This window comes from Canis aureus, chromosome 12 (assembly GCF_053574225.1).
Source record: "Canis aureus isolate CA01 chromosome 12, VMU_Caureus_v.1.0, whole genome shotgun sequence".
NCBI classification, from domain to species: domain Eukaryota; kingdom Metazoa; phylum Chordata; class Mammalia; order Carnivora; family Canidae; genus Canis; species Canis aureus.
The window spans coordinates 57,913,133-57,974,080 of NC_135622.1; the positions used below are offsets into that span (position 1 = coordinate 57,913,133).

General features: G+C 50.5%; 2 protein-coding genes and 2 long non-coding RNA genes across 5 annotated transcripts; 2 read left to right on the forward strand and 2 right to left on the reverse strand.

Annotated features, from left to right (window-relative positions):
• Positions 1–26,487: 26,487 nt before the first annotated feature.
• On the reverse strand, positions 26,488–31,588 carry LOC144281264 (uncharacterized). The gene is made up of 5 exons (XM_077844144.1): positions 29,933–31,588; positions 28,664–28,765; positions 28,217–28,284; positions 27,183–27,369; positions 26,488–26,602 (listed from the first exon to the last, which is right to left on the reverse strand). The coding sequence occupies exons 2-5, from the start codon at positions 28,668–28,670 to the stop codon at positions 26,493–26,495; spliced, it is 372 nt and encodes a 123-aa protein (XP_077700270.1). The 5' UTR covers positions 28,671–28,765; positions 29,933–31,588; the 3' UTR covers positions 26,488–26,492.
• A 7,314-nt stretch (positions 31,589–38,902) lies between these two features.
• RRM2 (ribonucleotide reductase regulatory subunit M2) lies at positions 38,903–46,275 on the reverse strand. Its single transcript, XM_077844157.1, has 10 exons — positions 46,108–46,275; positions 45,959–46,033; positions 45,436–45,579; positions 45,014–45,130; positions 44,292–44,425; positions 42,336–42,430; positions 42,078–42,211; positions 41,085–41,189; positions 40,885–40,998; positions 38,903–40,807 (listed from the first exon to the last, which is right to left on the reverse strand). The coding sequence occupies exons 1-10, from the start codon at positions 46,216–46,218 to the stop codon at positions 40,655–40,657; spliced, it is 1,182 nt and encodes a 393-aa protein (XP_077700283.1). The 5' UTR covers positions 46,219–46,275; the 3' UTR covers positions 38,903–40,654.
• LOC144281269 (uncharacterized) lies at positions 46,112–47,492 on the forward strand. Its single transcript, XR_013349803.1, has 2 exons — positions 46,112–46,752; positions 47,279–47,492. It is a non-coding gene; the product is annotated as an uncharacterized LOC144281269 (long non-coding RNA).
• Positions 47,493–48,477: 985 nt separating this feature from the next.
• Positions 48,478–51,691, forward strand: LOC144281271 (uncharacterized). Of its 2 annotated transcripts, XR_013349811.1 has the most exons (4): positions 48,478–48,843; positions 50,636–50,689; positions 51,095–51,199; positions 51,428–51,691. It is a non-coding gene; the product is annotated as an uncharacterized LOC144281271 (long non-coding RNA). The 2 variants fall into 2 exon arrangements; XR_013349812.1 differs by lacking the exon at positions 50,636–50,689.
• The last annotated feature ends 9,257 nt before the right edge of the window (positions 51,692–60,948 follow it).

Consider the following 60,948-nt stretch of genomic DNA (forward strand, 5'->3'; position numbering starts at 1 on the left):
GTGCTGGGAAAATTGGACAACCACATGCAGAAGAATGAAACTAGACCACTCTCTTACACCATACACAAAGATAAACTCAAAATGGATGAAAGATCTAAATGCAAGACAAGAATCCACCAAAATCCTAGAGGAGAACACAGGCAACACCCTTCTTGAACTTGGCCACAGCAACTTCTTGCAAGATACATCCACAAGGGAAACAAAAGCAAAAATGAACTATTGGGACTTCATCAAGATAAAAAGCTTCGGCACAGCAGAAGAAACAGTCAACGAAACTAAAAGACAGGCTATAGAATGGGAGAAGATATTTTCAAATGACATATCAGATAAAAAGCTAGTATCCAAGATCTATAAAGATCTTATTAAACTCAACACCCAAGAAACAGACAATCCAATCATGAAATGGGCAAAAGATATGAACAGAAATCTCACAGAGGAAGACATAGACATGGCCAACATGCACATGAGAAGATGCTCTGCATCACTTGCCATCAGGGAAATACAAATCAAGACCATAATGAGATACCACCTCACACCTGTGAGAATGGGGAAAATTAACAAGACAGGAAACAACAAATGTTGGAGAGGATGTGGAGAAAGGGGAACCCTCCTGCACTGTTGGTGGGAATGTGACCTGGTGCAGCAACGCTGGAAAAGTGTGTGGAGGTTCCTCAAAGAGTTAAAGATAGAGCTGCCCTACGACCCAGCAATTGCACTGCTGGGGATTTACCCCAAAGATACAGATGCAATGAAACACTGGGACACCTGCACCCCGATGTTTATAGCAGCAATGTCCACAATAGCCAAACTGTGGAAGGAGCCTCGGTGTCCATCAAAAGATGATGGATAAAGAAGATGTGGTCTATGTGTACAGTGGAATATTACTCAGCCATTAGAAATGACAAATACCCACCATTTGCTTCGAGGTGGAGGGACCTGGAGGGTATTATGCTGAGTGAAATAAGTCAATCAGAGAAGGACAAACATTATATGGTCTCATTCATTTGGGGAATATAAAAAATAGTGAAAGGGAATAAAGGGGAAAGGAGAGAAAATGAGTGAAAATATCAGGGATGAGAGACTTCTAACTCTGGGAATCGAGCAAGGGGTAGTGGAAAGGGAAGTGGGCAGGGGATGGGGTGACTGGGTGACGGGCACTGAGGGGGGCACTTGATGGGATGAGCACTGGGTGACATGCTATATGTTGGCAAATTGAACTCCAATAAAAAATAATAATAATAAACAAATAATTTCAAGGAGAAAAAAAAAAAACAAAAACAAAACAAAGGAAAGAGCCTGCGTTTGAGGGGTTATGTGAAATGCAGCCTTGCCTCGTGAGGTAAGGACCAGGTCATTCAGACACTCCCCTCCACTTGTTCCTCATCACCCCTTCCTCTTCTCTGGAAAACGGGAAGGCCTGGGTGGTGGGCTGCTCGAGCTTCTCCAGTTAGCAACGCCTTATAATGGCTAAAGCATCCACCTTAGGGAGGCTGTATGCGTACCACGGCCCTCACCCCGCTGTGGTCGGGACCTCGGGGTGGCCTCTCACTTGGCCAAGCCTATAGGGGTGGGCCAGGCGCCCAGGAGCTGCCCTGCACCCAGGAGCTGCCCTGCTGGGGCTGGGGAAGACCCAAATCATGAGCCCAAGGGAGGGACAGATGTGAAATGGGTTGTTTGGTGTCCCCTCCCCCAGTCATAACAAGGCCAGCACCGTCGCCGGCAAGTGCGAATGCAACTCCAGCTTGAGGTCACACTGGACGATAGGGAGCAGCTTGCGAGGAGTGACACCGTCCTGCAGAGCACACCGCGTGGGGTGCAAGTTTGGCGCTGCTCTCCGGGAAATCGGCGGCCTCGGTGCAGAGAGGAGGGACCGGGAGGCCACACGCCCGCGGGGACGGAGGGTGGCCTGGCCACCGAGAGACGGATGTCGTTTTCCAATCGCTGTGTCGCACACGCCTGAAGCAACACGACGTCGTGGTCCGCTCTACTCAAATACAAAAAATTACAATTAAAAAAAGCAACAGAGTCCGATCCATCTGGAGAAGTTACAAAAGAAACACAAGCTGCATCCGAAGAAAGGAGAAGGAAGGAGCAAAAATAGGAAGGCGAATCGATGCGCGAAGAAACAAACAGGGGCCACAGAACGGGACGTTGGTTTCTGGCGAAGACGGAGCAAACCGTGAAACTTCTGGAAAATGGGCAGAAGGAAAGTTCCAACAGCTGGGCCTCTCACCAGGGTGCGTCCTGGGGGGACTGAAGCTACCTCTCCAGTCGGCTTCTCCTTCTCAAAATCAGGAAATACAACGTCTGCCCTACGTGTGCTAAGTGTCCGGCAGGTAGTAGCTATTGTCGCGGTGGTGATGGTTGTAAACGTTCCTTCAGAGCCCCAGAGGGCTGCAGGGGCCCGGGGGAGGGAGGACTGGGGGAGGGAGGACTAGCGAAGGGAGGGCTGGGGGAGGGAGGATTAGGGGAGGGAGGACTAGGGGAGGGAGGGCTGGGGGAGGGAGGACTAGGAGAGGGAGGGCCGGGGGAGGGAGGACTAGGGGAGGGAGGATTGGGGGAGGGAGGATTGGGGGAAGGAGGGCCGGGGGAGGGAGGACTGGGGGAGGGAGGATTGGGGGAGGGAGGACGGGGGGAGGGAGGACTGGGGGAGGGAGGACTACAGGAGGGAGGACTACAAGAGGGAGGATTTGGGGAGGGAGGGCTGGAGGAGGGGAGGTCAGGGAGAGAGTCAGGGGGAGGAAGGGCTGGGGGAGGGGAGGGCCAGGGAGGGAGGACCAATTCCCTCCTGGGAGGAATCAGGGAGGGGCGACTTCCAGGCTAAGCTGAGGAGGATAGGAACTCCCGGGAAGAGCAAGACAACCCAGGCTGGGAGGCTGGTGAGCCTGGAGCCCTGAGGCCCATCCCTTCCCCGTAAACGTGGCTTGAGGGGAGAAGGGGTGACTCCCTTCTAGGCTGGCGCCCAGCAGCGGGCTGACATTTGAGGCCCGCGTGGAGAAACACCGGGGCCTGGCCGCGGGCTCCCGCTCGGGCTCCTGCATTATGCAGCAGGGTGAATAATGGATAACGCGGAATGTTTCCTCAACCATTTGGTTAACGATCTCTGTCCGGGATGTTCAGGGCACCATGGCCTTGCCCAGCCTGCCCCTCTGTAGTTAACAGAATGATTTAATTGCCATCATCTCTCCGGGCTAGCTGAGATATTATTTTCAGCTGGAAGCCAGGGAGCAAGTTTTCAACAGGCCAGGTCAGCTTGTCCCAGAAGAAAGGAGTCCTGTGGGGCTCTGTGCACTTTCCCAAAGGCCAGTCTATCCAACAGGTGATAAACACCTATGTTTTCCCAAGTAAAGAGAACTTGTATCTGGGGCTGGAAGCCTTAGCCTGTAAACCTATGGGGTCCTGCCTCTGGGGAGAAGGGGATTTGACCCAGCATATCCTCTGCCCAAGCCTGCGGGCTCTGCTACCCCACAGGACGGTTTCAGTGGGGACACAATCAGAGAGGGGGCTGATCGGGGTGAGGCGCCTTCCTCCCCTGAGGAAATGTCTCTAGACCTGGTTAGACAGAGGGAGGTTGTAATCCTCCTCAGAGGCCATAATGAAGACTTCAAGGTCACAGAAAGAGTTTGCATTGGAATATGTTCCCTATACCATAACCTACGAACTTGGGCTTCTCTAAAAATAGTCACGAGGCAATTGCCATGGGACCCAGCAGATACTCTCTGGTGTAAATTTATGATCACACAAAAATCTGTACGCCAATGTTCACAGCAGCTGTACTTACAACGGGCAACACCTGGAAGTGACCAAACGTCCTCAAAAGGGTGCGTAGTAAGTTAAGTACGGCGGCGGTCCATGCCAAGGAACGCCTATCAGTAGCAAAGAAGCAAACCATTGATCCACCCAACAACCTGGACTCATCAAGAACTGTGCTGAGTTCAAAGAGCCAATCCCAAAAGGTTTCATACTATTTGAGTCCACTTACATAACACTTTTGCCACAACAATAAGTTTAAAGATGGAAGACAGGCTAGTGGAGCGGGGACGGGTGTGTGGTCACAGAGAACAGCCAGCGGGACCCAGTATCTGCTGTGCTGGTGGATCACACACTTGCACAGGTGATCAGAGTGCCCAGACACACACAGATGAGTACAAATAAAACTGGGGGAATCTGAGTGAGATGGTATCGTATGGGTGTCCATGTACCGATGGTCTTATTATACTACTATTTGCCAAGATGTTAGGAGAAAACCTGGTAAAAGGTACACTGGCTCTCTCTCTGGCTTATTTCTTACACCTGCATGTGGGTCTATAATTATCTAGAAATAAAAGATACGACTTAATAAAAAGGTTCTGATATAATGCTCAGTGCGGAAGGCAAACCACAAAACCCAACGTGTATTACGATCAGTAGGACTTTGAGACCTCAGAATGTACACCCATCTACTACAGTGAAACCATGGCCCACCCCATGGCCTCGCAATCCCGCTTCTAAATATATCCCTGGGAGAAATGTGGGCATGTGGCCATCCAGAAGATGTGTACAAGGATAACTGCAGCTTTATTCATAATAGCCAACAGTCAGACACAACCCAGGTGCTCATCGATAGCAGAACAACAGATTGTGTTATGTTCATCCCATGGAATCCTTAATGGGGCAGTTAAAAAGCACAATCTAGTGCCACACATTGATGAGTCTCACCGATAGGATGATGAGCAAAGAGGCCAGACACAATGACAGACTGCATGGTTCATTTATGCGAAGTTCAAAAACAGGGAAAACTATTCCATAGCGACGGGTCAAAATAGCAGTTACCGGAAGGAATGGAGGGATTGCCTTCGAAGGGGGCCACACGGGCCTCCAGGCACTGAATGTTCTGCATCCTGATCAGGGTGGGAATACAACAGGTGTATGTACGTGTGACAAACCACACACTTCAGACCTGCGCACTCTGCCGCGTGTCACACCTCAATATACTTTTTAAACAGAAAAAACATGCATGCCTAGATGCCTAGATAAACAAACAGAACGGGGGGGCACCTGGAGGGACCCCCCCCCCATCACTCCTCTCCTGGCTCTCTGTGTCTATCTGCAGCAGGACAGTGGATCCTGGGGAGGTGCTCAGAGGACCCCGGGCTGTGGGAAGGGTTGCTCCCTGGGGGGGGGGGGGGGGCTTGTTGGGGGAGGGGGCCGGTGGGGGCTTCAGAGTGGAGAGTGGCAGCCGGGCCCCTCTTGCATCACGCCAGGGCCCGGGGGGTGGGGGAGCATGGTGCCCAGCCTGCTCCCAGAAGGCCTGCAGACCCCAAGGACCCCAAGTGTGGGGTTCTCGGCAGCATTAGCCACTACCATGCGCATCAGGGATGTGGTGGAGGAGAAAAGGGACCTTAGGAAGAGGGAAAAAAGAAAAGAAGGAGTTAAAAGAAGCAGGGAAGAGAGAAGAGAAAGAGAGGCACCTGGTTGGCTCAGTGGTTGAGCATCTATCTGCCTTCGGCTCAGGGCTTTATCCTGGGGTCCTGGGATAGTCCTGCATTGGGCTCCCTGCAGGGAGCCTGCTTCTCCCTCTGCCTGTGTCTCTGCCTCTCTCTGTGTCTCTCATGAATAAATAAATAAAATATTTTTAAAAATAAAAAGAGAGAAAGAAAGAGGACCACAGCCAGGACTTCCAGGGTGTGGCCCCAGACCCACACCGCCAGGTCCCTGGGGGCGGAGGGGCTGTTGCTACCACTGTCCTCTTTTGCAAATGAGGCAACCAAGCCTCCAGACTGAACAGAGCTGCATTTAAATGCAGGCAGCCAGAGTGCTGCTGGGGAGCAGAGGAGGAGTGGGGGAGAAAGCAGAAGGGGATCTCCGGCCAACAGTTGTTTCCTGAGCACCTCCCACCCAAGGGCCCTCCTAAGATCCAGGTGGCTGAATGGGCAGCCACCCTGGCCACGCCCCAGGCCCGATGCTTGGTTCCACTGTCACCATGTGGAAATTCTTAGTGTTGGAATGAGGTCCTGCACAGCTTATTTCACGAAGTACGTCTCCATTCCTGAGTGCAGAAAAGAAGGCAACAGCCCACATCCCTCCCGCCCCACCTTTGCAGGATCATGGTCTGGAGGCTGTGCCCACAGGTCAGGAGAAAGAGGGACAAGGGACCTGAGGGAAGCGGAGGAACCGAGCGTCTGCTGGCATCGCAGGGAAGGTTGGAAAAAGGGCACCGATTGTCCTTTAAAGCTGGAGAGGCATAACTCAATTCTTTTTTACAATTTCATTACTGGGGGAAAAAATCTATCGGCCCCAGGAGCATTCTGCTCACAAAATTGAACTAAAAACAAAAGGGCACTCACTGTGTCTTCCCTGAGCTCTGAGTTGAGCTGGATGCCCATAAATCACTGACAAGTAGAGAGGGAGAGCCTCATTCCGCTCTGCTGTCGCCCACCTGCCCTGGTTCCGCCAGCAGAAGTGACAGGAAGATGGTGCTGACCCAGAGGCACGCGTGTCAGTGCAGAGCGGGCCCTCTCTAGGACAGCGTGAGGGAGGGATCAGCACCCCCATTTAGAGCTGAGATGCTGTAACTTGTCCAGGGTCTCCTGGGGACCGTGACCCCCCACCCCCAGTATATTCATGCAACAGCACACTTTAATCCCCAAAAGGAGCTGTGCTGCCTCTTATTTTTGATCGTGGCTGATGGAGGCTGCTGGACCCCAGTGTCCCCCATCAGGATCTCTTCCCAAGATATTAGACATCGCTGGAGCCGAGCCTTCTCCTAGATCCTTCCAGATTCCAGCCGGGTTAGGTTAGCGCTCTCAGCTTCCTGTGCTCTCCCTCCCCTGACCCCACAAGGCCAGGATCTCTGTTTCCTTTGCCACTAAGACCCTGTGTCCAGACAGTGCCTGACAACACAGCGACACTCAATAATTTTTAATGAGAAAAACCTACTTGAGTGATGTTGGCTCTGGGGAAGTGGCCGTGACTATTCCAGTCTCTGCGGCCTGGTGGCCCTGCAGTGAGCCCCAGGCAAAGACTGCGTGGTGCAGGGAGCTGGGACATCACCTAGAGACCTGACCCCACACCCAGGACAGCTCCTCCATGGCTCCTGAGTCATGCCTTCCCTCAGGCCCTGCCCAGTTCATAGGACACTGTAGCCTTGGGGCCGGCCAGCGCCTCACATCCTGCTTACCCCAGTGCATTTCCCCGACAGGCCGTTCTTCTGAGTAACTGCAGGAACGCCAGGGGGCAAGAGAGGCCAGGGGCTGGACTGGGAGCTGGACACAGGAGGCCTGACAGCTGCGGGGAAACACAGACAAGCTGACACAGCCCGGCTCCTCCACTCAGTCACCCATGCCAGCGGTCCTCTCTCCCTTTGGTGCCCTCTTCCCTATTATTGCATGAAGATCGATAGCGGGTCTTTATTTTTTTTTTCCTCTCTCCAAAGCTCTAGTGTGTATTGTCTCATTCAATCCCTCCAGCAGCCCTGGGGGCAGATGGGACCAGGGTCACCCTTGAGGAAGCTGGGTCAGCTCCAAGAGAGCTGCAGGGGTTGGCGGTCAGTGGCAGGTAGAGCCCTATTGCCGACTCGCTGCCTGGGGTCTGTGCTGACCCCCCGCCCAGGGTCTGTGCCAACCCCCTGCCTGGGACCTATGCCGACCCCAGTCTGGGGTCTGTGCCAACGCCCCGCGTGGGGTCTGTGCCAATGCCCCGCCCAGGGTTTGTGCCAACCCGCCGCCTGGGGTCTGTGCAGACCTGCTGCCTGAGGTCTGTGCCGACTCCCCGCCTGGGGCCTAGGCCGACCACAATCTGGGGTCTGTGCCGATGCCCCGCCTGGGGTCTGTGCCTACTTGCCACCTGGGGTCTGTGCAGGCCCCGTACCTGTAAAGAGAGGCTCCACAGGTGTCTGCTCGGGGCAGAGGGTGCTCTAGGTGACCTCTCTTCTGATGAGGCCTGGGCCCCACATCTCAAAGCAGCCTGCAGCCCTGAGGCGCCAGCCCCCAGCCTAACAGGGGCTCTACGGGATGCCGCCTCTCCTGGCCTCTCACTCTGTGCTAGTTTTCTAAAATGGCCTTCTGTCTGGCATCTGATTTCTAATCAAGCGTTCATCGCCTGTGTTTTCAAGGGGCTGTGGCTGGGAGGGAGGGGGGCCCAGGCCTCCTGCCCTCTCTGCTGCTACAAGGCACATGGGAGCCTCACGGCTCCTTCGAGCAGAAAGGCCGGCTTGGAGGGAAGGAGCAGGGAGGGGAGAGAGAGACCCAGGCCTTAAGTGACCCACCTCACAGCCAGAGCCTGTGTCTGCCCCCACTACAGGCCCAAATTGACTGCAGCCACCAAGGGTAGCTGAGCTAATCAGCCAGCCAGACATCATCTCCTTAGCATCATTCTGCCTCTCTCTCTCTCTCTCTCTTTCTCTCCCTCTGTCTGTCTGTTTCTCTCTCTCTCTCTCTCTCTCACACACACACACACACAAACACACACCTCAGACAGGAAAACAAGACTGACAACTTGGCCTATCCAGCTCCCCCACTTCAGGACCCATGACTTCTACTGAACGTCCTTCCCTGACTCTGGGCTGGGCTGGGCTGGGCTGGGGGGTTGCTGGCTCCCCCACCGCTGAGATCAAAGCCAGGGAAGGGATTATGCAGCAACCTGGCCAAGAGACCCCTTCTCAGGAGGGAAGACATCTGTTTCCATGAAAACCAAGCCAACTCCCCAAGCATGATATATTTATGTTCTATAGCTCCAGCCACCTGCTCAGCCTCAAAAACAAATCCCAGGTTCCAGCCAAGGAGGAAATGCGACAGTTAATTGGGAAAATTGCAAATGGGTCATTCTAGGAGTGGAAAACGTGACAAGGGCTTCTATCAGGTGCAGGAACTCAGGGCTGCGGAGACTGGGGGTTCCTAAGCACTTTTTCGAGCATGGAAGCCTGCAGAGAAAGGCAGTAGCACCCCTTCCTCCGGAGGGTCTGAGCCTGGGCCTCAGGGCGCTCCCTGCCGCTGGCCTTAGGGGTGGAGAAGCCAGGGTGGAGCTCCTTGTGTCCCTGAGTACAAGAGACCCAAGAACACAAGAGAACAGGGTAGGCAGCCTGAAGGGTGGGCTGGGGCTCCTCCCCTGGTCCCTCTCACCTTGGATGAGGGTCACAGAATGGGCCACCCAGTCTCTATAAACTGATGTCAGCCAAGGCCGTGGAGGCTCATGGGCAAGCCATAAATCCCTCCCTGGGGGAGGACGAAGCCGGAGAAGACCAGCTGCGGAAGCAAGCATCATCAGGACTGCCTTAGTTCCCTTTCTGTTCCCCTAAACACTCATTGGTCTTTCCTTAAAAAGAGGGGGGGAGGTTCTCTCTGTCCCGTCTCTTCCCCCTGTTATGTATGTAACCCCTGCCTCTGGGTGTGGAGCCTCTTCCGCTGTGTGCTCCCGGGCACGTGAGCACACCTAGTCTTTCCTCCTGTTATCCCATCTAGTCACAGTTATGTTCGCAGGCTCCAACCACTGGACCCGAATTCGTGGAGGAAGTGGCTTTCCTCCCAACAGTTGGATGTGTTGCCTTGAGATGCAGCTCCAAGACAGCCCTGGAGATAATTCCTCCGGGCAAGCAGACGAGGGCTTATGAAATGCCCAGAGGCAGTGGGCCGCCGTGGCCTTTCCAGGGAAGAGAAGCCAGAAGAGCCATGATCATCTTCAACTTGGAAAATAGGAAAGGGCAGGCCGCAAACACTTGCCATGAGGAGCTCGAGTCGGGAACACACGGTCGGAGCCCACTGCCTGCGGGGCACGGGGGCGCTGGCCCAGACCCCACCGCTCCCGCCTTCCCTCATCCTGGCCAGTCCCTGCCACCCCCCACGTAACCCACAGCCCGGCCTGACCCACTGAGGTCTGGGGACCTGGGAGGACCTGGCTGCAGGACATCCCCCAGGAGGACCAGCCTCACCCTATTAGGCTCCCTGGGCCTCCTACCCAGGCTCTCGGCTTCCGTTTTGTCCCTCCGCCTCATCCTGGCCCAGGACAGAGAGCAGAGGCGGGTAGAGCCAGGAGACAGGAAAGCCAGGGGATCTTCACCACTGCTGTGTCCTTTGCCAGCACCCAGCCGGCTCAGCACAGCCCGACGGTGCAGACCAGCAAGGCAGGACACTGCCTTCGTGCCCCAATGCACCAGATCCCCTAAGGAAGACCCACACAATGCCCTCTAGGGGGTTCCAGACCCTGCCCCTGCCACCAGCTCGTAGGGTGCAGTCAAGGGCACTGTGGGCATTTACAGGTGGGCCTGGGCAGGGAGGAGATGTTTATCAGGCCCCTGCAGCCCAGCCGGCGGGGCCAGAGGCGGGCAGCTATCGCACGAACATTTACTGAGCCCTCATTATGGGGCAGGTGGAGCCAGACCCCGGGAAACCGAGGCAAGCACGGTGCAGTGAGATGGTGCCGTACAGCGGCCCCTGTAACAGGGTTCACAGCAGGGAGGTGCTCCAGGGGAGGGCAGTGCAAGGCCAGAGTGCCGGGAGACGGTGCGTGACCCCGTCTTGAAACCAGCTGTGACCGACAGGTGTCTGTACCCAGGCATCAAACAGAACTCTACATCCGTGCAAAGGCCCCAGCTCCCATTCTTGCTCTTGAGGGATCTGCTGCCATGCCAGCATCAGCCCAGCCAAGTGAGGGGTGTCCCAATTCCTTCCTGGGTAAGAAGTTGTGCCTGCCCCACGCCCCAGCCCCCACAGGGGGTGAAGGCTTCCCCCGGAGGGGCTGTGAGCAAACCAGCACCCCTATAAGCAAGCCAGTTCACATTGTGAGATGCTGGGAGAACCACAGGGTTTGGCAGATGACATGCAAGAGAGGGCATGGCTCCTAGTCCCCTGGGGCTGCTGTAGGGCAGAGCACGCAGGGGTACCCCCAGTACCCCGTGCCTGGAAGCTGGCCTCAGTCTCTAAGGCTGTAAAGTGGGATCACAATCACCCACCTCCTGGGGCATCTTGGAGGATCAGACAAGACCTGGATGCCGGTCACCTCGCCCACTTGCCACAGTGAGCAGCTGCCAAGCCCCTGGCCTGCCCTAACCCCGAGGGAGGCCCTGGTGAGTATAGCCTGACATCAGGGGAGGGCCCACAGCCTGTCAGGATCCTGCCGGCTGACGCAGGTCTGCAGGGTATCCAGAGGGTGGCACAGGGACAGTTGCACCGGGGGTCGGGGTGGAGTAGGGAGAGCAGGGCCCAGGAGACAGGCCATTGCCCTCACGGCAGGGCCCTGACCAGTCCCCGCTGCCCGGCTCCTGCAGCATTTCCCCCTCCTTCCCCCCTGCTCCCCACACCCAGGGCAAGCTGTCCTGACTCTGGGTCTCACTCACCCCCCTCTGCTCTGCAAGGCCTGGTTAATTTAGAGGAGTAATTTTAATCAATTAGATGAAGTGTAAAATAACTGTTCTGCTCTGCTCAGGAAATGGGGCTTGTCATCTTTAAGGCTTTATTGAAAAGGCATTAAGATGGAATTGTGTGTCGCTGGCAGGTGGGCCGCAGAGGGGAGCTGCTGGGGTTGCAGAGAGCTCCCTGAGCAGGGCTCCATCTGCCGTGCCAGCCCCACCACTCAGTGAACCTGGGGTGGAAGGGCCCCCAGACCCCCTGACAACCCAGCGAACCCCTGGCAGCTGCAGACCTGGGCTGCTCACTGCCCTTCCACCTTCCAGCACCGCTGACTTCGGGAAGTATGTGTCTACACAGAGCCCAAGCCACACCTCTGCCACCCCCAGCAATGTGGGCATGAGACGACGTGTGCGTGTGGTATGTGGTGAGCAGTCCACACGGCCTCCAACCACACACTTATTCAAATAAGTCAGATGCAGCTTTTGCACGTCTCTTCCAGGGAAGGATTCTCCTGGTCTGGCCACCTATCCTCACAGGTCATGTTTTCAGCTCCGTCACCACCTTGATCGCCCAGGAGAGGACACCAGTCATAATAACCATGAGCCACAGGGCCACCCATTGGGAGGTCCCACATTTGGTCCCAGCCTGCTCCCAGCCAGAGACGTCATCCCACGGGGTCCCGAGAGGGCCTTGCCAGGAAACGAGCATGACTACCTCCAAAACGACCCCTCTAAAGTGTGGAGATTGAGAGAGCTAACGGGTAAAGTGGACTGTTCTCTGAGTGGGCAGGGCACAAAGCCTTTTATTTGAGGAGCAGCCGAAGGATAATGGAATAAAATGAGGATGCCTCCACTTGTGGCCGGGGCAGCCCGTGGCAACCTGTCCCCATCTGTCTGGCTGAAAGGGCTAAGGCCGGCAGAGGAGCCTCACATCCCACGTGGGCCACCAGGACCAGGGGACCTGGGTCGGCGCATGCAGAACCCGCTCATCTCTGGCCACTCCCACACCTGTCTTCTAAAGTCCCCAAATTTAGAAGCCACCCTGAGTCTCTTCTCCCTGGGAGCGGTTTCCAAAATACGTGATGGTCGACATTGTCCAAGCATAGACCTGGAGGCCCTGGCTGAACCCAAGTTCTGATGCTCTCATTCCAGCCACGTGGGAACACATTTGTCACCTGGCACATGTGGCTTTTATAGCGCGACCCCAAGTGATCCAATAATGATGATGATGATGCAAAGTTTGTCAGGCGCTTACTAAGTGCTAGTTCCTGTTCTAAGTCTATTAAGAAGTATCATCCCCCAACACATGGATGGAGGAGAGATAATCATTACTGGGACAAGGCAATGAGGGATCAGAGGGATTGTCACACAGCCTTGGCGTGCGGTGGAGCCAGGCACCGACATAGACGCAGACTCTGATAACGCTGCGCCTCTCTTTTAGGGTGAAAAAAACCCAACACAGTGGAGTATGCTCCCCGGGCTCCATTCAAAAAACGCCGAAAAAGAGCACATACTCCATTTAGAAACACTTCTGTGCAAACAGTCTCTCTCTCTCTGGCTAAGGGGAAAATGAACTTACGTGGACCCATGTTTTCGATGCAGAGCAATGACGACAGGCATGTATCACCTCCTGGGGGTCAGACCACACTGGGTACCATAATGTATTAGTTAGGAAACTGTGACCCAGGCTAAGGAGCATCCCTGATGTCACAGAGCTAAGAAGAGGCCGCACTAAGACTTGGACTTCCACCTGACTTGGAAGCCGGATGAAGCGCTTGCATTTGAATTAGAAATTGCCCTCTAAGCCCAAGCAGAAGTCAGGGAGGACGGGGAGGCCGTGGTGGTGAGAAGTGGCCAGAGGACCAGGGTCTGCACTTGACCGCTGGGGCTCTCTCTTCAGGCCCGGTGGCACCGTCTGCCCACGGCGCCCACCTGTCGTCCCGGTGATAAACGGGCTCCATCTGCTCATTTTGCACAGCACTCGTTTTGCAGACTTGGGGAAACTGAGACCCGGACTGGGGGTTGGGGAAGGGGGCTCTAAGAGACTCGCCCAAGGTCACACAGCAGGCCCCAGCATCCCGAGGCGGGCGCTCAGGGCTCTCCCCGTCTAGGCCGGGCCTCTGCTCCCTCCCGGTGGAGGCTAAGCCAGCCCCGGGAGGCAGGCCTGGCACATGGGCCTCTTTCTGCTATTTCTTCTCCCAACTCCGTGCCCTTTGGTTCCCCCGGGAACAGGCTGACATTCACCATGATTAGCTCGCTTCCCCCTCTACCCGCAGCCAAGAGCTAATTGTCCTGATTTCCTTCCAAGAACGGTCTCTCTGAATAGCCTTCGCAGGCACAATTAGGCAGGTTCAGCCTGGCTTTCACACTCCAGCTCTGAAAAAAATCAAATCAGCGAGGAAGCGGAGCCTCTCGGAAGTTCTCTGAGAGCTTCTTTGTGCCGGGAACAAAGCACACACATAATTACCTGCTTAGCTGATGAGCACCGGACCCCAGGGCCCTGCGTGCCGGAGAGCCGTCCCGCTGGCCGCCCCCACCAAGACCCCACCTCTCGCCCCCGCTGGCGGCTGCTGTGGGGAGCAGCCAGCCGAGCGCACCTGTCTCCGGGGACGCGGAGTGGGGTGGCCTTCTCCGGAGGCCCGCTCCCTGGGCAGGCCTGGCCAGCTGCAACCACGGCCAGAGGCCCGGGTCGAATCAGCGAGGCGGCGGCCCCTGCAGACTAGCAAGTCCGATCCCCTCCTTCCAGAGCTGGAGCCCAGGTCACACAGCAAGTTCAGACAGGACCCCAACTTGAACCCATCTCCCTGCGGGTGCCCTCGTCTCATGCTGGCCACTTGGCTGGTTTAAGATGCGCAGCCTTTTTTGCCAGAAAAAAAGTCGGCTTCCAGCCAAACAAAGAAAATAGGTTTTCCCTGCTGAAGTGGGGCAGGCATCGAATTGTCGGCGGGCCAAGGAAGCTGTTGCCAGGAGCTTTCCTGGGGACAGAGAGGGGTCCTTTATCTCCACCTGGAGAAATCGAAGCCCAGAAAGTACTGGTCCCACTCACACGGCCGATAAATGTCAGAGCTGACACTCATCATACACCCCCCAATTCCTGGGCCAGAGCTCTCGATTGAGATCAGTGACCCCTACCCCCCAAAACACTGTATCTGCAATCCTAACAAGACGGCCTCCTAACTGACTCAGAGCCCAGGACTCGGAAAGGACAGCTCCACACCATTCCACTGAGCAACAACTTGGTAGGGCCTTGCGGCTCGTGAGACATCTCTCCAAGGGAGGGAGCCCCCACTGTAACCTGGCTCCTCTCTGAGCTCCGTGCACCCAGACAAGTCCCCACCCTCTTGGTTTCTCAGTCCCTCATCTGTAAAACAGAGACCATGTTGCCCACCTCCCAGGGCCCAGAAGGTGCAGGTCCAGGCTGCCACGTGGCATACGTGCAGGCAGGTCATGCCCACTTGTGTTTGGGAAATGCCCCCATTCTATACCAAGAAAGTGGTCCATCAAGGCTCTGAGCAGTCCTGCAGGAAGGAAGCCTATTGAATTGTTTCAACCAGTGATTCCTAAACCTCGATCCTCTGGAACTGGGTTTTTTTTTGGGGGGGGGGTTTGGTTGCACTATTAAAATCCTGCCCTGGAGGCACCTGGAGGCACCTTGGTGAAGCGTCTGCCTTCAGCTCTGGTCATGATCTCAGGGTCCTGGAATCAAGCCCCGTGTCAGGCTCAGTGGGGCATCTGCTTCTGCCTCTGCACGCCCCCAACACCCCTCACCCGCAGTGCTCCCTCTCTCTCAAAAAATAATTGAATACTTAAAAATAATAAAATAATAAAATAAAATTCTGCCTTGGAGAACATCACTAGAGCCCTGCCTGTCTAAGGGATCCTCATGGAAAGTCCTGAATCTGAGCTTCACATCTTCAGCAGAGGGAGGCTGGGGCAGTGTGTGGAACTGAGTGGGAGGAGAGGCCTAGGGGTAGGCCCCAGCTCCCGAGGGCTAGACACAGGGGCAGACACTAGGCCAACACTGCCAGCCAAGAACCGGTCCTTGGAGGAAACAAGGATTCCAGCGTGTACCCCCATACTGAAGGGCAGGAATCAATAGGTAGTGCAGTGCTGAAGTGGCCTGCCTGGACCCCTGGGCACCAGAGCATGTGGGAACCACTGGTCACAGCCCTTCAACCACTCAAGCTGAACCAAGCATGTCTCCACTCACTAGAGACCTGGTTCTTGTCCTATTCGGGGTCACAGACCCCTCTGAGAATGTCACCATCCCCAACTCACCTCTCACAATTAGACGTATATAAAAATTAGGGCCAGATTTGGCTCCCATTCAAAACCAACATCTATCCCTCGGCCGAAGAGAGTGACGTGAATGACGAATTCACAGAAGAAGCCAAGAAACCATCCTGTCCAAAGGGCTAATGTCCCCACCAGGTCCCAGGGCACAGCTCCTAATGGTTCACTGTTCTAACTACTAGCTGGTTCTTCAGGGGTGCAGGTGCTAGAAGGAGCTCTCCTGGGCCTGCCCAGGTTGGGCTGGTGTGGCTTCAGCTTGGTCACAGCCGACTGACCAGCTGACTGACCCCAGGCTCCTGGCGGAGGAGGCCACTCCTCGGAAGCACCGAGCCTTCCTCTGCCGGGAGCAGCCAGGACTGGCTCAGAGCAGAGCCTCAGTCCTAACTCCAGAGTCAGACGCTAAGCTGCTTATTATTTGAATTTAAATTAGCATAATGACTTCAAGAGGCCCTATTACTCCAGACACAGAAAATGAAATTAGTGAGCAGAGACCACTGCAATTGTATGCTAATCTCATCCTCTGGCTGAAGAAGGTCAGGGAGGGAGGGCACCAGATCCCCAAGCTGAGTCTAAGCCCATGGCTCTCATCGCAGTCTGGGGTTACTGGCAGGGAAAGGACAGAGCCGGGCTGGGGGATAAGCCCCCACACAGCCCACCCCCCAAAGAGAGGAAGATGTGCTGGGGTTGGAAAGACACAGCTGGGACCCCTTCACTCTCCCACATCCCCACCCCACCCCCCACTGCCCCACAAAGGCAGGCAGTGCAGGTGGTGGGAATTGTGCAGTGCAATGATGCAAGGTTCACAGGTTCAAATCCTGGCCTGGCCCCTTACAAGCTATGTCACCTCAAACCATAAAGATGATGGGCAAAAGTCTATGGAGCCCTTTTCTCTGACAGACTCTGCTGACTGCCTTATGTGCATCACCCACTGAATCTCTTCATAAAATCAAGATAATCATCCCCATTCTCAAAGGATTGTGGCAAGAATTAGATATGCTAATATTTATGAAAATGACTAGCTTGGTATTTGACAGAAGGTGACATGCAATAATGTTCTTTACAAAAATGCATTCATGGGGGGCCTGGGTGGCTCAGTCGGTGAAGCATCCGCCTTCAGCTCGGGTCATGATCCCAGGGTCCTGGGATCCAGCCCCGCATTAGGGTCCCTGCTCCATGAGGAGTCTGCTTCTACCTTTCCCTCCCCCCAGCTTGTGCACTCTCTCCCTCTCACTCACTCTCTCAAATGAAAAAAAAAAAATTCACTCATTTATTCCTGCATTAACTTCTGTGCTCTTTTATTTAAAATCAAAAGGCCGGCTATGGCACCTGAGAACCCCACAGCAACACTGTTAGGCCATGACTTTGCAATTCCCTTGAAACAGTGTCACCCGCGTCAAGCTCAGTTCCCACAGGGCAAGGTGGTCTGCAGGGTCGGGAGCAGAGGTGAACCATCAGCCCCCTCTTCCAGAATTATTCATAATTCTCCAAATGAAAACAGCATGAATGGCAGGCCAGAGTCAAATGATTAAATTGTGGCATATTTGTACAATGGAATACTCTCTACAACAGCAGAGAGGACAGGTTGTAGCTGTACGGCAACACGGATGAGTCCCCACGCAGGACGCAGAGCCCAAGGAGCCAGATTTCCCAGGATTCCATTTGTTGCCGGTACCGACCCAGGCAAGAGCACCTGGGGGACAGAGCAGGGACATAGCCAGCTCTGGGTGAGGTCTGGAGGGGCAGGAGGGGCTTCCTAGGGCTCCAACGGTTTCCTTCCTGATCTGGGAACTGAGGCCCCAAGTGCATTCACTTTGTGGACAGGCATCACGCTGTGCTCTTAAAGCATGTGCATTTTTGTTTTATGAAATCTGGTTAAAAAAAGTCTACTAGGCATCCCAGGAGGGTGGGGGAAGCATCCTGCAGACAGTGGTCCAGGACACGGTCAGGATGGACAGAGAAGAGGACCTGGCAGAGAAGACAGAGAACCAAGCAGGAACGGAGCAGGCCGGGTGATGCCGGTGGGAACCAGAAGCCACAGAAGCAGATGCTGCCGGGACCAGAGAAGAGGACTGAGGACCCGCCTTTGGGTCTGGCAACACGAAGCTCACTTGGTTAGAGCATTCTGGAGGTGAAGAAGGGACAAAAGCAGACTGTAGCCGGTTGCCAAGAAGGGAAGAGGTGAAGAAAGAGGACAGGACCTGATGAATCCAGCTTTCCAGGCTCAGCTCAATGCTGCCGCCTCCAGGAAGCCTTCCCTATGGCCCTCTTCCTTTTAAAGCCACTTCCCTTTACAGTCACTTAAAGCTGTCCTTGCCCTGTGAACCTGGGCACCTCCCTGAGAGGGGATTGTCCTCTGTTACCCCTGCACCCTGGCACCCTGTGGACACTCCAGAAATCTGAGCTCCTGTCTCATCTCTCAGATCACAGAAGAAAATTCTGAGAGCTCCCGCAAGCTTTGTTCTCCCGCGCAATGAACCATTCCTCCCCAACCAATTACTGTTTGTGTATTGCTGTGAGCAGATTATTAGTATAATGATGAGAGCTAATATTGCATTAATGTGGTTGTTAAATTATTTGTATTGTCATAGTCATTAGCTTGCTGATGACAATTTTGTTTCAATTTCAGCTAGCTCCTTGCGCATTCTGTCAAAACTCCCCAAAACAATGGAATTCAGAACCACATTTCATAGCAGAATGAATGTCAAATTTACAGAATTTATGGAACTCTGGCCTGCAGTGACCACCCTCCACCATGAGAAAAAACACGGCCAACCTCCCCAACTCCCACATGCAGAGCCAGTTCTCTGGCCCCCCACCCCCAACCCTCTCTAGATGCCCAGGGCCTCAGGGCAAGAACTGGGTGGGACTCCTTCTCTGCCCCTCGCAGGGCTCAAGACAATGCCCTGCGCACAGCATGGCTGCACTCAGAGTGGCAGAAAAGCTGCACAGATCTACAGGAAGTAATGACCCAGCCCCTGGCAGGAGTTTTTTTGGTACCCAGGAGGGACAGCTTAGCTAATGCAGAGCTCTCCCCAGCTCATACCATGACCCCCGCCCTAGCCCAGGCTGCAAGGCTAATGAAAAGCCTGGGTTAATGGCATTCATCTGGCTTTTCATAACTGGGGCTTCGCAATCTTTGTGCTTGAACTAAACACAAACAACTACACTGCTGATGGGTGAAACTGGCTTGTTGTCTGCCAGGAGCCTCCTGAGACAGTGTTTACCCCTCCCCTGACCCAACTCAGAAACCTCACTACTGTGCCAGAACTAGAGCACAGATTGACTTACAGGGAAGACTCACATTAGCCAAGCTCACATGCCTGATGTATAAAACCAGGAGCCATGTTTTCTGGTTTTGTTTTAAAGATTTTATTTATTTATTTGAGAGAGAGAGAGAATAAGCAGGGAGAGTGGCAGAGGGAGAGGGAGAAGCAGACTCCTCGCGGAGCAGGGAGCCTGATGTGAGGCTCAATCCCAGGACCCCAGGATCATGACCTGAGCTGAAGGCAGACGTGTAACCGCCTGAGACTCACCCAGGTGCCCTAGAAGCCATGGTTTTCATGGACAATGAGCAACTGAGCTGTGACAAGGACTGGGCTATTTTCTCCCACCCCCACCCCTGCAGAGATGCAGTCTTGCCTTCCTCCACCACCCTCTCTCTGACAGGATCACAGGGCTTTGGCATCCCGAGGCACCAGGCACTGTACCCTCGCCTCTGAGGCCTCCCGGAGTGGCTCCCCTCGCCTGCTCCCTGCAGTGGTGAGACTGTCCTGGCCCCCAGCTGCTGAAGCTCAGACCCCACCTCCCATCACTGGAGTCAATCCTCTTGACTCCTACTGCAACCCCTCCCGTTGGGGCTTTGGGGAAAAATCCCAACACAGACAACAGATTGAGCTCATAAACTCCCCTCATTTCAATTTTGCTTTTTATGGAATTCTAGAATCCACAGCAGTCCCTTTCTCGTAGTGAGAGCTCCCTGAATCATTACTGGGGGAATGGATGAGTGAGCTGGCCTGGCTCCTGCACCTCCATTCTCTCTTCCTGAAGGTAAGCGCTTCCCTGGGCAGCAAACAGACCCTGGGGGCTTGAGGACTCATGTATGCCTACTCCCAGAGCAAACGCGGCTGGCTCCTGCCACCTTGGACCTTGCTGGACTACCTTTTCCTGGCTCACAGCAGTCACTCCTCTCCCGTTAGGGCTTATAGGCCTGGAAGCTGTTCTCTCTTTAAGAAGACTGTGCAGGTCTCTGTTCCATTATAAACTGACTTGAAATTTAGCTTTGGGAGTAGTTATATTTCCAAAATCTATAGAGGGGCTCCTTGGGGTGCTGTCAGGGTCTACCCATAGATCCAGGCAGGCTCTGGCCACAACTGCCAAGTCCTTGGAGAGCAGTGGAGGGGCGGTGGGCTTTGGAGTCAGGTGACTGAGTGTAGGAGATCGCCTGTGTGACTTTGAACAAGTTGAACAACCTCTCTGGGCTCAGCTTCCTTATCTTTAAAGCAGAGCCTATGTTTCAAGAGCCTGGTAACATAATTATACCTCGCTGGGGGCACGATGGTGGTCACATAATCCTGGCTCGGCACCATCACTCCTGCAGCTGGGGGATTCTGGCTCTGGGAGAGCTCTTTGCAGTGTCTTTGGGGAAATCCTATATGCTAGAGAGGATGGGAAAGAAGAGGGCAAGCGTCACCCCAGCCAGGACCAATGGCTCAGGGCTCAGTGGCAGCTACTGGGCCTCACCCTCAGTTTCCAGTAAGGAAACAACAGCCTGGCAGTAAAGGCTGGAGCTGGGGACACACGGTTCGGGTTGAGTCTAGCCTGTGTCCTCTGCACTCCATGGAGTGGGCTGCCCTGCAGGGCTGACCAGCTGGATGGACAGAGGAACCGGTACCTTTTGTCTGCAGACCACAGACACGAGAAATCCTGGCACAGGAGGTCTCACAGGAGGCTGCAATTTAACACATGACACGCAGATACGCAAAATATTTAGCTTATTTATTTCTCTCTAATTTATTTTGCCATTTTCACAAGTCTCCACCCCATCAGAGACTATAAGCTTGACATTTTAAAGAAAGCCCATCGGGGCAGCCTGGGTGGCTCAGCAGTTTAGCGCCATCTTCGGCCCAGGGCGTGATCCTGGAGACCAGGGATGGAGTCCCACATCGGGCTCCCTGCATACAGCCTGCTTCTCTGCCTGTGTCTTTGCCAATCTGTGTGTGTGTGTGTGTGTGTGTGTGTGTGTGTGTCATGAATAAATAAATAAAATCTTTAAAAAAAAAAAAAAAGAAAGAAAGCCCATCGGATGGGGCCTTATAGCTTGAACACAGCACAGGAGCTGGAAACTCCCACTTCTCCTTCCTGAAGCCAATGCAAAGACAGCCACATGCAGAAGATAAACCATGACTCTTGCCTCACACTGTACACGAAAATTAACTAAAAAATGGATCATGAACCTAAATGTAAGAGCTAAAACTACAGAGCTTCTAGAAGAAAACATAGGAGAAACCCTCCTGATCTTATAGTTGGGAAGGATCTCCTAGACAGGGCACACAAAAACACGAATTATAAAAGGAAAAAAAAAAAAAAAACCAGTACATTGGACTTCACTGAAATGAAAAATCTTTGTTTTTAAGATTTTCCCTGGAGAAAATGAGGAGGAAAGGCATAGACTGGAGAAAACATTTACAAATCATATTTTCAAATCTAACAAAGGACTTGTATCCAGAAAATATAAATAATCCTCACAACCTAATAAGACAAAGTATTTGTTGTGTGTGTTTTTTTTTTAATTTTATTTTTTTTAACTCCTGACCCTGAGATCATGACCTGAGCTGAAATCAAGAGTCGCATGCATGGGTGCCTAGGGGCTCAGTTGGTGAAGTGTCTGCCTTCAGCTCAGGTCATGATCTCAGGGTCCTGGGATCAAGCCCAGAGTTGGGCTCCCTGCTCAGCGGGGAGCCTGCTTCCCCCTCTCCCTCTGCCCCTTCCCCTACTCATGTTCTCTCTCTCGAATGAATACATTTTTTTTCATTAAAAAAAAAAAAAAAAAAGAGTTGGATACTTCCCCAGCTGAGCCTCCTAGGCGCCCCAAGACAAAGGATTTGAATAGACAGTCAACCAAAGAAGATACACATATGAAAAATAAGCACATGCAAAAAGGCTCAATGTCACCAATCAGTGAAATGTAAATTAAAACTCCAGGACTGGACACCTGCTAGGATGGTTAAAACTTAAAAGACAGGGCACATGAGGATGTGAAGCATCTAGAACTCTCCTGTTGCTCTCATGTGCTCATGAATGTGTAAAATGGACCATCACCTAGAAAATAGTTTGGGAATTTCTTAAAAAGTGAAACAAACAAACAAACAAAAGTGAAACAGACACACACACACTCTCTCTCTCACCAGCCCCTCTGCTTGTCGGTATTAATCGGAGAGGAATGAAACCCTACGTCCCTAAAAGACTTCCATATGAATGTTCATAGCAGCTTTATTCATAAGAACCAAAAGTGGAAAAACTTGAATGTCCACTAATAGCTGGATGGATAAGTAAACACGGCACATCCACAATATGGAACACTACACAGCAATGAACAGGGACGGACCCTGGTTACACACAACAGGATGGATTTCAAAATAATTCGAAGTGAAAGAAGCCAGACAAAAGAAAAGATATGCTAGAGGACTCCATTTAGATAAAATTCTAGAAAATGCAAACTAATCTATAAGTAGAAAGCAGTTCAGGAGTGGCCTGGGAACAGGGTTAGGGAAAGGAGGAGCCCAAGGGAGAAATCACAAAGGGGTGAGAGCAGACCTGGAGTGATGTAGACGTTCATTAGCTTGATTGTTGTGATGGTTTTATGGGCACATAAAGCTTATTAAACAGCACAGGTTAAACATGCACAGATTATTGTATGTCATTTATACCATAATAAAACTGGGAAAAAGGAAAAAGAAATCACTCTGGAGTAACAAGGAGAAAATCCCAATAAAATCCAAAAGGCAGCAACGACGTAAAACATTCTATAATTATTTTTTTTAATTTTTATTTATTTATGATAGTCACACAGAGAGAAAGAGAGAGAGGCAGAGACACAGGCAGAGGGAGAAGCAGGCTCCATGCACTGGGAGCCCGATGTGGGATTCGATCCCGGGTCTCCAGGATCGAGCCCTGGGCCAAAGGCAGGCGCCAAACCGCTGCGCCACCCAGGGATCCCCAACATTCTATAATTATAATCACGGTGTAATTATATGAAAAAGAAATGACAAAATCTAGGGGGGGACGTCTACCATCTTGAGGCAGAAAAAGTCTTCAACTTACGAGTCGAAGAAATGGCTCAAACCCAAACTTCTGCAGAAGGTCTAGAAATAATCACACCACATGTGAGATTCTACAGGACTCAGCTACACAAATCAGGGAAAATCCAGAGTCTTAAAAACTGACATTAAAATAAACAGAACCCAGGGATGCCTGGGTGGCTCAGCGGTTTAGCACCTGCCTTCGGCTCAGGGTGTGATCCTGGAGTCCCGGATCGAGTCCCACATCGGGCTCCCTGTGCGGAGCCTGCTTCTCCCTCTGCCTGTGTCGCTGCCTCTCTCTCTCTCTCTCTCTCTCTCTCTCCTCTCTATGTCTCTCATGAATAAATAAATAAGATCTTTAAAAATTAATTAATTAATTAAACAGAACCCCCCAAAAGAGGAAATCACTTATGTTCCAAAGCAGGAAGTCAGAAAAAAGAAAAAAACAACCTAAGAAATGGACAGAACATGCATAAAGGTCAAAGTAAGGGATCTGAAAACCAGCCCCTGGGCATCTCCTCACTCTTCTAGTACACCCCTCTCTCCGCCCAGGCTCAGAGTGGGTGCCCTCCCCACCAGTCCTCCTCCCTCCCCTTCTGGGCTCACCAGGTACCCCTCAGGGCCTGCTCCACCCTACTTCACCCCAGCTCTCCTGCCTTCCAAGCCTGGCTCACTTGGGGAGGTGGAGGCCTGGAGGAGGGTGATGAGTACACACCTGGGGGCAGGGTGGGGGGTGTGAGCACACACCTGGGGGCAGGGTGGGGGGTGTGAGCACACACCTGGGGGCAGGGTGGGGGTGTGAGCACACACCTGGGGGCAGGGATAGGGGGCTGAGCACACACCTAGGGGCAGGGTGCAGGGGGAGGAGCACACACCTTAGGGCAGGGCTGTGGGGATGAGCCTCACATGGAGGTGGGGCGGGGCGGGATGTGCTCAGGGCTGCCAGGCGTAGGCTGTCAGGCCTTCAGAGGAAAGTGCTTCTCATGCACTGGCTGAATGAACAGACCACCCAGAGAAGGCTGGGATGGAAGGCAGACACGAAGGCCACTCCCATCCCTTCCCAGAGCAGTGGTCCCCAGTTAGCGGGATGCTAGGATTGCCAGGGGGCCTCAAACCTACCAAGGCCCAAGCCCCTCCCCCGGGTACCCAGATTTAATCTGGGAATCTCTCTCAACCTTGGTCAGCTAGTTGCAAGAACCAGGAGCAACGAGGCAGAGGAGCCCAGGATGCAGGAGGGAAAATGTTGTGGAAGCTGGTCTGGAGTTCAAACCCCATCTCTGCCTGTCATCAGCTCTGTGACCTCAAACCAATACCTTGATCCCCCTGAGCCTCCTCAAATATAGTAAGGGTACCTCCTGGAAGGTAAACGGGGATCAGGGATGACGTACGTGGCTCTTCAGCTCAGCACGGCTACCTAGGAGAGTGACAAACGGGCGCTGTCACCACCGCCCACCCCCAAGCCACGCTGATTCCTCCGAGCCAATAGCTCTAGAACCACCTGTCACATCTGGAGGTTCTAGTGTGAGCCAGGCGGGGAGAGGCTGGCCTTGGAGACAGGGCTGCCTGGATCCACAGTCCCAGCTTCCATGAGACTATTCTGGGTCCAATTCAGCATGCCTGGCTCCTGGCTCAATGGGCTTTGTCCCAAAGATGTGATTTCTATTTTGATTCCACGTGACATTTAATGAAATGACTTTCAGACACCACGCAGCATGTCTGAGTTATGAAGGCACAGCTTCTGGATCCCCACCTCGACACAATCACGGGCCCCCCTTGTGGCTTCAGGGGCCGCCCCAAGTCTCCTGAAGGGGGTACACGGAGCCCGCAGATCCAAGGTGCAACGCATAGCCCTGGGGGCCCAAGGCCTGCCCCGATGGAAGCCCCCCCGCCCCACCCCACCCCCATCTGCCCCAGGCCTGGCACTCCCATCCCACCTGGACAGTGACAGCAGCCTCTGCCCGGGCTTCCTCTCTCCAATCCAGTGCTGCTTTTCCAACTTCAGATCAAAAAACATTCAGGGAGATGGGAAATCAGTGCAGAGGGTTGCAAACAGCATTTTTAGAGAAATAAATGAAACAGAACAGAACAGAAAATGCTGGAATGCACTGCACAGGGTTAGAGGGATTGCGTCCTGGCACTGTACACAGGTCTCTTGCAAAATGAAAGCCTTGACAGGACGCAGCTCTAATCCACTGCCTCTGACCTCTCGGAAATGCACATCCGATCTGTTAGTCCTCCACTAAAACTCACTGCGGGCTCAGGGACAGGGTTCAGATCCCTCAGCGTGACACTGGCAGCCCCCAAGACCTGGTCCCACCAACCCTTACCAACTCCCCCTCCCCAATAGAGAGCAGGGCCAGCCGACTGAGAGGACTGGCCAGCCCAACTGGGTGAGCATGGTGATGTCACTGGGCCGTCTCCTAGGTGATCCCACACCACCTGCTGACCTCCTCTGGGCTGGGATGATTTCCTAGATTCTATAGAAGCAAAGGTATAAATATTTCTGGAAGCCTTCTGTTCCAAAGGAAGTAGAAGCCCCACAATTTCTCAACAACTTGGCTATTAAAAATAGGAATTCCACCTACGCGCTGAACAGTTTGTCGGGGATCACTGGAGGGGCAGAGTCATGAGGTCGCTCACGTGTTTGGGGCCGAGGAAGCTGCCGGGCTCAGAAGCTAAATGCTGCAAGGACGCAGGCAGCCGCATGCAGTTGGAGCCCGAGCTCCAAGGCCCCCCAAATCTCTAGAATCGCAGGGATGCCAAATGGTACTCTGCCAGCAGCTCCATAAACCTCATTTCCCGCCACATCATGCAAACATCTGGACAAGCACAGGTCCCAGAGAAACTTGCAAAAGAAATAAATCGTGCATTAGCAAGTAGATGCAAGACCTCGCCTCTGACCTGGGGAGCACCCAATGAGGTGCCTGGGGCGCCGGCTGCCAACTCTGGCTTCTCTGAGTCCTCAGAAGGGAGCACAGCCCGGCCCGAGCCAGGGACAAGTATGCTCCAAGGATTCCACCTTTGGGTCGGGCTCCGGGCCCGGAAGGCCTGAGCATCTGGAGTACGGGACTGTCTCCAGAAGGCCCTGTGAGGGGGTGGCAGCGGCAGGACAGACAGAATGGTCAGTTAGCACCGCGGCCACTCGCAGGTTAGCCAGATGGACAGGGGAGAGGATGAGGAGCTGGCGGTGAGCCCCACGTACCAACTATCCCCTCAGGGGCCAGAGGCTCCAAAGCATCATTTCGCTCTCTGGTTTTGTTTTGTTTTGTTTTTTAAGATTTTATGTATTTGAGAGAGAGAGAGAGAGAGAGGGAGAGAGAAAAGGAGCGCACAAGCGGGAGGAGGGGCAGAGGGAGAGGGACAAGCAGACTTCCGCTGAGCACAGAGCCTGACGTGGGGCTCGATCCCAGGACCCCCAGGATCATGACCTGAGCCAAAGGCAGATGCTCCACTGACCGGGCCACCCAGGCACCCACATTACCTCTTTCAGTCCCCACTGCTGTGACCCTCCTGCTGCCGTGGCGGGGACAGCAGCCTCCCCCAGGTCGGTTACCCACTGGCTCCCACATTCACTCATTCACTCAGTAAACATTTATTTGAGAGAATCCAGAGTGCTGTGCCCGTGTCGGAGGCTGTCTGAAGATACTGTGGGGACAGTAGACCCTGTCCCTGGCCTCGGGGGACTCACAACCTGCAGGGTGGGAGGAGGGTCAGCAAAGTGGCAGACAGGTGCATTCTACACAGCAGACTCTCAGGGCAGGTACACCGCGGGCCATGGGGGCACATCTGGGGAGGTGCCCAGGCTGAGCCCAGATGGCGCAGAACTTGGACAGGTAGCCAGGTCTAGGCAGGGGGCGGGAGTCGCAGAAGCAGTGTATCTGGGGCCCCGAGGCTCAGGGAGGGTCCGGGCACGGCTGGCAAGGTGAAGCCAGTGAGGCACCTGGGCTAGTGCAGGATGAGGCCTTCACCTTGAGGAGCAGGGGCGCCCTGAGGGCTTTAGCACCCAATATGCTCTCTACAAGATCATTCTAGGCGCTGTGTGGATAACAGACCAGGGGAAGACAGAGCGGGAGCGGGCAGCCTGACTGCCTGACTGGAGTGTGGCCGTACCCCAGGCGAGGTGGCCTTGGGGATCTCCAGTGCTCCAGTCGTTGCACTAGAGGGCAACTGGGAGTGGATCAGCAGGTGGTACTGGGCGGGGGAGGGGGGGTGCAGAAGGGAGGGTGCGAGGCTCCCCCTCCTGACCATACAGGAAATAGCACAGCCCACACCTGGATCTGCTCCCCAGCTCCTAGGGGCCAGAGTGCCATTTGCCAGACAGACGGCCAGCATATTTGGGGTGCATTTGGGGCAGTGTCGGCAGGGCGCCCAAGCGGAGATGTCGGTTGAATGTTCGGTCTGGAACTCAAAACCCACGTTGAGCTCCACAGACGGGTGAAGAGGCCCCAGGAGAAAACCCTGCAGGTGCAGAGGAGGGCGGAGTACGTACAGCAGAAGGCGAAGACTGAAAAGGGGCCATTGGAGGGGTAGGTACAGGATCATGGGGACGGGGCGGGGGGGGGGGGGGGGGAAGGAGGGGGCGGCGGGGAGCTGCAGGGTGGCCACGGCCACAAGGGGGCGGCACGATGGACATAAAGGTTCAGAGCGACTCTGGAACCAGCCTGCCCTGCTGCCAGGCTCAAGTACCAGTTCCTCCCCTTAACTGGCTGTGTGACCCTGAGCAAGCACTCAGCCTCTCTGTGCCTTTGGTCCCTCAATCGTGAAGGGACTTTGTGAGGAGTGAATGAGTCAGTATATGAAAAGGCCTTAGAAGAGCCCACGACAGTGCCTCATAGCAAAGGTCTCAGCCTCTCGGGACCAGAACGCAGGGTAGTGGTGAGACGGGGAGGAAGCAGAGCTAAAGCATGAGGGGACGTGGGTAGGTGGTAGTAGCTGCAGAGACGGAACAGGATGGGAAAGGGTGTCCGTCCCCTCCCAAGGATGCATCACAGGAGGGATAGAGAAGCCCAGATGTGGGGTCCAAGCGCCCAGCACCCTGTGCCCTGCACCCCTGCCTGGTTGTGGCAGTACTGGCTGACTGGTGTGAATGCCGACCCTACCCGCCCATCGCCTGCGTCCTCTCCTCCAGATAAAACCGCTTGGCCCCAAACTGAGTTCACCCTTCCAGGACCCTGGAGCCTCTGACTCCTGTTACACGCAGGCAACCCCTGATCTGATCCCTCTGGCTGTCTTTCCAACCCAGGTGGCTGCCTGCCACCTCCACTACCGCCCCTCACCACCCCTGCAAGTCTCCAGCACCTCTGACCTGGACAGCTGCGACAGGCTCGGAGCAAGGCTCCTGCTTCCCCTGGGGCACGCCCACTGACACTCGACCTATGGAAACAAGAGTGTGCTTTGAAAAGGTTAAGACTGATCCCAAACCTCCCACGCTTCTCATTCCACTCAGAATGAAATCCAAACTCTTTACCGAGGCCTACAAGGCCCCACCAGACCCACTGTACACACACACACTGCCACCCCCACCCCCATCTCTGCTCTGGCCACACAAAAAACAAAAGCATCCCTGCCGCAGGGCTTTTGCACTAGCAATGCCAATGCCAAAAAACAAGCTTTCCTCTGCTAACCATGCGGTTTGTCCCCCACTTCCTCCTCCAGTTCCTCGGAGCTCTTCCTCCACTACCCACATGAAAGAGCATGACCCCTTTGCCTGTCGCCGCCTCCTCCCTACTTCCATTTCCTTCCCCCGACTTACCGCACATCAGTTAGTTGGCTGGTTTCCCAGGTCCCCGGGGCTGCACAATCTCCACAAGGGCCTGCGCTTCACCTGCTTTGTGTTTCGTTGTCTCCCTGGCATCTGAGCAGAGCAGACACATAGTAGGGCTCTCAGTCAACACAGGTGAGTTAACGGCCTCTCCACCCCATGCCTCACCCCTCCTCCCAATTGTTTTGTGTCTTGTGTGCGCTACTTTCTGGCCCTGGAACAGCAGTCCTCTCACCCACCCCTCCCCTCTTTCCTTCCCAACAAGAACAGGTCGGGACCTGCTCTCAACCCCCTCCCTCCTCCCTAGACCCAATCCCACCCTTCTCTTCACCCAATCTCTGGGACCTTGGGACATAGGACCCTTCATCGCCTGCTCTCTCGACTCCAAGACCAGGCCTCGGACACCAGGCTCCCAGACACAAGCAGCCACCACCTATGCTGAGAGCTGAGGCCTCTGTGGCGGGAACCAGGATGCAAAAGGAGGAGATGGTCCTGCCCCCGGGTTGACAGCCTCCCCGGGGCGGCCACCTCAACAGAAGGGACGTCATCCCAGCACAGCCTAACTCTCCACCGGAGGTCCTGGCTCTGCCACCGGCAGACTTCAGCCCTGGGCCCTTGAGAAAGTCTCCTGAGCAGCAGGGCGGGGACGTAGCTGGGTGCGCTGGGCTCCAGGGCCCAAGGCTTTCTGACTTGAAAGGGGGGGCTTCAGAGCTGGCCCCCCGAGAACTGGCTCCGGGTTCCCTGAGCTCCAACCAGAGGCAACCGCAGAGAAGTGGGCGCACGCGTGAGTCACCAGCAGGCCCTGCGAGTGGCCATGACGTCTGCGTGATTCAGCCCGCACACTGCAGGGCACTTCCAGTGACAGCTCCGGGGTGGGCCCAGCCCTCCAGGCTCTGGGGTGGTGGTGGGGGGGGGGCACCAGCCATCTGCCCGGGGACGTACCGCCTTAGTTGCCACAACCGCTCTTCAATATTTATTACAGGAAAATTAAAACAGGAAAACAGAACAGAGAGAAAAACTGCTGTCACTCCCACCTCCCTGTTTTCCTTTCTCCATTTGCGATACCTCCTGTCTTTACCCGTATGTACCCAGATTTTTATGCCATCGTAACCACGGTACACGTATAATTTATGTGCTGCTATTTTCATCCACCCCTCTTCTGTGAGCTGCTCTCCGTGTGGCTGCATGGCCTTCATTTATTTACCGCCCATAGTGACCGGTTTCGCACTCCCCGGTAGAGATACTCCCTAACTCGTTCACCTGTTCTCCTTCTGCTCAGCATTCAGATTATTTCCAGCTCGAACTCTAACTGGAGACGAAAGCCGAGTCCCCTTTTAAAGATTTCAAAATGAATGGGAGGATGCGGCCATTCAGCGAGCATCACCGGTGGAGAGCCTTCCACCTGCAGAGGGCACAGAGAGAGCAAGTCACGGGGCCTTGCTTGCACACTCTGTGCACAGGCACAAATGCAAACCCACTGACAGCTACTAGTCTACTCCTCACCTGTCCCTCCCCGCTGCGCCCAGCTCCTAGCCTTTCAGTGGCTCCCCAAGGTCCTGCTCAAGCACCCATCACCAGTGTCTTGGATTCCCATCAGGGGACTCCTGCTCTACTGGGACCATAGGCCGCCATCCCCAGATACAGGGTGCTCTCTCTTGCCTCAGGGCTTTGCAAACCCAGGTCACCCCTCCTCCCCCTCCATGGTGCCCCTTGGCATCCTCTCGTCTATGAAAACCTTCCTGCCTCCCCAAAGCCTGGATCCTCCTCTGTACTGCATGGCACCCAGGCTGACCACCTCAGCCCTTAGGGCCCCGCAGCAGTGCTGTGTAGTAAATGTTTCACCGCCAGCTCTCCAGAAAGGGATCCTGAATTGTAGCATTTACTAATTCCCATGGTGTAAACACTCACACCAAAGCCAATTCTGGGCTACCAAATGCTCAGCAATACACCGTTATACAGTTATTTCTATGGTAGAGACGCAACAGGTGCAAGACAGCCTCAGGAGCACAGATGACAGTAACAAGTGGTAAGACAGGGTTTGAGTATTTCCGCTATTTTTCCTTTAATATAATTTATCTAACTTTGAGCTTGCATAACTTACTTTCTAATGACTGTATCTAACAACTAGCTCAGTGTTACAAGCTGAATTGTGTCCCCCTAAGAGTCATGTGCTAAAGTCCCAACCCCCAATGCCTCAGTGTGACTGGTTTTGGAGATAAGGTGTTTAAAAGGGGTAATTAAATTAAAGTTAAATAAAATCATAAGGGTGGGTCCTGATCCAGTCTGACCAGTGTCCTTGTAGGATGAGATTAGTATGGAAAGATGGAGGAGCGACCGTGTGAGGACACAGAGGATACGGCCCGTCTGCGAGCCAAGGAGTGAGGCCTCAGGGAGAAACCAACCCTGCCGACAACTTGGTCTTGGATTTCCAGCCTCCAAAAGTGTAAAGAAATAAATTTCTGTTGTTCAAGCCGCCCAGTCCATATTTCCTTATGGCAGTCCCAGCAAGCTAACACACTCACAAAATTCCTAAAAATTTAGTAATTTGCCCTACTGCTCGTGCTCCCCGGTTTTATCACTGACCATCTCCCACTTTCCCTTTTCCCAACTTGACTGTGGACCCTCAAGAGCAAGGTCACGTCCCACTGAGAAGTCACCAAATGCCTTCTGGAAAGGTCCAAACAAAAAATATTTTAGCTCTACCTAAATATGGCCGGTCCACTCTGCCGTGGCAGCGTGAAAGCAGCTAGTGGACGGTACACACGTGAGTGTGCCTCTGCCCCTGGGGAGCCATCCGTGAGTGCTGAAATGTGGACTGTGTCATTTAAGAATACAAAGTATTCTTTTGACAAACCTTATAAATTCTTAGCTCAGAATCTGTACAAAAACAGGCAGTGGACCAGATTGGGCCCTGGGCCTAGTTTTGGGGGCCCCACCCTTTGGTCTGTCCCCCCCCTCCAAGTCCCTACCCCCCCACCCCCACCACAGCACAGAGCCAGGCACAGAGGGAGGAAAGACGCTATGTTAACGTTTGATGATCCAGGGATGAAGAAACGAAGCTCAACCAGCCGGCTCACAGGCTCTCCAGCTCTGCTGCCACAGACCACTTCCAGGCAATGTCATGAGTCTTTTTTTAATGCAAATTTTTTGTCTAATATGCAAGAGAAAAGAAGAGCTTTCTGAAACATTAATCAAGTCTCTCCCTGCAAAGTAGACACATCACCTCTTTGTTGGCTCTAACATTCTAAATCATCTCTCAGAAATAAAATCCAGCACCTCTTCCATTCGTAACTTGCATTTATTGAGCATTTCAGAAACATTCCAAATCAAACCTACGGAGACAGATCTTCTGGGCAGGGGTTTGCCAGGGGCTGGGAGGGGAAGGGGGAGTGGGGAGGGGCTGCCAATGGGTGCAGGGTCTCTTTCCGAAGATAGGAAAATGTTCTAAAGTCAACTGTGATGGTGGTTACACAACTCTGAATATATAAAAGCCAGTGAAATTTGCACTTTGAATGGGTGAATTGGATGGCCTGTAATTATATCTCAACAAAGCTGCTTGAAAATATTTGCTAGGGGATCCCTGGGTGGCGCAGCGGTTTAGCGCCTCCCTTTGGCCCAGGGCGTGATCCTGGAGACCCGGGATCGAATCCCACATCAGGCTCCCGGTGCATGGAGCCTGCTTCTCCCTCTGCCTATGTCTCTGCCTCTCTCTCTCTCTCTCTCTCTCTATGACTCATAAATAAAAAAATAAAAAAAAAAAAGAAAATATTTGCTAGGCATTAGTCACCTGACTCTCACAATGTAATTTTTTTTTTAAGATTTTATTTTTTAAAGGAATCTACACCCAACGTGGGGCTCAAACCCACAACCCTGAGATCATGAGTCACAGGCTCTATCAACTAAGTCAGCCAGCGCCCCTCAGAGTGACAATTTCTAAAGCCAGGCTTTTTTGCTGCTGTCCTTGCACCAACAAACAGGCCCCCTGTAGCGTGAAGCTAGCTCAGCAACTGAAACTCAGATGGGCCCAAGGGAGGCCGGGGCAGCCCCAGGCAGGCACCTGTTTGCACACCTTCCACGGCAAACGTTGATGGTGCCCGTCCTTGGCCTCTGCAGAAGAGGCTGCCCCCCCAGGTGGAGGAGAGGCACATTGCAAGCCACACACAGGTAGCTAGTTCCCAAGCCTTCTGGAAACAGCTGGAACCTTCCTGTTTTCCACCTTCAAGTTCAGTTACTGAGCCGGAGGTTCCAATTAGCTGTGTGATGTGTCACCCTCCACAGGCAGCCTTCGTAGGGCATTGCAGACTCTACAGGCGCACGACCTCGTTTGGGAGTCTCGAGCAGAGGTTGGGAGTGGCTCTCTGGGTCCAAAGCCTGTGCCTGTGATGACAGGCGAGACTCCCGCCCAGATAGGCCCCCTGGACCCCGTGACACTGGTTGAGGCAGCGCAGAACAAGGGGAGCGAGGACACGGTCCTTGCTGAGTAGAAGCCACTTCCTCAGGTCCGGAGTGGAGGCCTAGGGCTGGGGGCAGGACACCCAAGTTCCAGTCCTGGTTGGCTGCCATGTTTCTACCTGTGGTCCTCAGCAAGGCCCATGACCTCCCTGAGCCTCCTGAACACGGTTGTAAAATGGGCCTTGTCATCCATGTCCCCCTCTCCACCCCACCCCCCCACACCCACCAGGGGTGGTTGTGGATCCCATGAATTCAGAGCTGTGGCTTCTGTTTGGGTAGAACTTGGCTGCATGCGGCACAAACATCCTGATTCTATCAGGACTTTATTGGCTTACTTAAGTGAAAAGTCCGGGGAGTGGAATTCAGGCATGGCTGGATTCAGAAAATGAGCAAGGTCACGAAGACCTCGTCTTCTCTGAAGATCCGCAGACCAGCTCCCCTTTCCTGAGTATGGTTTCCTCTCTCAACAGGCCTGCCTTTCTGGCTGCCAGGTGGCCACAGCAGCCCCATCCCCTCAGCACCCAAAATGCCAAAGCCAAGGGTAAAAACAGTCTCCCTCTCCTCCCCAAACTTAACGCAAGTCCTAAGCCTCTGGTGGGGAAGAACAGAGCCCTCATCACATGGAGTCTGGAACAGCAGGGGCTATGGCCAGGGAGCTCTTGATCCTGGGCAGGTCAGTCAGTGGCCTGAGGGAAAAACCAGACTTTCCAAGGCCCTACTCAGTCCGAAAGCATCTAGCCAACACCAGGAGACACAACAGCTCTCCTCCCACCACCTCCACCCGATTCAGAGTGAGGAATGAAAGGCCTTCTGGGGTGCCTGGGTGGTTCATTGGTCCAACTCTTGGTTTCAGCTCAAGTCATGATCTCAGGGTCGTGAGACTGAGCCCTGGGCTCAGCAGGGTGTGTACTTGAAGATTCTCTCCTGCCCCTCTTCTCACTCACACACTCTTGCTCTAAAATAAATCTAAAAACAACAACAACAACAACAAAGGCCTTCTTTGGGTCACATGCAACCTTGGCCCTGATCCTATAAACATTCAGGTCAGGCTACACCCCACAAGGCTCAGCCCACCCAAACTGGGAGGGCCTGATGCACCCTCTCTGCAAGCCAGGCCCCAACTCCTTGCCCTATGTTACTGTTGCCCAAATGGTATCGGTTGCACCGTTCATGAACAGCCAGTAGGTTACATCTGCCCAACCCACACTGGGCCCCAGAACCCCACCCCGGTGCTCCTGCCCAGACACAGGACTAGGCACCTTCTCATGTCTGGAAGGAATGCAAAGGAAGACAGTCTGTAAAGGCTGGACTCCAGGTCTGAACTTCCAACCAACTGCATCTAAACTCAGAGGACTCTCTAAAATTGGCATAAAAGCAAACACAGGGACAATGCAACTAGAGAAGTTAAAAAAAAAAGTTACTAAAGAGGATTAGATTTGGGACACCTGGGTGGCTCAGCAGCAGTTGAGTGTCTGCCTTGGGCTCAGGGCATGACCCCGGGGTCCTGGGATGGAGTCCCCGCATCAGACTTTCTCCAGTAAGCCTTTCTGCCTTAAAGTCCTTTTTTTCTTACGACACAGGGTAGCCCAGGGCTTTCCCTCATCCTTCCCACCCCTTTGCATTACGTAACGTTCAGAAACAGCTTCTAGCTAGAGTTCTTTTCATCAAATCTTGAGTTTCTGTGATTTTAACTGGTCTACTCACATGAATTGGTCTTATTGATCTACCAAGCTTTCCATTGACTTCTCTTGCCTTTTTTTTTTCTATTAGACCGATCACCTTTTCACTCTGCCACCGCTTTGAAAGTGACACGCTCTGGTGTGTTCTTGTAAGAACTGTAGACTCGGGGATCCCTGGGTGGCACAGCGGTTTGGCACCTGCCTTTGGCCCAGGGCGCGATCCTGGAGACCCGGGATCGAATCCCACATCAGGCTCCTGGTGCATGGAGCCCGCTTCTCCCTCTGCCTATGTCTCTGCGCCCCTCTCTCTCTCTCTCTCTCTCTGTGACTATCATAAATAAATAAAAAAAATAAAATTCTTTAAAAAAAAAAAAAAGAACTGTAGACTTCACGTTATCTGGTGTTGAGCCTGCTGGCCTGCTCTTTTTTTTTTTTTTTTTTTTAATTTTTTATTTATTTATGATAGTCACAGAGAGAGAGAGGCAGAGACACAGGCAGAGGGAGAAGCAGGCTCCATGCACCGGGAGCCCGACGTGGGATTCAATCCCGGGTCTCCAGGATCGTGCCCCGGGCCAAAGGCAGGCGCCAAACCGCTGCGCCACCCAGGGATCCCTGGCCTGCTCTTATTTACAGCACAGGGACCTGCTATATCGTCTAGTGTTTTGGGTCCACTTGATTTTATCAGTACTTAGATTCACTACCCGCTGACCTTTCTTCACTCACTGCCATCCTTTCTTTTGGTTCAATTTTCTCTGTAAAGTGTATTTAGTCATTCTTTTGAAGAAGGGGTATGAATGAACTTTGTCTGAAGTCTCTCTTACTTTCAAATAAGTTTATTTTCTCAGCACTTAAAGATTTGGTCCCATAACCTTTTGGCTTCAACTGCAGTGCTGTTGAAAATTTTGCTTAATAATTACTCCTTTATAGATCTACCATTCCTGTAAACTTTAATGACATTTGTCCATATACTCTGCAGATTCACTATAAATGGGCCTAGATATGGATATTTTTAAGACTTTATTTATTCATGAGAGACACAGAGGGGCAGAGACACAGGCAGAGGGAGAAGCAGGTTCTTTTTTTTTTTTTTGGGAGAAGCAGGTTCCACGCAGGGAACCCGACATGGGACTCGATGATCCTGGGTCTCCAGGATCACACCTGAAGGCAGCGCTAAACCGCTGAGCCACCCAGGCTGCCCTGGATTTATTTTCATTGGGATTCCTTGCACTTTTTGATTGAGTCACTTCTAGAAAATCATCAGTCATCATCTCTTTAAATATTAGCTATCCAGTCCCTCAGGAACACTTTGTTTAAAAATAACATGCACCCCCCCCTTCCATCATCCACATCTCCCTCCCATCTACTTCTCAGTAATCCCTCAGGTCCCTTCCCATCAATACACCCTCAGCTGTGTCTCCTCTTACTAAGCATCTTTCTTTTTTTAAACTCCAAGACCTTTAATTCCAGTAATTTTGCTATATTCCAAAAACTGTAGCAAGTTTTTAAAAAATCATCCCATTTCTTTAGAATATTGTTCTTTGGGTTTTCATTTTTCCCCCCTGAACCCATTATATCATCATGTATCATCTTAATTTTAAGTTTCTGGATTTTTAAAAATATTTATTTTTAGAAAGAGGGTGTGGGTAGGAGGGCCAGAGGGAGAGACTCTCAAGCAGACTCTCCATTGAGCACAGAGCCCAACCAGGGGCTCGCTCTCAGGACCCCGGAGATCATGACCTGAGCCAAAATCAGGAGTTGGACCCTTAACCAACTGAGCCACCCAGGTGCCAGTTTCTGGATTTTCATACCTGTGGTTCCTACAATCATGTGGTTTCCTCCTGTGTTTTAAAATTGGCAAGGATGAACACCATCTGTGAGAATCACATGCACCCAGGTTGGGCTGACATATGTTTCTAGACCACAAACTTGTGAGTGGTACAGGCCTGGGGTTGTGACTTTGGAGTCCAGGAAAACGAATACGTTTATCCCCCCTACCCCTACCCCATGGGATTATCTCCTAGCCCCACTTCACTAGGGGTCCTGGCTTGATAGCAGGTTCTGGCTCTAGCTCCTCCACTAATAGAGGTCAATCTCTCCCCTCCAGATCCAAGAGGTGTTTGGTCCCTCACCCCCCAATTTCTCTAAGGGAGGAAGAACTACCCTCCCAGAGCTGCAATGAGCCTGTTTTCCCAGTCCCGGTCTGTTCCCAGCATCAGAAAATTGCCCTTTCTTAGGAAATCATTACCCACTTAACTTTTATGATGACTGGCCAAGTTTTTAAAACTGGGGGTGGGTGTCCAGGTCACCTCAGTTTGCTCTCTTGCTGGAACCACCAGTACTTAGAGGCAGGCCAAGGGGTCTGTGGTCCCTGAACCTTACATCCACAGTGGGTTTAGCCACTCATCAGAAAACATCCTGATGTGAGGATCCCCTGCAGGGAACAAGGGCCATCACGGATCACACTCTCAAGTGCCCAGAGTACACCAGGGAGGTAGCCTCCTCTACAGAAGCAGAGTCGGGGGGAGAGAGATGATGGGGTGTGGGGTATGCTATCAGCCTTCTCTGGGTCCAACAGGCCAAGCCATACAATCCTACTCTCTCAAAAGCCAAAGCAGTTCCCTGGGGAGCTGCAACCATATTGCTATGCAGAATTAAACCACTATTAGGATCTCCAGGCCAACGGTGGCAGAGCTCTTTATCCTCAATGGCACACATAAACAGCCAGTCAGCAACCTAGCCAGATGGCCTTAATACCCATCCAGTTCCAGCTCCACAAGAAGCCGGTCATCAGCTCAGATCACAGGCCACGGCGAGCAGACGATTCTGACTCCGTGGCCTAACCACTTAACTGATGCAGGTCCTCTAGGTGAAGTATGAGAAGTGTGTTCTAGAGTGGGCAGCTGGCACAGATGGCCCACAGGGAAGCTGTTTTAAGTTGATCCTGAGAGCATGGCTGCCCAGAACACCCCATTGGGCCTGCCACCACCCTGATCTTACACATCCAATGACATTAGAGTGCCCTTGGGGTATGAAGGCAACAATCTCAGGTTCGTCCAAGACACAGAACACACCTGCTCCCAAGACCTCACCCACCCCAAAATACTCAGCTCAAATTAATTTCTCATTCACCAGGGCCCAATCCTAGGAGCCTTTATGCTAAGACACAGGTAAGGACCTGAATGTGCCTTCTACAGGAGCCTTGGCAGGAAGACCAGGAAGAGAATCTGGAGGACCAGTCCCCACCTCCCTCCTCCTCCTCCACAGAGAAACAAGATCACCCCCCAACACAAGCTTCTCCTAATGCTCCCATCCACCTCAAGTTCTCGGCTATGCCTTCCCTGCCCTGGCTCATGGTCTAACCGAGTCACTCACACCTCAGCTTCCTCCTTGGGAACCTAAGCTGCAGAGGGCTGGCTAGGTTCCCTGCCACCTCTCCTATGCTTCAGAACAGTGCCTGATGGGGCAGCTGTGGTCACACACATACCTGCAGATTTCAAGTGGCAGGATAGACAAGGTCATGAGTTCAGAAAGGCTTTAGGAAGGTAGGCCAGGAAAAGCCATTCATAGACAGAGGGACTAATCCCAGCCCACCAAGAAGTCCACGCAGCTCAATTTGGTGAGGAAGAGCAAAGCGAGGAAGACCCACCCACATCGTGTAACAAGATAGGAAAACTGAGGCCGAGCAGCAGCTCACCCACGGATGTTGGGAATTTAAGCCCCCTCTATCCTGACTTACAGACTCCGTGGGCAGCATAGGGAATGCTTTTGACCATCACCTCTCAGGCACCCCTTCTCCTATAGACCTTATGCCAGAACAGGGATCAGAAGTCCCCTCCTCAAAATGGATGAAAAGCAAATAAACTCAAATCTTCAGGAAAAGTATTTTTCTTCCTAAACTGAAATGCGAATTAATTTATCAAGGAACGGACATAAGAACAGCTCATTTAATCCCAGTGCAGTATTCAATTTTGAGACTTTGAAACGCTTGACTAAAACCTGCTTCCCTATAAACGGCTTAGGAAACGGAATCGGAGTTGGCAAAAATTAATCCTCACGTTACGCACCAAAGGGAGGCAGGATCTGAAAATCTGCTTCCGACTTCCGTCTGCACCCGACACGCGAGGCAAAAACGTTTATTCACCTTTGTGTTGCACAAGGGTAAGAACCACATTATCTAGATTCACTTCAGGTAACAATAATTTAAAAGACAGCCACCGTTACAGAAATTTTTAAATTGACTATTTGACAATTTATACAATAAATGAAGAAAACTGACAAAAAAACAGGTCAGTGATCACCCAACACAAAAAGACAGGTTAACAAATGTAGCCAAAGGATCAGTGCGTATCATCCACCACCTTCTCGTAACCTCCTGGCTGGGTTTTTTGTTTTTGTTTTTTTTTTTTTTTTTTTTTGATGGGGAGGGAGAAAGCTGGGGTAACACAGACAGGTTGATTCAAACTAATCCTATTAAGTATATTATTTTATACTTCTTTCTAAAATTACTGTGTGAACAGAACCTGTATTAATATAGCTCATGCAACTCTAGTTTTCTACTACAGGTCAGGAATCCAACAAGGTAATGCTCAGATTGAGGCAAAAGCTGGAAGTAAGTGCCCTGAAGACTATCTGCTCCAATCATGAACTGCACTAACTGAGCAATTATTTCAAAATATGAACCAGATATAAAAGAACAAAAAAACAGAAGAAATATCTAATTGAAAAAACATGTAGTAGACACAAATGGATTAGGTCAACATTACCTACTTACAAATTAGACCAAATCAGAGAAAATGCTCAACTTTCCGGGGAGCCAATTTCAGTTCTGGTTGTGCCACTTAATTGGAGCAAGATCCTAAGCGGGTCAATTCGTGCAAGGATTGATTTCAAAATCAATTTACAATATTATCTCAGACCCTACAGCTAAGGATCTAAGGATCTTCTTTCTATAAGAACTCAAGGTGGGGGAAAATGTGGTTTGAGAAATAAAAGGATGCTGATCCTCGCACACCCCCAGGCGACCAGCGGTCAGCCTACATCACACTTCAAGCTCTAATGATTTAATTGGAACCTCCTTTCCCCTCTTATCCACAATACTTGACCTGGCCTCCAAAATATAAAACACAACCTGCGTTTCTTCATGGCACCAAGTGGCTAATACCTAGGTATATGAAGGATTGACTTTAAAGTTGATTAAAGAGAACATCAATTCATTATAGAAAATAAACAGAAATAACATGCTTGATTCACACAGGTTTGATGGACTTTTTGGTTACCTAGTAAATTGCAAACTGGCTCCCATTAGTGGTCAATAGAATGCTCTGCATTTGGGCTAGAAACCAGATTAAGTTAAATCAAGCCTTTATTTCAACAGTACAAACTATGTTTATTTGTGTGTAAAGTGCCAGTTTTATATAAAAATCGGTACGTAAACTTAAAAATCTGCTTTGAAGCACAGAGGCTGACACCGCCCAAGGGCCTTAGACTAACTAATTAATCGTGCTAGATCAGACTCACTTGAGTCCCCACACTTTTGAGACCTGACTGCCACCAAGAGCCACTGTGAAGTCAGTGGACAGCCAGCCTGCTCGCAAAAGCCAAACACGGCCAATATCTTTCATTAAGAATCCGAGTAGCTTTTTGTCTATGCTTCTTTCTGGGTGAGACGACTAGCATTAACTGATCAACAGGCTTGCTTATGAGGTAGCTACACAGTTTTAACAATACTATTAATGAACGTTATGGATGATTCATGGTGTAGCTGGTTTGATACACTTCAAGTAGCTGATTTTTTTTTTTTTGGATGAGAAAGGGAAAAAAAAAAATCAGCAAAGAGCACATCTTCATTCACTTAGAAGTCAGCATCCAAGGTAAACGAATTCTCTGTTGGACTTGACATCACTCCCATCCTCTGATACTCGCCTACTCTCTTCTCAAAGAAGTTAGTCTTCCCTTCCAGTGAAATATTCTCCATAAAGTCAAATGGATTTTCTACTCTGAAAACCTGAAAAGGTTCACAGGAAAATTTAAATACAGAACAGCAGTTTCAGGAGAACCAGAAGGCTATAAACAATACTGTACCTTGCTAAAACCGAGCTCCAGCATAAGTCGGTCTGCCACGAATTCAATATACTGCTTCATTAACGTGCAATTCATCCCAATGAGCTTCACTGGCAAAGCCTCCGTGAGGAACTCCTAGGGATCGAAACGCAGCTTCTCAATAGAACAGAAGCATAAAGACCTCTTCTGGTGAGCACAAGAGACCCTCCTGTATCACCCACCTGTTCTATCCTAACGGCATTGATAATTATTTCCTTCACCCTCTGCTCTGAAGGTTTGTGGACCAGGTGTTTGAACATCAGGCAGGCAAAGTCACAGTGTAAACCCTAGAAGAAAAGGTTTAAGATCACTATAAAACCAGACGTCTATCGTTAACGTGAAACAGGAAATGGCTTTACCCTTTTCTGCATTCTCCTCATATGTCTCATGCGAACATACTAAAAGCACTTAAAACTGTCAAAGGGAAAAGGATTTCGACTGCCATCTGCTCTGTGTAGATCACGGCAGGTTCAGCCTCATCCCAAGGCCCTCAACACTGCTACCCAGGGCAATGACAGCAGGCCAAGTCTGTTCCCTGCTGCCCCATACAGGAGCACAGGACAGGGTAGGACTTCAGCTCAAAGCATTTTTTTCTACATCCGTGAGCTCTCATTTTGCCACTATTCCCAGCAGTGACTAGGCTGCTTTGAGATTGACTTGGCTGGTTTTGAGATTTACAACCTAATGGTCAGGAAATCAGTGATGCAACTGCCAGTGAATGGAGTCTACAAGTCTTAGTGCCAAGTAACCCTGATGTTCCTAGATCAGAAGGAAGAACTTACAAAGCAAGATCAACTTATTGGTCACTGGGCTCCAAGCATGACAGGGTCTGTGGCTCTGGCTTTGCCAACTAGAATCAAATGAGAGCATCTAGACATCTTCGCCTTTCCCTCCAGCTTAATCCAAGTGCAGTCAAAGACAGGACACTGGACCAGAAGGATTCTCACTTCCTTTAGGATGCTTATCGACCAACTTTGGAGCACAGTAGGCTCATACAGGAGACTGGACGAGTATTGAGAATACAAGTACTTTCAATATATTTCATGTTCTACCAAGCCCAGATATGGCTGAATTCATGTTCAATGTGGACATGAGGCAACATTTTATCGAGTTCCCTTCAGTGAACCAAAGAGTTGTAGATGTTTGGGGTACACATTAGCCTGAATTAGACTCACCTCATCTCTGCTAATAAGTTCATTGGAAAACGTGAGGCCAGGCATCAGGCCCCGTTTCTTGAGCCAGAATATTGACGCAAAAGAACCCGAAAAGAAGATTCCTTCCACGGCAGCAAAGGCCACAACCCGTTCTCCTGTGAAGAGTTAACACCGACATGGTTCCGGTGAGCAACCGTACATGTGCACAGGAAGGGCCAACAAACCATGATGTCACTTAGAGGATGAAACTCAGGCATCCGTGGGGCCAAGTGGCCTTACCATAGGTAGCTTCTTTGTCCCCAATCCAACGCAAGGCCCAATCTGCCTTCTTCTTTACACAAGGCATCGTCTCAATGGCATTGAAGAGAAATTCCCTAGGAGACACCCAGAATATCAGCAATTACAGCAAAGACTTCCTACCACAAACATGTAGAGAACACTGGGACCAAGGCGAAATTGAGACTCAAAACTGAAATGTTTTCTCATTACCTTTTTTGCTTCCCACCCCCCACCAAGTGTTCTTTTTAAAATCCCAACATTCATTTGGCTCCTGTTAATACCAAAATAGGTATTCTTTACTTCACAAGGAGCCCTGAGATCTACTAACCTTAAAAGTCTTAGTCCATTACACCAAGAACATTTATCGGCTTTTATTATATCAAGTCCAGGTCATGACAAAGTTCACAGGCCCTATCTTTAAACTTGAGAAGCCATAAAATCTTAACTGCTAAGACTATTTAAGCTACGCTGACCATTATCTTCCTAGGTAGCACCATCTTCATTAATCATATCGGGCTAATTATATAGGCCCCAAATGCCATATGGATATAATAAAATAATTAAAGCCAATAAACCGAATAATCTGAGCTTGCTTCCTACTTATAAGTCTATACTTACACTGATGATCCCAGATCAGGAAAGTAAATCAACTGTCCCCCCGACTTGCCTAGTTCTTCCTTATTATCCTCTTCCGCCTTCAATGTATCTCTGTGCCCAGCTTGGGAGTCTAGATTCCCCAGCCTGTCCCTTTATCAGGTGACCTTGTCTTCTGAACCCAAGGTCATTAGAGCAACCACATTGCTCTCTTCATTCTCTTTCCATGTCGACATCCTGAGACCAGGGTCTGCCTCTCCCTAGCTTTTGAACCACCAGACCCTCCTGATCCTACTGCCCATTCTGTTTATTTATCTCAGTCAGGCCTACGTTTATCCTTCCTCATTTCGGTCTATAAACTTGTCTCCCGAAGCCTGCCAGCCCTTCCAAGCCACCACTCATTTTTCCCCTTCACATTATTCCAGATAAGCCACAAGAGCCTACTTTACAGCTCTATCACTTCCGTACCACGCAGGACTCTCATCCTGAAGTTGACCTTGGTATCTAGACCACTCACACGGCCATTTCTAACTTTCTCCTCCTCTCCAATCTGGAAAATGTAAAACCGGCCTCAAGCTACCTTGATTTCTCCTCTGTGATCCCATAATGCAAACCCATCTCCTCACACAGTCCTGTGCCTAAACTCATCTATCAGTAAACTGCTGCCTTTGCTTCACTCTAGAATCTCTCTCTTAAACTTATTTTCTGTACCACATTACAAGGTCTTTAAGAGGAAAAGTAACGTTCTATTTGGATGTGTCCTCTATTCCCCTCCACTTTGCCCCCCAGCTTCTCGTTTGAGGTTAACAGATTTGCACATGAGTAAAAACTGTCAGACCTAGGATTTCCTTCATCGTACAGCCTCTATGGATGTGTTTTGTTTTGGAAGAAAGACACTGGATTCAATGACCAACAGTATACTCCCATCTCTAAAAATGGAGTAACCTCATGACTTTTTTTTTTTTAAGATTTTATTAAAAAAAAAAAAAGATTTTATTTATTTATTCATGGGAGACACAGAGAGAGATGCAGCAGAACACAGGCAGAGGGAGAAACAGGCTCCATGCAGGGAGCCCAATACGGGACCCGATCCCGGAAACCTCAGATCATGTCCTGAGCTGATGGCAGACGCTCAACAACTGACCCATCCAGGTGTCCCTCATGACTTGTTTTTAAGTGACTGGCTAATAAAGTGAGTTTAGGCCTCTTCCTCAGAGCACACAGGACGAGGGGCAGTAGAAACTGCCTTGTCTGCCTGCCTAGTCACTTGGAATCCTTCTACCCCTATGTAACCGCGAAAAGTTGAAATATTTTAACAATTAGTGAATCCTGAACACGTTGGCAGACCACCCAAATACTCACCTTTCTTTGGAATCTTTAATATAAGTGTCAATGAGGAGACTATACATCTCAGAGTGGATGTTTTCCATGGCAATTTGGAAGCCATAGAAACAGCGGGCTTCCGTAATCTGAACTTCTTGGCTAAACCGCTCCACCTAGTGGTAAAACACATCACAATTCAGCTCCAGGAACATCCACTCAGGATCCTGGATACATCACACTCCCTTTGCAGTATTATAAGGTTTGTTTCTATTTTTAGAAACAATACGTTTTCACTATTCTGGGGTAAAGCTGGACATTTTATGCCAAAATTTTACCTCAATTTACAGATCAGGAAACAGATAAGGTCTATTTTATAGGGATTCTGCAAACATTCTTCATTTCTTCCTAGTCCACTGCAGGAAGGAACCACTCACAATAAGACATATATGGAATCAAATTTTTTTAAAAAAGCAAAGCCACAAAAAAGAAACAATGTCATAGTCATAAGGAGTAAACCTATTCCTACCACTTGACATTGTCTTTAAGCTTCTTGAGCCCGGAGGGGGGACAATGACTAACCCTAAAGAAGAAACAACTGCAAAGTAGATTATAAAACAGGAAACACCATGTAATAGAACTACCAGCTTACAAATACAGAACTTAAAAAGATGAGGAAAGAGGATTAGTTTTTTTCTGGAATGACTTGGCCCGTTTCTTTAATCTGGAAGCAAACGAAAGCAGATGTTTTTTTGGAAACTCACCAAGTTTTCATTTACTATGCCATCGCTCGCTGCAAAGAAAGCCAGAACATGGGATATAAAATATCTCTCCTCAGGCTTCAGGGATTCCCAGTGCTGAATGTCCTTGGAAAGATCCACCTGAGGTTTAAGAGGTTCACAAGGGACGGTAAGCATGTGGGGCCGTACACACACATACCTAACCCTTAGACCTTCTTCTGTTAAGTGTCCTGACACCACTTGATCGGGAGCATCCCTCCCATGCTCAGCTCCCTTTGCCACTTAGAACGTCTCACATCCTCAGTGGGCAACCATCCCCAAGAGGGGCAAGAGGAAGAGTTAAGTATATTTCAAGCAAGTTGCATCCACTCCTGCAGGGGGCTTCCTCTGGGGGCAACGCTTACTACACTTAACCTTGTAGGGCCCCAGCTCCTGCCTCGGGTTACCTCTTCGGCTGTCCAAAAGGAAGCCTCCGCTTTCTTATACATCTGCCAAATATCATGGTACTCGATAGGGAAGATGACAAAGCGACGGGGGTTTTCTCTCAGCAGTGGTTCCTCCTCCGCGCTGGGGGCAAGTACCTTAGTTTTCTGTGGGGGTGAGAAAGTAATGAAATGTCTCTGGTAGGGCGAACCACATGAAATCGCCACTTTTTGCGGCCCAGCGCGTTCAGTTACCGGCAATCCCGTGTGGTTCGGCGTGTCAAGTGTCGGCTGTCACACACGGCATGGTACAGAGAATACAACCGGGGTGCAAGAGGGGAAAGGGGGGAGTGTGCGCAAGTGTGAGGAAGGGCAGACAGGAGCGGGAGGGAATGCCTTGGCGGGAAAGGAGCGCGGGCCGGGGAGTGGCTGGGTTAGAAACGCAGGGGAGACAATGAGGCTTTGGCGCCAACAGGCGGCGGGCGCCCCCTGCCGGCAGCGCCCCGCCCGCACAGGCCGCTTCCCCGCCGGCCGCCCCGCCACTCACCGGCTCGGCGGGCTCCTGGAAGATCCTCCGGGCGGTCTTGCTGGCCAGCACGCGGGTGCCGCTGAGGGCCGGGGGCTGCGGGGAGACGCGCGGTCAGGGGCAGCCCCGGCCCTCAGGTCCCCCGCCCCCGGGCCCGCGCGCGCGCTCACCGTGTTCTCCTTGTCCGCCAGGCTGAGCCCCTTGAGGGGCGAGAGCTGGAGCTGCTGCTGCTGCTGCTGGGGGTCCGCGATGGTGGCGAGCGGGACGCGGACGGAGAGCATGGCGGCGGCAGGCGGGCTCGGCGGCGGCGGCGGCGCAGGTCCGGGGAGCCCCCGCGCCGCCGGGCCGGCCTTTAAAAGCCCACCGCCGAGGGGCGCGCGCGGTGGGCGTGGCCAGGCGCCGCCTTCCCATTGGATGCGCCGCCGGACGTCCGCGATTCGAGAGCCGCGCGGGAGCCCCCGCCGCCGGCCGCCCCGGACCCTGCGCGACCCCTCGGGGACCCCCGGGACCCCCGGGCCCGCCCACCGCGCGAGGGGCGCCGCCGCCCGGCCCCTGCGGGCCCCCGCCCGGGCGAAGGGTGCAGCCCCCGCGCGATTCGGTGGCCGTGGCGCGCGCGGGACTCGCCTACCCGGGAACCGCTCGGGATTGAATGAAGCAACGCGATTGGAGGCCGCCCGGGAGCGGGCGGGAGACCATTCCCCCACCCCTGAACCGTTTTCGCGGGTTGAGGCGAGTGGTTTTGCAAATGAGGTTGGTGCAAATGCCTGGAAACGCCCCTGGCTGCGAGAGACGAGCGCGGGGTTGCGACCGTTTAGGTACGTGTCTCTGGGTGGGGGGTTAGGGGTCCTCGAGTTCCGGCTGACCTGGCGGCCGGAGGGTCGGCGACAACCGTGCTGCCTAACGGTTAGGGTCGCTGGCCACGGAGTCCCGCAGTGCAGTTGCTGTGTCCCTCACCTGGTTGTAAAACATTCCTTGCCCTCCTTGGTAAAATGGGACTTGTCGCCCGACCTAACCTGTGGGATCATTAATAAAATGAGATCAGTGCGATAATTCTGGTAAAAATGCACAGTCCTTTGTAAAGCCGAGTTAACTAAATGCCAGAGAGGGCCTTTGGTACAGTTTGCCCCTGAACTTGTGCCTGGTGTCAGACCACCTTCCCCTGTGTCAGCATTTTTAAAAATCAGAAGCTGAGCAAAAACATCTTGAAAGCTTGAAGAACTGGGAATTCATCTACTGCTTATTGGGCATCAAGTAGTCTGAAGAGATTGAAAACCTGCATTGTCATGAGGCAGACACGAATTCATTAACAGTTTTTGTTTTACTTTGTATTTGGTTTTTCAGATTTGCCAGACATTTGCCGTGCAAGTGGCAAAATGCCAGAAGTGAAGAGAAAGAAATGTTAATAACCAAGAAATAAATGATTCCCCTGTGAAAAGTTCCAAAATCTGCAAACACTCTTAGGGCTGTCACTAAGAGAAACACTGGACTTTTTACAGGGTCTTTTCTAGATATTATAAAGAGGTCAGAGGTAGGGAAGATCCCCCTCCTCACTTGGGTCTGTTTCTTCCATTTCTTAGTACCACGTACATACTGTGTTTAATGTATTCTCAAGCCTCAGAGAAAGATCAGTGACGATCCTAGCCCTTAGACAAAGCAGTAACTAAAACTTTGGTCTAGCATCCTTAGTTTTAAAGCAACTCGCAGGCATTGTCAATGCCACCTTCCTTCAGCATCCAGCTCCAGAAAAATGGGTATTGTTAGGGATGATTTTATGGCTGATAAAGCCATTATCACATCTAATAAATGTATCAAGGATGCCCTGGTATCCTCCACTACCCAACTCACATTCCGATTTCGCATCATCCATAACCGAAGTGCTCCTTTCGGTTGCTGTCTCGGGCACCATGTGCTTTTTGCTTAGCTCCTGTTATATACTCTGTATGTACAGGAACCCATGAAAGTATCACTCTGTGAGCCAGCCAGAATTTGACTTCGTTCTTAGCTTCACTTTTTCCTGACTCCCCAAACAACACGGGTGCACTGTAGAAAACTGGGAAAGACCAGAAGTAGGTAGCACGAGGCAGAAAGAAAGGTCGCCGCCATTCTCCCCTTCAGCCCTCCCGACGGTGAGTCACGGGGGCACGTCCCGTGCTCCCTCCTCCGCGCTCCGGCTGCTCGGACTTTCCAAGAGGAAGCGGGCGCCGAAAGCTACGTGGCTCCGCTCGGAGGTGGGCTTCGGGCCCCCGGTGCCTCCTCTCTGCCCTGCGGCCCGGAGAGAGACGGGGGCGCACGGCCAGACCGGGGGACCCGGGCGCCGCGACGGGATGCGCGCCGCGGCCGCCACGCGCCAGCACCAGGCACCGCGCGTCTGCGGTTCCTTTTCGTTTCCTCTGGGCGCCGGTTTTGACATCTGCTCCACGATTGGCCGGCGGGAGGGAGAGGCTCCGCCCCCAGCCTCCAGAGGGCGGGGCCTCGGCGCCCAGCCCCGCCCCCCCCACTTCCGGGCCCGCGCTCCCGCCGCCCCGCCCCTCGCGGTTGCGCCTTTACCCATCTTCCTCCCTCCAGCTGGCAGGGCGAGGTGGCCCCTAAGGGGTCACTTCCCCATCCACCCCCCACAGGCAGAGGCCCGGGCCGGGAGCTCAAGCGGCTTTCTCAAAGCCACTGCTCACTCCCCCAGACACCTGCCAGGGACCGCCTGTTAACCCTCCTGGCGACAGCCACCCCGCAGCCCCTGGGCACCTGAGCAGGTGCTTCGGGCTTGTAACCCAGACAACCGTGTGGGGGGCTTTCAGGCCTTTTCAGGTGAAGAAAGGAAGGCCAAGGAGGCAAGGAGACTGCCCAAGGTCACACAGCTCCAACCGCACAGCTAGAATTTTTCTGCCCCAACTTCTTATTTCATTTTAGAGGTAGGATTGAGTGTTCATCAGTTGCACAGAACACCCAGCACTCACTCCTGCCCTCCTGAAAGCCCATCACCCCTAACCCCGTCCTCCTACTCACCTCCACCCCAGCCACTCTGTTTATTTCCTGGAGTTAAGAGTCTCTTATGGTTTACCTCCCTCTCAATTATCCTCTTACTTTTTCCTTCCCTTCCCCTATGTTCATCTGTTTTGTTTCTGAAATACCACATATGAGTGAAATCATGGTATTTGCCTTTTTCTAACTGACCAGTATTGCTTGGCATGATACCCTCTAGCTCCATCCACATCACTGTGAATGGCAACGTTTCATTCTTTTTCATGGCTGAGTAATATTCCATCGTAGGTATATACCACCACATCTTTTTCTTTTTTAAGATTTTTATTTATTCATTTGAGAGAGCAAGAGCACTAGCAGATGTGTGTGTATGGGGGAGGGGGTTAGAGGGAGAGAGAGAAGCAGACTCCCCTCCCCCACGCAGGGTGCCTGACCTGGGGCTCAATCCCAGGACCCCAGATCAGGACCTGAGCCGTAGGCAGACACTTAACTGACTGAGCCATGCAGGTGCCCCTACCACATCTTCTCTATCCATTCACATGTCAATGGACATCTGGGCTCTTTCCATAGATTGGCTATTGTGGACATTGCTCTAAACATTGGGGTGAATGTACCACTTTTAGTCACTTATCTTTTGGATGAATACCTGGTAGTGCAATTGCTGGGTCATAGGATAATTCTATTTTTAACTTTTTGAGGAACTTCCATACTGTTTTCCAGAGTGGCTGCATGAGTTTGCACTCCTACTAACAGTGTAAGAGGGCTCCCCTTCCTCCACATCTTCACCAACATCAGTTATTTCCGGAGTTGTTCATTTTAGCCATTCTCTCCCTCAACTTTTTATTAGGAATATTTCAACAGACACAAAAATGGAAAGAATTCTCCAGCGTTCACCCACCACCAGTGTAGGATTCAACAATCATTTCCCCTTTGCCATATTTGCTTTCTCCCCTTCACTGGGTATGTGAGGCTTTTGTTTTTTTCTAGATCATTTGAAAGTGGGGTGCAGATGCCATGCCATGTCACCCCCAGACTTTTCAATATATCTCGGCAGGTATCTCCTGAAACTAAAGACATTCTCTAAACATAACCACAGTAACATGTTCACACCTAAGAAAACTAACATTAATTCCTTAATACTATCTAATATCTAGCCCATAATCAAGTGTTCCCAGGTATTTCAAATATGTTTTTTCAGTTTGTCCATTTTAAGTGCACACAGTACATTTGGTTATTGTGTCTTTTTGTTCTCTTTTATTCAGAACAACTCTCCTATTTTTTTTTTCCCCGTGACATTGACTTTTTAAAGTTCAGGCCAGTTTTCTTGTAGATTGTCCCACATTCTACACTGGCCTCATTGGGTCTCCATAGTGTCATTTAACTTGTTTTGCTAACCCCTGTATTTGTGTGTGTGTGTGTGTGTATGTGTGTGTATATATATATATTTTTAGTATTTTTAATATAAAAAATAAATATATTTATATATATAATGGGAGTTCTATCTAAAGGCTTTATTAGATTTAGCTTTTTTTTATTGTAGTAAAATATACATAAGCTATGATTTACCATTTGAGCCATTTTCAAGGAGCAAATCAATGCCATGAAATTCACTACACTATTGTGCAACCTTCAATCACCACCCTGCATCTCTAGAACCTCTTCGTCCCAAACCGAAACTCTGTCCCCATTAAACACTAGCTGTCCATCCCCCCCGCCCACCAGGCTCTCATAACCAGCATCCGTCTTTGCCTTCCTGAACTTGACTAAGTGCCTTAGGTAAGCGGAATCTTAAAATATTTCTCCTTTTGTGACTGGCTTATTTCACTCAGCATAACATCCTCCAGGTTCATCCATGTTGTGACCTGGGTCAGGATATCGTTCATTTTTAAGGCTGAATAAGATTCATATTTAAGAAGAATAATAAGAATAATGATAAAAATAAGATTTAATAAGAATAAGATTCATATTTAAGGCTGAATAAGATCATAAGATATGCCGAATTCTGTTTATGAAATTTCCTTCCTACAACCCACCTGTCCCTTCTGTCCGGGGAGTTCTTTTGTTTCCCAACCACGAGGCAGCAAAGTCAGCCATTCTCAAAAACTGTGAACTGCTCCCTGTGTGGCTCCAGAGCAGCCCCTTCCTCCCTCTGAACTTGACATTCGCCTTTCACATCTTCAGGATGCTCAGAATCCTGTTGAGGAAACTGCCTTGGAGGGAAGCTGGAAAACAGAATACTCCATCCCAAGTGTGACTTGCTAGCTGTGGGACTGCAAGAGTGGGGCGGTGAGCCAAGAGTAGAGTTGGGTCAGCCTTTTTCTGCCCTCCGGTCCTCCGTCAACCACAGAAAACCCAACTGGGGACCTCCCCCTCCACTCATCTCTCATGAAAATGCTACCCTCCTGCTCCCTGCAGTTTGCCCCAGGGCCCTCTCTTTCCCTCCCTCTTTCTGGGCCTGATCACCAGGGCTTTCCCTACCAATCCTCAAACTCACTACTCTCACCTTCCTGCCAGGCCAAGCCCCTCTCCAGGCTATGTCTGAAAGAGGATTCCAAGGTTGACTTGAAAAAAGAAAGAAAAATAAAGGGCGCCTGGCTGGCTCAGTCCGTGAAGCATCTGCCTTTGGCTCAGGTCATCATGATCTCAGGTTCTGGGATAGAACCCCTGCATCTGGGCTCCCTGCTTAGCAGAAAGCCTGCTTCTCCCTCTGTCTCTGCCCCCCAACCCCCATCTCTCATGAATAAATAACTAAAATTTCAAAAAGAAAGAAAAAAATAAGGATGGAAGGGCACAATGTTGTAGGCCCAGGATAAGTTTATTTCCTCACAATCAAGATCAGCTTCCTGTTGGCTTATTACTGATAATTTTTTCTTAATCGCCTCCTTCCCTGGATAAGGGGCCACAATAGTGAGTTCTTTCTAGGTACTGTGGTCACATACATGTATGTTTGGGCGGAGAGGGGACAGCAGCTGTAAATGTCATTCTGAACTGGTAGACTTAGAGCAACCTATGCAAACGGGTTTGCAAGTAGGAACAAATCCCCATGGGGTGGGGGGGAGGGCTGGGAGGGGAGGGAAGGGAGGGTGAAGTCCTCAGAGAAGAACCCAGGAGGCCATACTCACCACTCATGCATTTGAGCTAAATGATAACTTCAGAAGGAGGAGAAGCAAAGCCCAGGCAAATCAATCCTCCAAAGCCCTGAAGACAAACTTCCTAGAAGTTCAGCTGCTTCCAGACTCAGTCAGTGTGATGGAATGACGGGGACCAGCCCTGGAATCAAGTCTGAATTCCAGGCTCGCTTCTTATTTATTAGATGACCTGGGACAAACCTCTTGATATTTCCGAGTTGGTTGCTTTACTGATAAAATGGGCATGATAATTCCTACTACATGGGGTTCTCCTGAGGATTAAAGGGAGCAGGATATTTAAAGCGCCTTAAAGGTGTTTATGAAAGTCCAGTCCTCCCCATTTAGCAAGCCTTGCTGACCTCTCCTAGTCTCCTGAAAGACAAAACTGAAGCTATTCCAATGTGTCTTTCCTACTTCATTTGCAGGTCCCCAGTGACCCACAGCCCTGGTCATTATTTCAGCCCCTCTGTCCCATCTTTCTTCTGTCTCCTCCCCCCCACCAGCACAGTAGTCTCTAGGCAGGCAAGCAAAGCAGAAGTGGGGGCTCCCACTCAAACCAGAGGTCCATGCTGCACCTCTGGCCATCACAATGGGGGGCCAGCCTTCCCCCAAGGAAATGAAGGAGTGAGTCATGAGCAAGAGGGGCCAGCCCTGCGTGTCTCCATCCACAAAGCCCCACACATCCCCCCTCTGGCCTGATTCCTACTCCCGTGAAGCATCAGGCCCCCTGACAGACACGTGAGGCTAATCTGAGGACACCCCCCGCCCCCAGGTTTGGTAACATCCATGCTCAAGTGTGTGCCTGGCCTGGGCTGCCACCTTGACTGCTTTCTCCACACCGTGTGCCAACAGTGTGCTGCAGAGCTGCCTCGTTTTCCTCCCTGGCACTGTGCACCCTGTTTGGATCGGCCCCCTAAGCAGACAGGTAGGGCACGGTGGAGGGGAGGAAAGAGGCAGCCCCGGTGAGCAGACATTGGTTGGATTACATGAATAGGGAAGACGAGGCATCGTGGAAGAGAAGTCGTGAACCTGGATGGAGAATCCCAACTTCACCAGTTAGCGGCTCCTGAGAATTTCCAACACATTGTCCTTGCCACCCTGGGTCAAACATGGCCTTGCACCAGACTGCGGCACACATAGCCTCCGCCCAGAACACGGCAGAGATGTAGAACCCTGGAGAGCAGCTTGGGGCAAAAGCCCAGACTCTCGCTTATTTAGTGAGCAGGAGAAATTTTTTCATTGCTCTAAGGGTACTAGCATTTGAGAAAAAGAGCGTCTCTTCTTAGATTCAATGTTAGCTCTTTAAACTCTGTTTTGGGGACACCTGGGTGGCTCAGTCGCTTAAGTGTCTGCCTTGGGCTCAGGTCATAATCCCAGCATCCTGGGATCAAGTCCTGTATCGGGCTCCCTGCTCAGTGGGGTGTCTGCTTCTTTCTCTGCTCCTCCCTCCTGCTCATGATCTCTCTCTCTCTCTCTCTCTCTCTCTCTCTCTCTCGTTCTCTCTCCCAAATAAATAAAAAATAAACAAACACACTCTGTTTTGGTATTGGGAGCTGTTACAAAGGAAAACACAGGCCCCCAAATGGATCCACTCCTATTAAGATCCCCTGGTCAGCAAACCAAGATTTAATACCTAACTGCAGTTGCAACATCCCCCCCCCCCCCCAACACCGGAATGTAACCTTTAATCAGGACACCTGGAACCCTGACACTAGTAAGCACTTGGAAAGTTACAGAAGTTACAGACAGAATCTTTCAGTAAGTTACCAGTAGGAGGACACCTCACCTGAAACTTAGGATTCTTTGCTACTAATTTTCTTTTCCTCAAGTCCTTCCTTTAAAAACACTTCCTTTTCTGCAGCTCCATGATACTCCCCTCTGCTTGCTAGATGGGATGCCGCCTGATTTCATGAATCAATTAATAAGGCCAATCTGGGGCTCCGGAGTGGCGCAGTCGATTAAATGAGGGACTCTTGATTTCAGCTCTGGTTGTGATCTCAGGGTGGTGGGATCAAGCCCCGCAAGTAGCTCCATGCTTAATGAGCAGTCTGCTTGAGATTCTCTCTCTAACCTCTCCCTCTGCCTCTTACTGTCGCTTGTATGCACGCACTCTTTCCCTAAATAATTTAATTAAAAAATTTTCCAAGATTTTATTTATTTATGCATGAGAGACACATAGAGAGAGGCAGAGCCATAGGCAGAGGGAGAAGCAGGCTCCCTACAGGGAGCCCATATGGGACTCCATCCCAGGACCCCGGGATCATGACCTGAGCCCCTAATTAAATATTTAAAAATAAACAAATAAAGCTGGGGCACCTGGGTGGCCCAGTCGGTTAAGCGGTTAAGCATCTGCCTTCGACTCAGGTCATGATCCCAGCATCCTGGGATCAAGCCCCTCATTGGGCTCCCTGCTCAGCAAGGACTCTGCTTCTCCCTTTCCCTCTGCTTCTCCCAACCCTGCTTGTGCACTCTCTAGCTCCATCAAATGAATAAAATCTTTTTTAAAAACTAAAAAAAAGTCCGATTAGATCTTTGAAATTTGCTCAGCTAAATTTTGGTCTTTAACACAAAAAAATGAACTATTACTTCACTCAGACATAAATCAGGGCCATGTGCATGGTAGCCTCTTAAGCCCAGGGAGCAGCTCCCTGCTTTGCTCCAGTCTCTTTAGGTTAAAACTTTGTAGTTAGTTTCCACACAGCTCACTCAGTCCTGGGCAGGAAATGGTTAAGCAGGAAGCTCTCCCATTCCCTGGCCCATGCCCCCAAATGGGTGAAGCTTTTGGATGTGGGTGTTAGCCACAAAGTGACCCTATTTTTGTTTCTCCCAAAGAGGGGTAGATGCATTTTTAAGCTTGGATTCCAATCAAGAAATTGCTTTCTAGCCAGAGTGTAGACAGTTCTTGCCTCACAGCCTTAGCAGAGCTCTAAACCCAGGATGTGCACACTCAGAGCTTGGGCCTTCAAGAGGCCAGAATCAGGCAGCCAGCACAACGCAGGGCTGGGGTCGGTGTCTGCTTTTTGCTTCAGTAACCCCTAAAACGGTATCGAAAAGTGATGTGCCTCTTTGCATACACTGAATTGACATTTGAATTTTTTCATCCTACATTTAAATAGTTGCAGGGGGTCAGCCCTGGTGGCTCAGCGGTTTGGCACCACCTTCAGCCCAGGGTGTGACCCTGGAGACCCGGGATCAAGTCCCATGTCGGGTTCCCTGCATGGAGCCTTGCTTCTCCCTCTGCCTGTATCTCTGCCTCTCTCTCTCTCTCTCTCTCTCATGAATAAATAAATAAATAAATAACTAAATAAATAAATAATTGCAGGGGATGTAATTCCCACCACGTTGCAAATACTAGCATTTTTAAAGCTTGACTGGCATGACTTTTAGAACCTCACATCCACAGACTTTATTTATTTATTTGGAAAGGGAAATACTTTAATTTTTTTAAATAGAAAGCACCAATTTTAACAGCACTAATAGATTTACATAGTTACTTTGTAAAGTCATATGTAAAATCTAAGCTCATATTTAAAACATAATAATAATAATTAAATAATAAATTAATAAATAATTCCTTACCCAAAAAAGAAAAAAAGAAATGACAACTGGATTTATCTCAAAAGGCTTTAAGATAAAAGAAGTTCTTATGAGATTAAGTTTCTTTTTTTTTTTAGAATTTTTAAAAATTTACTTAAATTCAATTAATTAACATATCGTGTATTATTAGTTTCAGAGCACAAGTCAGTGATTCATCATCTTATATAACACCCAGTGCTCATCACGTCACATGTCCTCCTTAATGCCAGTCACCCAATTACCCTGTCCCCCCCAAACCCTCCCCTCCAGCGACCCTCAGTTTGTTTCCCAGAGTTAAGAGTCTCTTTATGTTATGTTTATTCTAAATTCTTGGTGTGTCCCTTCTAATCTCCAGTTTCTGATGGTATTTGGAATCCAGTTTGTTGTTTTTCTTTTGAAGTAGTTTCACTTTGGCCTGTGATCTCCTGTTCCCTGGGGCGGTGTCAGCTGCTCAGGGAGAAGCCAGCCCTGAAGAGGCCTGGAGAGGGTGGCCCACCACCTACCAGGAGTCAGTACCTACTATAGCTCCAGGACATTCTTCTACCTTTACCTTCTGGGGCAGGACCTCAGCCAGAGGGAGACACTCCCATAGCAACGGGGATGGGGAGTGGAGCAAGTGCCTGCAGCTGTTAAATTCCTATCAGGTGTCTCTCTCTCCCTCTCTCCCTCTCTCCTCTCTCTCCTCTCTCTCCTCTCTCTCCTCTTTCTCCTCCTCTCTCTCCTTGCTCCTCTCTCTCTTATATGTTTGGGGTCTGTTACCTTTAAATATCCTTATAATCTCTCCAATCATAAAAGTGATACATTTTGTATTGTAAGAATTCAAATAGTATAAAAATGTATAAACAAAAGAGTAAATGTTTCCCATAATAGCTAGCCCCAAAGATAAAGTCAGAAGTTTCTTTATATAAACACACTGTTGTCTGGGATCCTGTTATACATACTGATTTTCTCACTCTAATAACACCTGCACATCCGTCCACATTAGCACTTGGAAATGTGGTATTTGGCTAAGGGTACAGTTTCTGGACCCAGGCTGCCTGGATGCGAATCCCAGCTTTCCCACTTGATAATGAATATGTTTCCCCAGTTGTGAAATGAGCCTAACAGGACCTAGAACCTATTTCATAGGATTATTGTGAGGATTAATTGAGTCGACACATGTAAAGCACTTAAGAAAGTGCCTGGAACATCAAAAGCCCCAAATAAATATCCATGGCGTTTATTCTATTTTGTCTAACCAACTGCCTGTAACGAACATGTCAGTCATCTCTAATTTTCCACTATTAAAAACAGTGCTGCAGTGTAGGTCTTTGTATTTCTTGGGTGTAGAATTATTTGGTCAAATGCTGTAAACATTTAGCATTTGAGTTGGTGCCATCAAGCTGCTTGCTAGAATGTTGGCCAGTGGGCACGTGGGTGGCTCTATGGTTGAGCATCTGCCTTCTGCTCAGGTCGTGATCCTGGGGGTCCTGGGATCGAGTCCATATCAGGCTTCCCAGGGGAGCCTGCTTCTCCCTCTGCCTATGTTCCTGCCTTTCTGTGTCTCTCATGAATAAATAAATACAATCTTAAAAAAAAAAAAAAAAGAATGTTGGCCAGTTTATGCCTACCAACAGTAAGTGGGATGCCCCTTGTCTATAGCCTGGCCAGTCTTGTATAGATGGAAACTAATATTTGCTTATTGTCTTTTTTTTTCTTTTCTTTTCTTTTCTTTTCTTTTCTTTTCTTTTCTTTTCTTTTCTTTTCTTTTTTAAAGGTTTTATTTATTTACCTGACAGAGCGCACGCGTAGGCACAAGCAGGGGGAGTGGCAGGCAGAGGGAGAGGGAGAAGCAGGCTCCCCACTGAGCAGAGAGCGGCAATGAGAGGCTTCATCCCAGGACCCTGAGATCATGATCTGAGCCAAAGCAAACACTTACCACTGAGCCACCCAGGCGCCTTTGTCTTCCCCCCGCCCGCCCCCGAGATTTTATTTATTTATTAGAGAGAGAGAGAGAGAGAGAGAGAGCAGGGTGAGGGGCAGAGGGAGAAGGAGACTCCCCACTGAGCAGGGAGCCCAACATGGGACTTGATCCCCGGGCCCCAGGATCATGACCTGAGTGGAAGGCAGAATGCTTAACCCACTGAGCTACCCAGGCACCCCTGATTGATTATTAATGAGATTGAATATGGACACATGGATATTTGCCTAATGTCCATTTATGTTTCTCCTCAGAATTACCTGATACCTGTCACTACATTGATTGGGTTATTCACCATTTTCTTATTGATTTATAGGATCTCTATTTATTTTGGATGGTACCTCTTTTTCCATTACATATACAGCAGTTATATTTTACTAATTTTTTGTGTATGTCTTTTTAAAAAGGATAACTTTCTAATTTCGAAATAGTTTAAGACACCTAAGAAGTTGCAAAAGCAGTACAGAGTCCTGGCATGCCCTTCACGCTGACTCCCTCAAAATCTTACATAACCGCAGTGAATTGTCAAAATCAGGAAATTGCCATTGGCGCAACTCCATTAAGCACATTTTGAAGATTTTTTTAAAAAGATTTTATTTATTTATTCATGAGAGACACACACACACAGAGGCAGAGACACAGGCAGAGGGAGAAGCAGGCTCCATGCAGGGAACCTGATGTGGGACTTGATCCCGGGTCTCTAGGATCACACCCTGGGCCGAAGGCAGGCACTTAACCGATTAGCCACCCAGGGATTCCCACATTTTGAAGATTATTTGGATTTCAGCAGTTTCTACATGCGTTTCTGAGAGTGTTTGTGTGTAGATGGTTCTTGGAAATTGGTCACGTGTGTAGATTTGAGTAACCATCACCAAATCAGGATGCAGAACTGTCCATCACCACAAAGAAAGTCCCTGTGTTACTCCTTAATAGTCCAGATCACCCCCCTCTTCAACTGCTGGCAATCAGCAGTCTGTCTCCATCACCATAATTTGTCACTTAGAGAATATTATATACATGGAACCATGCAATGTGCAGGGCTTTTTGCACTCAGCATAAGGAGCTTGAGGTGGATCCATGTTGCTCAGTGCATGAGTAGTCTGTTCCTTTTCATTTCTGAGTTGGTATCCCATGGTACGGATGTGCCACCGTGTGTATAACCGCTCCCCTGGTGGAGGACATCTGGATTTTTCCCCCAGGTATTGGCTATTACAAATAAAGCTGTTGTGAATACTCATGTATAGATTTTTATGTGAATATAAGCTTTCATTTCTTTAGGATAAACATTCAGGGGTATAATTGCTGGCTCAGACACTAAGTGTCTGTTTAACTTTACAAGAAGCTGCCAAGCTGTTTTGTGGAGTGGTTGTACCATTTACCTGTTCACTAGTGATGAACGCTAGTTCCAGTCACTTCACATCCTCACAAGCACTTGATATTGCCGGTAGTTTCTATGTGACCATTCTAGCAAGTGAATAGTGATGTGTCGATGGAGCTTTAGGGATTTCCTTCCTCGTTCATGGTAATGAACTTTTCCAGGGCACTTACTTTGAATTCACACATCCTCTCCATCGAAGTGTCTGTTTGGGTCTTTTACTCATTTTCTACTTCAGTAGTTCTCAGCTGGGCGTGATTTTGAGCCCCCAGGGACATTTGGCAATGTCCGGTGACATTTTTGGTTGTTTGCTTACTGTTGAGTTTAGAGAATTCTTTATTATATTTTGGATACAAGTCCTTTGTCAGGCAGGTGGTTTGCAAACATTTCCTCCTGGTCTGTGGCTTTTTCATTTATCTTTTAATATCACTTATGGTGTCTTTTACCATTCAGAAGTTCATAAGTGTTCATGCGGTTAAGCTGTTAAATTTTTCCTCTTCTGGTTTCTGGTTTTGCTGTCCTGCTAAAACACCACACAAAAATACATTCTCGTGCAGACATTGATGACTTACTTTGTACCCTTGACTCTCTGGTCTGCTGAATAAGGTTGAGGTCTACTCTACTTTTTAATAGCTGAGCTCTACTTTTCTTTTTAATATTTTATTTTTAAGTAAACCTGACACCCAGTGTGGGGCTTGCACACACCACCTGAGATCCAGAGCCTTGTGCTCCACCAAATGAGCCAGCCAGGTGGCCCTGAGTTCTACTTTTTAAAATCAATTGGTTATTGTTCCAATATCCATATTGTGTAATCTACTTATCCTTTCTATACTAATTTTAGTTGATAGGTATTTTATGTTTGTTTTGTTTTGTTTTTTAAGTAAGTTATACTTAGCTCAAAGTAGAGCTTGAACTCAACACCTGGAGACCAAGAGATGCATGCTCTACCGACTGAGCCAGCCGGCCGCCCCTTTTTCTATACTAATGTTAAATGTATCTCTATCCTATAAAATACAGTACTAAATTTCCATATGTATGATTTCTGAATGCCCAATTATGTGTCATTGATCAATTACCATATTCTTTTAATTTTTGTAGTTATGTAATTTACTTTTTATGTCTGCTGGGGCGTGACTCTCTCATTCTCCTCCTCCTCTTCCTCCTCCTCCTTCTTCTTCTTTTTTAGGCTCCACACCCAACATGGGGCTTGAATTCAAGACCCTGAGATCTAGAGCCACATGATCTGTGGCCTGAGCCAGCCAGATGCCTCTATTAGTCTTTTATTCAAGTATTTCTGGACTATTCTTACACAGTTACTTGTCAGATGAATCTTAACAACCCATTTGTCAAGTTCCAAATTAAAACAGACTAGAAACAACAACTAGAATTTTTAAATTATAATCACACTGAGTGTGTAGATCGTTTTGGGGAAAATATTATCTTAAGCAACGTGTCCACCCATTCATGAACCTGATATACTTCTTCAGTAAGGTTTTGTTTAACAACTACCAGTGAATTTTATCATATTTTTCTTGTAGGTTCTGCACATTTCTCCTTGGATTTAATTCTTAGTAGTGCTTGTTAGCTTTATAGCTTAGTGCTTGTTACTTCTTTGTGTTTGGTGGCCATTCCAAGTTGAGCCCACACAGAGCCCTCAGGGTAGCTGTTCTCAGGGTCTGAGATGCCCTTTCTCCTGGTCTCTTTCACAGCCCACTCATCTCATTCTGGTCTCAGCATACTGTCACTGGCTTGGTCACTCTGGCACACCCCCCGATTGTAATGTTATGCATAGCACTTGTTAATCACTTGAATTTTTTCTTGTTTAGAAAGTAACCTTATGAGAGTAGGACCCAAAAAAACTGTTTTTCTTCTTCATTTCCTGCTTGGGATCCCAGTATGCAGTATGTTCTTTTTTTTTTTTTTTATTTATGATAGTCACACACAGAGAGAGAGAGAGAGGTAGAGACACAGGCAGAGGGAGAAGCAGGCTCCATGC

Coding starts and splice junctions, on each gene's coding strand:
- RRM2 (XM_077844157.1), bottom strand. CDS start 46,218: ATGCTCTCCGTCCGCGTCCCGCTCGCCACCATCGCGGACCCCCAGCAG. Junction 45,580..45,958: donor TCCAGGAGCCCGCCGAGCCG/GTGAGTGGCGGG, acceptor TCACCCCCACAG/AAAACTAAGGTACTTGCCCC. Junction 45,131..45,435: donor CCTTTTGGACAGCCGAAGAG/GTAACCCGAGGC, acceptor CTTAAACCTCAG/GTGGATCTTTCCAAGGACAT.
- LOC144281264 (XM_077844144.1), bottom strand. Junction 27,370..28,216: donor AGCCTGTCGCAGCTGTCCAG/GTCAGAGGTGCT, acceptor CTGCACCTGCAG/GGTTTTCTCCTGGGGCCTCT. Junction 26,603..27,182: donor GAGCTGGGGAGCAGATCCAG/GTGTGGGCTGTG, acceptor CCCACCCTGCAG/GTTGTGAGTCCCCCGAGGCC.